This window comes from Saccostrea echinata, unplaced genomic scaffold, assembly GCF_033153115.1.
Source record: "Saccostrea echinata isolate AGI-Se365-2 ecotype Australia unplaced genomic scaffold, CSIRO_AGI_Sech_v1 ptg000028l, whole genome shotgun sequence".
Classification (NCBI taxonomy): Eukaryota; Metazoa; Mollusca; class Bivalvia; order Ostreida; family Ostreidae; genus Saccostrea; species Saccostrea echinata.
The window spans coordinates 14,818,061-14,877,500 of NW_026889777.1; the positions used below are offsets into that span (position 1 = coordinate 14,818,061).

The following is a 59,440-nucleotide window of genomic DNA, read 5'->3' on the forward strand; positions in this document are numbered from 1 at the left end:
ACTTATACTAATATGCCATGTTCCAATTTCTTTTCTTATTTTTTTTTTTTCAATTTTACATTATATTGATTGACTTTTAAAAAAGGTTGCATGCATATTGAACGATATATCATTCAAATCATCATTCGAATATCCACTGCATGGTTTATTAATTATCGTAATCAAAGATACAAGACTTTATATTATTTCATATCCATTTTCAAGTCGAAAAAAATATTTCCAGGGAATTTCTCTTCAGGACTGATATTTCTTTTTTTTTTCTAAATCAGGAAACACCAGCCAATAACCGTTTACGCACAATCTGAAAATTTCATCACTTATATATAACACATTGTAGAATAATGAAATAAAATTGCTTAAATTCTTTAAACTCTTTAAAGACTAAAAATTAAAAAAAATATATTTATATTGGCGCAATAATATTTGGCTTGATTTTAAAAAATACATAAATATAAGGTAAATTAAAGCAGTTAGAATAACAAACAACCGTAAGAAAAGTGGCTTGAATTTAAGGTAAAGAAAAAAGTTACTTTCAACATAAAGAGAACAGAAGGTAGGGTCCTAATCAGTGAGTGTATTCAATATCAATTACATGCGTTACAAACATGGAATAAAAAACTAGCGATTAAATCTGTAAATTAAATCTTTTACTTTGTATTCTGTAGTGGATACATATTTATAGTTTTCCAAAAATGGGGTAACGAGGATTGATTTTGTCAAAATTGTGCTGGGGAGAAACGTGCACACAATATACTATTCCTAATGCAGCTTAATAAAATATGTTATTGCTAATTCTACCTTGCAAATACTAGTAATCAACTTCTGGTCATTTAATCTTCAACAATCAATGAAAAATATGTGCATGTCAACTACCAGCGATGGATCGGGGGGGGGGGGGGGCACCTCAGGAGCCTAGTGGATCCTGGGGAGGGGACAAAAGTTTTTGGGATTTTTTAGAAAACTGAAGAATTTTTATATGATTTATAGAGATGTAACTTAATTTCTTCAAGCGTTTGAAGACATTATTTTAACTAAAAACTAAAAAAAACCCTGAATTTTCTTGGTGATCACGGTTTCTTAGTGATTCCAGGCTCCAGGATTTGAAAAAAATAAACTTAAGTTACAATCCTAAAATATTAAACTGAAATGGTGTAGAAGAAAAACACTCCAAAATAAGAATAATGTATGAGACACCACCAAAGTGCTGTTACCTGCAAAGCCCGAGCTTCATTTCACAGTAAATAAATAATCATCAAGTAGATGGTTAAAAATTTGACTTTTTAGTTTAAGTCTGTTCATGGTCCGAAAATCTCTCTTTCTATCATTTATCTTTATTTTATTATTTAGGGGGATATGTACGTATCTGTTTTTTTATAGGAAGCTATGCACCCAACATGAAACATTTACATTTAGTTTTCAATATACATTAACATTTAAATGCAAGAGTATAATTTGATATAGTTCAGTATAATAAAACCATTTTTATAGATGTGTGTACACACATATTAGTACTCTTACAATAAGAACATTCTTACAGCTTATTTAAACCTCACTCAGCATTTAATCATCATTAAAGAAATCTATCCTTTGTAGCTTGGAGTATGCCTATAAGGCTGGATACATCAATCATGGACACAGATCCAGAATTCAGTTTGACCGGAAGTGACTTTGAAGACGCGGATATAGAAGATCTTTCTGATATAAATGAGAGTGATTTTGATCAGTGCAGCATTAAATCGTCAAACATTTCTCAAAACGCAGAAACAACTGACGAGAAAGAGTCGAAGTCACAGAAAGATGACGTTAAGGTGCCGAAAAAAAGGGGTCCAAAAAAGAAACGGATGACTAAGGCTCGAGTAGCGAAATTGCGCTTGCGTCGAGTGAAGGCTAATGCCAGAGAACGTAACCGAATGCATGGACTCAATGACGCACTAGATGTTTTAAGACAACATGTGCCTTGTTATTCTAAAAACCAAAAACTGTCTAAAATAGAAACCCTACGTCTCGCAAGAAATTACATAGGTGCCTTAGCAGATATTCTAAAAGCTGGAATGAAACCTGATTCCATTACGTTCGCCAAAGCCTTGTCAAAGGGACTATCTCAAAACACGATGAATCTCGTCGCCGGGGGACTTCAGCTGAACCCAAGGACTCTTCTTCCGGAGTCTTCATATGGGAAACCCTTTCAGTTTTATTATAGCAACTCGTACCATTTATCTCACAACAGTAACCAATATAATCAGACATTTAACTTTCAGACCTTTAATCAGTTATCTCCTAACCATATCATAAGTGCCTCAGTTTCGCCCAATCAGATGCTTTCTTACTCTTCTCATATTCATTCTCCTATTCGAGGAGATCCGTCTTGCCAAGTGTCCCCTTCGTCCATTGGTTATACCACATCAAGTGACGCAAGTCCAATTCAAGTGCCCAAATCCTCCACGGTGCCTTCTCTTCAAGTCGAGGCTGTGACGTCGACAAACTTCATGAGATGTGACAGCACTGTTGAACCATACATGTGCGGCATCAATGTTAGAAATCCGAACGATAACGGAATCTTCCCACAAGGTCACGTGTCATCATCTCAGGATTGTAATCCATATATTATACTAGATGAAATTTCGGAATACCGACCTGATTCCACCGTCAACCCGGAAATGAACATCATCAGTGCCGCCTCTAACCTCTTTGACGTCACTGGTTAGGGGTCACATCTCAATCTAAGTCTGGTTTTGTGGTTGTTTCAATGTAACGTCATGATCAAAGAAAAACACAATAGTTAGGGCATTTTTTTTTTATCATTTTGACTTTTGTACCGTGAGATGTTATAGGTCTATATTTATACAATTAATTAATTTTTATATCTTTAATTTGTAACATTACGTGTTTATATTTTTTAAGCAAAAATAAGTCAATTGTAATATATAGGCAACATATTAATTTTGAATGTAGCGTGAGTCATGTCAGGAACGCATAGTTAGTAAAGACACTCAGTGAAGTATGATACTGAATATCTGTACTGTCTTAGCGAATTAATATTAGAGCACAGTGATTCGAACTTAAAAGAATCATACACAGATAGCCATGATAATTAGCTCGTGACCTAGCTGCAGAACTGTAGCGTTATGGTTTTATATTTTAGTCTTTGACCATTGTGGTCAAGACTAAAATATAAAAGCCATAACGCTACAGTTCTGAAGCTACTCGTGACCCAATGTATCTATGTTTGCTAAAAATACAAGCAATAAGCAGGTCAGCCAGAAAGCAATGCACAGATCTTGCCAATGTTTGTTTGCATTATTATGAAATATATGTTGAATAATTAGGAAATAGTAATCAAATACATGTAATATTAATGATAAAATATTGATGTTGTGCAAATTCATTCATGTCTAGTCATTTTTTTAACATGCGTTTTCATGGTCTCTTCACTTAGACTATTTCAGAGATGGTATACTTTTTGCTAGTCCCCTTATATGTTTAATATATACAATAATATAGCAACATTTCAATTTTATTGCACTGCATTGCTAGTATACATGTATATTGTTGAATTTTTCTGATCGTGCCTCAAAATAATGTTCTATTTTTAGTCATTATTATTCTAGTCAATTTACAATCCGTCTAGAGATTTTGTGATTTTATAACTAAATTGAATAAAGTAATTCCATGCACAGGTCTTCACTTGCTTTTGTTGTTGTTGATTTTTACTTATTTTTCATCAGTTCTTTACCATTAGATTATTTTTGAATTTAAAATCTTTTCATTATTTGAAATAAATGCATTAGACACTAATACTGAATACTTCAGGAATTTTTTTTTTTACCTTCACTTAATATAAAACATGGAATACTAAGATTGCTTTAGAACGAAAAAGAATTCAGATATTTAATTAAGATGAAGTAACATGATTTCGGTCATGGTTCTCATATTCTCAAATTATGTACATTTGTACTTTTTGCTCAACCCTAAATGTTTATTATATAAAATGCGTGAACAAATATATAATCAAACGATTTCGACCCGCATTTTAAATTCACCAGACGCCATTTATACAGTAACTGCCCTTGTTACACGTGTATATTCACAGTTTTTCACCCTTACAAATATGAAATAAGCCAACAGTATTTTGTTAAAAATTGTATATTCAATACTAAGTACATGTATAACCTCTTGGCATAACAACAATGACAAAATATTTCAATTCTCAAATTTATTTACCTGGAAGAGGTCAAATCTATTACTAACAAAAGCAATTAATAAAAACTGAAATAAAAAGCAAATGAAAGAAAAGGAGAGTGGTTATAGAAAAAAGGATTTCAAAATTTCTGCATGAAAAGGATAACAGCACCGTTGAATTGCGTATATGGGTATACAAGTATATCCAAGTTTTAAAAAATAAAACTATGATATGATACATAAAATGGCAGCTAATAATTTTTTTTCTTTTCTACACACTGCTTAGAATGAAATAAAGATATCTCATGTAGCAGCTACTCTCAATAATTTTGATTTTAATTACATTTTTTCCCCCAAAATGTTTCAACACTTTGAGTGTTACCTTATAAAATAGCACTACATGGAAACATTCACACAGACTTACATTAAAAATCCCGATACAATAAACATTTAAAAAATCAACTTCATAAAGTTCAGAAAAAGATTATTATTCAAAAGCAAAAATTGAGAGAAAATCAATCACAGATGTGGTCACTTACTAGTAAATTAATCAGGGATAAAATATTAAAAAGTATCAAAATATTTAAAAGAAAAAAATATAAAAATGTATTTTTTATATAACCATCTGTAAAACAGATTTTACTTTCTTCAAGATCTGCGTACTTCGTTTTTGTCGATAACAATACCAGAAACATCTTAGTACATTTATTTTTTTAAGCAATTTGATCTTGAAAGTTTATAGCAACCTTTCGTGGAAATGTTTTAAAATTGTATCGTCAACATTTATGTAAATCAATCTAAAAAATTCGTCTAAAATTTTTTTTCTAACAAAGATATCATAAAACAATGTAGATAATAAAACAAACTATGGATTTCAAATTGTCAAAACGCCACTGCTCTAGGAAAAGTTTATTCACAGACAGAAGATTGTATGAAGCCATAGTAATGGCGGCATTTCCGGGTTATAATTTCGTGTTTCCGGTTCCGTTACTTTTTCTGTGCATGATACTAGCATCACATTCATCAGAGACGAAAAATGTTGGTTTGATTGAGTCATCCTTGTCGTTTATATCTAGAACGCTTCCATTGGTGGAAGAACTGGCGTAGAACGATTTGTATGGGACTTTACTGACTCCATTCTGTAAAAAAAAATGTGACAATTTGATCTGTAATTATTTAAGCTCAATAAAAAACTTTAAACAAACTTATATATGGAAATAATAGAGACAAACTTGCATTCATTTTAACCTTTCACATAAAAATCATTAAATGAACGTTACCGGTTTAACTTGTAAGGACAGTAATGCAGTATTCCGATAGAGAATCATTTCTTGACATTGGAAGTTAAGGGTCAAATGACATAGATAGTTTTAATTAATTACAACCATTTGTAAAATAATTTGATATTATAAGATTAATGTATAAACAAACCATATCTGTGTCTTTTTTCTTGTTGGCGCCGGGAAGGAGATCGTCCAGCCATCGTAGCTCTTTCTGAGCGAAGAAGCACTCCATTAACTTCCGGACCACGCCTGTAGCCAGCACCTGGAGAAATGTAGGGAGCAAGACGTTATACTGATTGTTTTTATTGAAAAATAGAAAATTTATCATATACAACAGTCTGAAAGAAATGACTGAGAAGGACCTTTAAATAAAGAAAGGACAAAGTAACTGTTTATTAATGAAAGGAAACAAATGCAAACATCATAAGCTGTTATGGAATTTAAACTTGGTAGGAAAAAAACGTGGAGGAGAATAATTAATTACAAAATTTGAAGAAACATTTTTTTCTTCTTTCTGGACCCCCTTCAAATGCATATTGAATAGTATTTCAATAGAGAATGCAACTTTTTCCCCAAGATTTTGTAAAGGGAAATTGAGAATATTGATAACAACTATATTTTAAAATTATGAAATAGATCACATAAAATATTTTTGAAAATTTGTGTAAAAAAGCCAAATTTTGTATTTTGATATAAAATATATACTCACCATCATTGGGAATCCAATTGATATGACTTTAATAGTTTTCACCACCCACAGAATAGCCAAGCAAAGAACCTGAATAATGGTGAAAATGTGGATCCGCCAAAGTGGAACATGGCGGACGTACGGAAGATCGGGCTGGTATTTGACAGGCTGGATAAAGAGGAAAAGACGATCCACGAGCTGAAAGAAATAATCATTAAAAATTAATTTTTACAAGCAAAAAACAAAAAGAAAAGCAATCTACAAAACGTGTACTTTAATAATTCATTTCGGATTTCAAAGAAAAAATAATACATTGGGGGAAAAGGGGGTTCTTACCTGCATTCCTCGCAGGGCTGAAAATCCCATGTAAAAGAAAACTCCATACAAAACTGGCATAGGGATATACTGTGAAACAGAGTAAAGGAAAGGTTAACATCTATCATATATATGGTTAATTAAAAAAAATTTCCCTCAACTCATAAGACGATAAAATATCTGTCTACAGGAATGTCTGAATAGGAACATGCTCAGAAAGTAGTTAAATGATCATAAACTAAATACATGTACATGTTTAAACTAGGGATGGCAATTTGTAACCGGTTAACCGATTACTCGGTCGGAACAATGGGAATCGGTTAGAAAATCTGTAATCGGTTAGTCGGAAAAAATAAAAAGATATGTAAGTTTTAACCTAATTTTGTTAAAATTCATGTTGAAAAAAAAGAGATCTTTGCATAAACGTTGATAATTCAGCGTTTTCACATATCCAAGCTGACTTGGCTGGCTGTAATTATGGTTCAGTGGATTGAGAGTGTAGAGTAATTGGTCATTTTGTGTTTGAAGTTTTAATTACTGTTAAAACACCCTGACCGTCCTTGTATTTATTTAATGATAATTAAATCACCGTTGAGAACTGCGAATCAGTATGTTTGTTTTTTGCAGTTATCTATCAAATAAATATAGTAGATAAATAAATAAACAAATAAATATAGTATACAAATTTTGTAAATTAAGTGATGTATTTCAGATTTAGTTTTAATTATGGTGACAATGCTGAATGAACGTATGTGAAATCTGCTTTGGAAAAATATCAATGATTTTTCAGTCATGATTAGTGTTTTTCTTAATTTTTTCCAGTCTACATTGAAACTAAAATAAAATATAGAAGCATGTGGGTTATTTTTTTAAATCAAGAATCAAGACAAATAAAATGATTTAAGATCTAAACTCTATAAGTTTTCTTGTATATATGAAAAGAGCTACTTAGGCAAAAAGTAAGTACATCAAGAAAATGCGTATTTTGATAAGGTTAACCGGTTAATCGGTCGGAACGTCTTGCGTTTAACCGATTAGCAATTCTGTATTCGATTGCCATCCCTAGTTTAAACGTTTCTATTTAAGTCCGAGTTGTATACCTTAAGAACAGACGTGATTAAGACAGCACATCCACTAAGAATACCGATACCAAGAGCGGTAACTCTCTGTTCTCTGTCAAGACAAAATATATACATCGTATTTCAAACTGGTGTATTGTTCTTTTTCCTGATTTTTTTTAATTGAAATTGACAGATTCAAAAATCATAGTAACAATTTAAAAAAAAAAACCTTTCGGCAAATTGAATTACAGTGTATTAAGATTTTTTAAAAATGTTTTAGATGTATTAGAAATGGTTTGGTACCTGACTCCTAAGAAAGATGGTTTATCACCAGGTGCAGTGCATTCGGACTCCTTCTTCAAACTGTTGATGTGCGCAAGCGCAGAGACTGTGGCAGCTACGTACCAGGGAAGACCAAGGAAGGAATGGATTCCAACACAGATAGCCACCACAAACATGTCCAGATGGTAACCAACGCCTTTCTATTAAAAATTTGTTAACATATCTCTGCTAATTAATAAAAAATACACTTAATATCCATTCCATTTTCAAAGTATTGATGAACGTTGAAATTAATTTGAAATGCCAAGATCTGTCTATTGACCCCCCCCCCCCCCCCAACGTTTGAAATATCGTTAAGGGAGGTTACTTGTATCCTTACTTTCAGTTTGTTTTCCTTCCTGTTGACAATGACTGCTGTTATTTGCTGATCCAAGAAAATCAAGATGGTGGACAGTAACGCGGGAATGGCTGCCGCGAGATAAAGCCACCAAGGGTTCTTATCACTGAAAGGGTTCACGGTCCACTGAGTACGGCGGGTAGGCTGTAAACAAGAAAATCAGTTTAATACTAGAGGATACTCAATATTTTGTAGATGGATTTGGAATGACTTCATGAGTGACTTTTTTCCCCACGGGTGCGAATCTCAAGTAAAAATACAGGCTATTTAAAAAAATTATTCTAAAACAAATTCAAATGTTAATTTGTTAATTTAACATCAAATATTCTGTTCATTAGATTTTCTTCTGTTTTTCGTTTTGATCTCATAGTAGTTCCGGTTGTTATTTTCGAAACGTGTGAAAAAATAACAAATGTGTGAAAAAAATATCAATCTTTTTATGGATAATTTACAGTATTTCAGCATAAAAAAACACTGTTCAATCAAAACATGGATCAATCAATATTTAAACACTAAGATACACTAGATTCTTTTTCTGACCTTGAACTCATCTGGGACGATGAGTTTGGGAGTGTTGATTCCAACAAAGAAATCGACAAGGACCATGATGACGATAGCAAAGAGGACACCAAAGTCGCTGATTCTCTGACGCACCTTTATAAATGTATATGAACAATAAAATTATATTAAAAAAACAGGGTTCAATTTCACACATAGTCCTTCTTTAAAGTGCAGGGAAACTTATCATTTATATGTATATATCGAGTAATCTTCATACGTTTCTCATGTTACCCTTGGAAAAAATGTAAACGTTCAATTTTTAAGACTTAAAGTTTAGGGGAAAAGACTATTAGCAGCTTCAAAATATTTTTAACTACAAATGAATGATTTTAACCGACTTACGGAAGATGGGAAGAGAGTTGTTCGTTTGAAGTCAACAAAAGACAACGTCAGTGCAAAGGTTCCGATAAACAGAAGGATGGAGAAGAAGAAAACGTCTCCCACATACTGGACGCCACATCCGGGGCCTTCCATTATACCACCATACATTGCGCATGTTTCGTTTGAAAGCGAGGCCCAGTTGATTGTCATGTTAGCCAGGTCTGCGCATGTGTAGTTGACAACACTGGCTGCGGTGGATGGAAGAGATGTGGAAATTCCTGTGGTTGCCGTAACAGCCGCAGTGGTGGTAAGATCGGTAATATTGCAGTCACGTGGCACACAGACACAGCTTGGAAGTGGATCGTTTGGAGAAAAGTTAACCGGATATTCAGACCCAATTTCAATCACCTTTTTAAATGCCTCCACGATAAAAATGACTGCAATTAATGTCGCAAAACTCTCTTCTGTAAACCGTGTAATATATTTCACGAGGGCGCTCAAGTTGAAGGTGACTATTAAAAGTATGATTCCGACTGTCCACATCCCGACCCAGAATCGCATCGGCATGAAGTCCCAATCGTTGTCCCTGAAATGGATATTCATAGTAGTGTAGCAATATAAAACACCCGATAATAAAAGATTAATGCCAGGAGACGTACTGTTCCTTAGAAGCGCCAACGCATCAATCAGCTCTACGAATGTGAAGCAACTGTACGAATAATACTGCAGGAAAAGCGAGTTTCCAAATAATGATTTTTTAAATTTAAAAAAAGGGGGGTATCTAAAGCTTTTGATTCAATTTTAACTCTAGTGCCTCATTTAACACTAAATTTATAGGCTGGTTGAAGATCTAGCGGCAACGTTTTGCAAGATAGACTACGAAATTGAACAACATCCATGCTGGACCTACGTCGAGGTACCGTTATAATTCTAATACGTAGCCTAGCAGCTAGGGTTGCTGCTGAGATCCTGAAAGAAGCCTTGGTAATGTGTTCTTACTTGCATAGATTGTAGATAATGGCTTCTAAGACCAGCATTGGTCCAGTGCTTCCTAGGATGTTGAGGGGCTGTCCTCCAAATAAAGCAAACAGGATCCCTGTCACTGCAGCAGCAAAGATACACTCCATCACTCCCTAATTAGACAAAAATGTCATATTTTCTGACAAGCATTTTAAATGTACCTGTAGATCTACTGTTGTCAAGAGAAGTTTGACACAAGTGCCAATGCATTGTTACTTTTGGTGTAATGAAAAAAAAGATTAAATCGAATGATTATTCTCCTGTAATACAAAACATCTAATAATAGTATTTATCTGGTACCATACTTGGTGCATTCTAGTTATATCGCTACACAATATACAGATGAAACGTGGTAATATTAATCAGTAAAAGGCATGCATTTACCCGCCGCTCCGGGTAGTTAATAAATATATTATACACCGCAAAGATAAACATCATATATTCCTCAGGTGGATATCCAATAAATGTACAAAAATTTAAGAGCGATAAATCATTAATTGTATTGTGAAATACCATACAATGCATGACATGTGTATGTTGAGAGATACATACCATATACTGGTCCGTGGCTTGACCAAGCAATCCTCCAAATGTGACGTTTGGGGTTAGTGTTCCAAGAAAGACATAGACAAATGAGCCCAGGCATTGGACATGAAGTGCGTCCTTATAATCAGACAGATAAAATGGCGCCTTCCTCTTGATGTCGTCAACCAGGCCTTTAAAAGGACTGAAAATAATATCAAACAAAGAGATTTTTAAAAATTTATTTATAGTTATATATATGTGTCAAATCATTCTTAAAAAAAGGTTTCACAGAAATGACACTTTCTCCACTTTCATAACATCGATAAAAGACCTATTTTGATCTATTCGTAAAATTTTCACTGGTCTTGTGACCATTCGACCTGTAATTGTTTTCGACCTATCCCCACTGTTTTGATCTATTAATTTTTTTCGCTGACCTTTAAACCGATAATTCGACTTATTCCTGCAGTCGACCTATACATACATCTTAGACATCACCAGTGAAGGATCCACGTGAGACTCTTCCTCCGCTTCCTCTGCCTTTTTTATCGGTAGTCCCGCGCCATTTGGACTCCCAGATACGACAGACTGACGCCTATGTTCCTGTTTTAATAAGTATATAACATTCTTAATCGCGACATCAGAACATTTCTCTCCATCAAAGGTAAATATTATACTGTATCTAATGACTAAATTGGTAAAAATATTTTGATGATGCGTGAACTGAATAAAAATTCGATTCAGATGTTTACAGAGAGAGAGAGAGAGAGAGAGAGAGAGAGATCTAAATTTAATCCAAAGTTCTATGCCTCCTAAAATTTAAAGAAATCGAGCAAATTCTTGAAAAGAAAGTGACCATTTGTCTTTACAATTTTAGCAGACGATTTATTTACCTGAGACTGAACTTTTCCAGGTGGCTCGAGGCGGATCTTGGGATCCCATTCGCCAGGTGGCAGCACAATCACTTGTTCCATAAATTCATCAAATCCCGCCAAAAGATCGTCCCGATCACGTGCTTTATAAGCAACTTCCCGGAAAATCTGCAGAATAGAGCCAAGTGAGTGAAACATGTTCTTTGGTGCAGCTGAACAGGATCACAAAATTAATTATCATTCATTTATTGATGTATGTAACTAGAAATTTAATGACGTAAGTTTTTCAAAGATTAAAATATACCTCATCTACTATCATGGTTCCAACACAGCGGCCAAACTCAATTAATTCCTCCTCCTCGCCCCTCCTGCCCAGACAGAAGAACACAAAGCGCGTGGGAATATTGACCTCGCTAAGGTCATTTTGTAATATCCTTGGCTCCTTGAGGCGCATGAATCCCATGACCCGGTTTGGAAGGTCTTCCACTTCTCCAACCATGATGTTGGCAACGTGAGAATCTTTGGGGATTTTTCTCAGAAAGTTTGTATTTGGCTATCAAAAGTAACCAGAACTGTTTAAGCAAACGAGTTACTACACTGGAGAATAATATATGTTTTCATTATCTACATGCTGCTTTTGACTTTTTTACCTTCCAGTTGGGAGACAAAGAGGACTGGGAGGGACTCTCGACCATGCCCATTTCCTGGAGATCGTTGTTACTGTTACTGCTACCTAACCCGTCACTGTTAATGCTGGCAAAGCTAGCAGAATATGGAAGATGCGCAGCACTACCATTCGTACCTGCGCCAAGCATACAAAATCATGGATTCATTTTATTAAGCTTATGAATATATTTTGGAGCAAAGTACAAGCGGTAGTTTTATACTGTAATTCTTTTTCATCAATTTCATTTATTTAAGAACAAAACAAGAGTTTAGATATAAAAAAACAAACTTAAAATGGATCATTTGCTCAAAGCAAGTTTTCCAAAGCTCTTTGGTTAATGTTAATTCATATTGTACTTTGTATTCATATGACATTATATATTTTATATATACTGGTACCTGATTCGTCCATTATGTCCGCTAGAGGGCGGGTAGTCGTAGAGCCTCGTCTCTGATTCCGAGCTCTTTTTATGTGATGGTGCTTGTGACCTTTAAGGGCAACGTCCCGGATGTGGGGTCTGAATCTTGGATCTAACTGATTCCTGTCTACCCATTCGTCAGTGAACTTGTCTAATCAAGGATATTAAATAATACTACTTAATTACCTCTAATTTTAACAAATTTGTCTTACAAAAAAAATCAGTAAATAAATAAGTAAACAATTAAGAGGCCCATTGGCCACAAGGCTTGAAAAGTTGTTGAAAATATGATGTCTACATACGGACAGCTAGACGGATGTCAGCCAAAATGTGATCAGAAAAGTTCACTTGAGCCTTCAACTCAGGTGAACTTAAAAATATGATAATGAAAAGTCAATAGCCTCAAACTCAACCTGCTTTTGTCAGTGTCGTTGATTGATATTCAAATATACTTGTGTTACAATTATTCTTTGTTATTCAATGTAGCAGTGCAAAGAATTAAAAAAATGTGCTTAATCATCAGTTAGTTTATGTAATACATTATTAATTACAATGTATGTAATATTGATAGTAAAAGTAGATAAATGCATCATTGCTTTCAACTGCACAATTCTAAAAAAAAAGTTGAAAATTTTAGGTCAATTCTTTGCTTTCCATCATTTATTTGATGTGATTAAAAGAAGTTATCTCAAGTTTTATTGCTTTAGTTCGAAAGAATCGGAAAAGTGGCAAATTAGTTCTGATAAGGAGTTACTTTGAAGGAGGGGTAAATTATACTTTTATTTGACGACTCGTCACAAATGTTGAAATATATCAAAAGCGCAGTGGTGGATATTGAAGTGTTTTGTAAATTTGTTTAATTTGTCTAGACTTTTAATTTGAGAACAGTTTGTTACAGGACGTGAAGAAATAAATATGTTTATCATTATTTTCGAACATGCAATATATCAATTAAAAGAACTTTGAAATGATGACAAATTGTAACAAAATTTCATTTGCGCAATCTTACAAAGAGATTAAGGAAAAAATGGAAAATAGATTATCTGTATTAATTTCATTGATATATAAATAATTATAAAATAATAATAAAAGCACATTGCAAATTTAAAAAAAAACGGGAAAAAAATCAATAATCTAAACAGAAATCTTATGTATTTCTTTAAAAAAAAAAAAGGACGGGGGTATCTATTTCAAAAGTTTTTTTTTGGGGGGGGGGGGGATCAGACGTACCTATGACTTGGGACAAGGTATGACAGTCGAAGTCCATGACGACCGGAGCCTCCTTCAGAGCTTTTCTCAGGTTAAACATAGTCTGCATCGACAAAGAGGCCACGTGGGGCTTGGACCATCTTTTCCCGCCCTCTTCCACCACCTCTTCGTATTTCACCCATCTACATTGATAATATATTCCAAATGAATGCTAGATTATGCGTGATTTTTTTTACTGTTATAATATAAAACCATTTGCACGATTTCTACTACCAGTCTCTCGTACGTAGGTAAGGTAAGTATTGAACCCATCTGTTTAAAATTTAATCTCTGAAGTGTCTCTCACTCCCCCCCCCCCCCCCCGAATCCCCGAACCTACACTTGAAATTTATTTTCATTCATTGTCACTGTCATTAAAATGTGACAAAGCTGAGAATGTACCTTGAGGAAAGAAGAAATGGAAAAAGTGTGGATCGACGATTTAACTATGCTTGGTACTAAACTGAATTAAAAGCAGTAATGATATTTGGTTTTGATATTAATATTTTAATAACTGGCGTTAAATATTTTGTCATATACTCATTCATAATTCAAATGAAGAGGAATTTTTAAAAAGCGGTTAATGCCACTAGGTAGTACAGTGTATTTCGAAAATGAAACATTCTTTACTCTTTTGTCAATCAATGTTCATAGTTATTAGTCCCCTACCGGTGAAACCGGAGGGGACTATAGGTTTCCTCTGAGTCTGTCCGTCCGTCTGTCTGTCTGTCTCTCTGTCTGTCTGTCTGTCCCTCTGTCTGTCTGTCAGTCTGTCCCACTTGGTTTTCCGCACTTTTTTCCTAAACGCTTGCAGATATTGAGCTGATTTTTGGTATGTGAGTGTATCTTGATGAGTTACAGATCAAGTTTGCATTTCGTTCCGCTTCATTGATTTTTGACGGAATTACGGCCTTTTCAATTTTTAGTGGGTTTTCCGCAATTTTCTTCTAAACGCTTGTAGATATTGAGCTGATTTTTGGTATGTGGCTTTACCTTGATTAGTTATAGATCAAGTTTGCATTTTGTCCCGTTTCATTAATTTTTGACGGAATTATGGCATTTTCAATTCTTAACGGGAACAGAACCAGATTACACTTGCCGGTAGGGGACTAGTATTGCTCATGCAATACTCTCAGAATGCTTGTTTTAAATGCGTCACTCAGAAATGTTTTTTCAGAATTTTTTTTTTTTGGTTCGTTTTTCTCTTTGTTTTGTTGTGAGTTTGTTTGTTTGTTTGTTTGTTTGTTTGTTTTGGATTTTTTCCCATCAAAAACAAACTTCCTTTCACAATAAATGACCTACCTCGCTGCTTCCCGCCACTCGATGGAGCCGTTGTACTCTTTAAGGACGTCCAACTCGCTAAACACACTGTGAGCCTTATGGCCTTCAGACTTGACGTTGTTGATCAGACTCTGTACCCATTCTGAGGGGTTGTACTTCTCACATTCATCGCTGCTTACTCCTAAAATCAAACTGCTGAGGTAATTTAATGCATAAACAAAGGTTTTAAATTTATCTGATTTTACTGTTTATAAATTTTTAAATTACTTAATTCTCTGAATCTTATCCTTTTTAACTCCATTGAATTCTAGATATCAAAACAGCGTGGCTTCTTAGAAAACACATCAACAAAATATAAACGAAACGCATTAAATGTTAGTAAAAATGGTTAAGACGTTTTTTTTCTCTCCCCAAAATAAGGCCAAGTTTGACAACCCGCCATTTACCTATAAAATAAAAAATAAGTACAAAGCCCTCGAATAAAAGAAACTTATAGTTTTAGATGTAAACCCTATTCAAATAAACCAATTCAAATTTCTTTCATGTTTTAAAATCTACAAATCTGAAGATCCAATATAGCATTTTTTTCCGAAACGAAGCAAAGCAGTGACTTAAATGCAAAAAATAGTTACAATTCATTGCAGAAATACCGAGACGAGTTACATAAATGGCAATACTTTTTATTGGTGGACATTATCTAGAAATCAAAATACATTTTATAGATGAAGTTATTTATCATATTTCATCAATCAGTATTATTTATCCATTTATTCTTTACACTGACTTACTTTTGCAAAATTTAATGAGAAAATTTGTTCAAAAAAATCAAAGATCGCAGAGCATCTAAACTGAAAAAAAAATCTTTAGTAAAAATAATTAAACATCATTTAAGAAAAAAAAGACTTATAAAACCAAAGAAAGAAAGACGAAAAACAATAACCGAATAGAGATGGAATAAAACCGCCTGGTCCCCCCAAATCCCCAAATCTCCTAGATGTACACATTGATCCAAGATTTTCGTATATTAATTGTTTAGTCTTTAGATTAAACGAATCTTTTCTTTTATATACATGGACTAAGTTTACAAGTGTGGAAGATTTATTGAAATAGATATAGAGGGTAGGGGGTCCTTTTGTATACGAAAAGAGTAAACATTTTGGTTTGATTTTCAGAACGCCCTTCAAACATTCTAAGTATACTATGTCACTTCAAACAGAGGCATAGAGATTAGAGAGTCAAGTATGAAATCTTACCGTTTTCCACGACACGTGGTCTATCCCTACGATGAGGCATGCGCACTCCCACAAACTGGCCATTGGCTAAAAATGTACATGTATTTTTAAACAAAATGAAAAATAATATTTTAATGTTTACAGTAATTGAAAGAGAATGTTAAAATCGTTCTAGAGGAGAGCTGCAAGACCCCGTGGTGTTTTTTTGTTACCTTCTTCAAATTTATTAAACTGCAAATATCTACATGTAATTCTGATTCTTATGAAGAGGCGACTGTGGCAAAATGCCGAAGACAATAAAACTGTGTATTCTATAAAACTTGATAAGTATAAACAGTAAGAAAGAAAATAAAAACATAAAGACAGAAATACGATACCTGAATTATTTCTGTCACTTTCGTCCATTGTGCCTTAAACAGAGCAAAACAAAAGAAACTAAAAAATACAACATCAAAACGAAAAAGATCGTTTGCAAATAAGCTGATAAAGAAATGAAAATAAATAAAATAAAAAAAAAATAAAATAAAATAAAAGTGGCTAGCAGAAACATACCTAGTTTTGTTTTAGATAATTTTCTGGTGCACATGACTATTGCTTTTTCAAATGCGTTTTGTGGTTTTGAAACATGTAAGGTCTGATGTTACATTAAATTAACATGATGATATTTGTGTAAAAGATTGAAATGATTAGAGGTATAGAATAAATTATAAGATAGGGGTAAAGTAAAACTGCAGAAACACAGTCTGATTCACAACTGTTGCTTTCTTAAATAAAACTTAACGATATTTGAGGACAGCCCTTAGCAGTAGTTACTATCAGATGTAGATGTTTAGCGATACTAATCCACGTGTATTGCCGGAGTATTATCAAACAGAAGCTTTATTTATTGTGGCTCTGGGCTTGCATTAATATATCTGGCCTCTCGTGCCCTCACTTTCAAAACCACGTCAGTATAAGTCCAAAACACCGAGATCACAAATCGGACTGTTTTCATTCGAGTTTTGAATTTGTCCTTGTAAATATATTGGAGATTACTTACATGTATACAATATATATTGTGAATGCACATGTTATGTTATAATCACTCAAAACCCACAATAACTGTATACTTAAATAGGAATAAAATACTTCATATTTTTGAATTAAGGTATGGCGCTAATTAAATCCAGGGGATGGATTTCAGTTGTATTTTACAATGTTTACATCCAATGAATGTAAAAGGTGTTGAATTCTTACAGAATACATACAGACTTTTTTTATGTGAAAAATAAACATCAGTGAACAAGACCACAATCTGATAAGCATTTTTTCCCTTAGAAATTCCAAGACATCCTATTGTCTATCCGAAAAAGCGTCGGGAACGGCATTTCAAAAAATTTAATAAATACACCCATTTTCTTAGCCAATATCTTTTCGAGACATCTGTGACGTAATAAATGTTGATTCGGAGCATTATCTGACTGTTGACGGCATTAAAAGGAATTGAATACATTTTTATCTACTTCTAACGGGTTAATGAACAATTTAGCTGCATTATCAGGTCACTCCTTCTTGACCCTGAGGCCCCTGGCTTCGCTTCAATGAACAACGAATCGACTCCCAGATAACGGATAGAGTAGGTTACGGATGGCTGAACTCCATAAATTGTATAAAATGGACATTCGCATTACCTGTCAGTGGTGACTGAATCCATGTTTTAATTAGATTTGATTATTAATTAGTTTTTAGGGTAGGAGAGAGATATGAAAAAGTGTTTCGGGTTAAAAGTTGTCATAAATATATATTCTATGTTACTTTCACCTATATACGTTCAAAAGGACAAGTACAGAAGAAAAGATTTTCTACATATTTTGTACATGTGAAATAATTTTAGAAATGCGAATAGAAAATTTTTTGACAAAGTCTAGGTCATCCAGACTGTTTTTTTTTTTTTTTAATTTTTTATTTTTTTTTATTTTTTATTTTTTTTTTTTTTATAAAATGATAAAAAAAATAATTTTCCATAATATCCCGAAACTCTCAGAAATACTAGTCAAATCAAAACACGAGGATATCCGCAAATCTCCTTTCTATCGTTGGAGCTTTTTAAGGTGACAGACACATTTTCAAGTAATTGATACAGTTGGGATTTGATTATTCTCAATATCTACAGGTAACAATAGTATGATACAAAAGTAGGCGTTACCCGACATTGTATCACGGGATCATTAAGAAGAGTCACTGTTAAGGTTTTAAAGTCCATGTGTTAAAATTGCCGCAATAGTTTACTTATCTACAGATGTTTTAAGGAGTTAGTCTCGTCTAGACTTTCATTGCGCCATATTTAAATACACACATCAATATTGTCTAACAAAAAAGGGGAGACAATCATGCTATAATCAAACACATCCAGAATGTACAAGATTGTATAATCAAATAGAAATTCATCTTTCCTATTTCAGATAAGCGTTTCTTAAGGAAGTGAAATTCTACAGAGCCCATAGTTAAAGTAACAGAATAACAAGACAACAGAAGCACAGGCAAAGACGATGTTCCAATAATAATATAAAAAGAATACGACCCCCTCCCCCAGAAAAGATCACATAAAAGGTAAACATTCAAATACATCCCCCCACTCACACAGGATTAAAAAAAATGCGTTTTTGTTGAAATATTTTGTTGGCTATGGAGAAAACTAAGGTTTATGAGTGATATTTGTGATAATATCACTTACACGTGTTTCCAGTTTCATTCACACTTTTAATTTATAGACACAGGGATCATATTAAACATTACCAAAACCCTATATTTCTATGAAAATAAAAGTTGAAAATTTTTTTTTTGAAAAAATGAAAAACGGGTATATCACCCTCAATAAGTCACTGACTGATTATGAAGCTCTTTTCCTAATTTTAAATTAATTTCAATTACTCAATCTGATGCTGAAATTCAACAATACAATATTTTACAAAAAACTACAAATGCAAATTGAAATTAAAAAATGGAATTGTATAAACTTACATCAGCTAGGTTTTTCTCTGTGTAATATCTAACACACCCAATGAAGAGCATTCTTAGACCTAGTAATTAGTGATCATTTATCTAACCGTGAAGGGGGAAAATGTTAAATAAGAAAAAAATAATTTTAAAAATATATTGTCCCCCTTTGTTAAAACAATTTATCTATGAATTGATTCAAAATGTAAATTGTATTAGGAAAGAAAAAAAGAAATCAACTCACTTTTCCCTTTCACTTTCACAGAAATACTCATTCCACGACTGACCAGTCAATTTCCGTGTACCGCTTCCCCTCCCCTCCGGAAAAGAAGAGTCCAGGCCAGTGTCACTCTAAAGTTTATATATCGCGCGAAAATTTCACACTCCAGTGACTGTCCCACATTTGGACAAGCTTGGCCACGGTCTGTTGACTTCGGGTACTCTCTTTATCAAATGGATCTCTTGTAGTCTTCTTGATGTTTTTTCTTAATGGAAGTAATTCGACTAGTCCCTGGTACCTTTATGCTAGATCGGTTTCAAATCTATAATCTACACAGAATCGTTTTCCATGGAAAATTGACTAATGTTTAGACAGGACATCAATCTACTTAGGGGCTGAATTTCTTATGTCTCTATCCCGGACTTCGATAAAGCGTCTGGAAAAGTGATAAAAAGTCCAAACACTTTATGCTTTAATTCTATCAAAGACTCTAATAAAACTTCATCTGAGAAAGTTGAATATTATAAGTAATAATGATAAAAGAAAAATTTAAGAAATACAAATGATTGACGAATCAACGTTAACACAAAACTAATTAAAAATCATTGTTATTAGTAAATCCGAATTTAATACTATGGTAAGTGTCAAAACAACACCAGTTCAAGTGAACAATATATAATTATATATTATATTAATTAAATCCGTTGTTTAAAGTTATGAACAATGTATTCCACTATATCACAGGAAATCTTTTTCATACCCGACTTGACAGTTTATCATCTGTTAGATAAAGGGACGCAGATACACCCAAATATGTATACATGTATATGCATAAAATACTGTTGGAACCATCTTGGATGTTATTTGCAGCTTTTGGTCGACTTCTCGCTAATTTATGGACTAGGGACTTCCAATGAGAAGTGAGTGTATTGTAAAGTAAACAAAAAAGTCCTGTTAATCTATAAGAAGTGCAGACGAGACAATTTTAACGAATTATGGCAAAGTGTGAAATACATGTTCAAATCATTGTAATGCTATCTCTTAATTTCAACATTGAACAGCGTTGAATTCAGTGATTTGATAAACTACATGTATATCTCTTAGATTATATATCTTAGAATATAAAAAAATCCCATTTCACAAAAGCGAAACAATAACCGAAATATTAAGTATTGTTATATCGTAGCAGTCTACATTTGTATAAAAACAAACCCATAATATTGACTCTTCTGTCTCAAAAGTTACAAAGGACTGGAGGGGCCGAGTGTTTTATTTACATAATGTATTTAGAAAAAATGCTTAGTACTGTACATGTATAACACGAGTCATTAAAGGAAATTAATGATACCCGACTGATGAATTTAACATGCAATTAATAAAATATCAGTGTACACGTTACACTATTTAAGCTGTACCTGTCAGAAAGACTTTACTGCACCCCCCCCTTCCCTAACCTTAAAATGAATTATGTGATCAATTCAAATATCTGACAGTTGTGTGTGTCACTTTTAAGTATAAACTCAACTACAATGTACTTCAAGTAAATGGTCAAGATGATATATTACAGAAGGTGAGGGGCATCTATAAAAATCAAAATCCTGTCACACCAGGGCCGCGTCCCCACGGCGATCCCGCAGCGTCCACGAAAAAAAAAAAGAACTCCGAGGTACGCGTAGTACTTATAGTTTCCTACAACGCCACTACATCAAGGTGGCATTTCCAAATAATGCAAGAAAGGCCGCCTTAAATGCAGCGAGGCGGCTCTGCGTTCTGATTTACACGCTCTGAAAGGTCGAAGGGTCTTTCGTAGCAGCGCGTTATGGTCTCCAACAACGCCACAAGAGCTCCGTTGGTGCGCTCAAGAGACGCAAATGATTGCAGCATGGACGCAGTGGAAGTAGACGACTCTTGCACAGAGACCTCTTGGAGTCCTTAGGATGCCACTGGGTTGTGGACGCAGTAAGCGCATTGTGCACGCCGAGAACGTAAAGTGACAACTAGCACGTCATGCACACTCAGAGGGAGCCCAGTCGTCATGGAACGCTGTAGCACGCCGCGGGTGCTCCGTAGAAATGCCTTTGTCATCGTGACATCTTAAACTTTTGAAAAAATACATGTAATTTCAAACAAAAATGCAATATTTTGAAAATTAATACATGTAATTTCAAATAAAAATACTAAACGCGATCCCAGAAAATGAACAACACAGTGCCAACTCTGTGGGAACAAAGTCCTGGGGTTTTATTTCAAAGGTCATGTAAAACTTTGCCAAATTAGAAATTGACTTTCGCTGCAACATTCTCTTTTTTTTACCCTCACAATATCAAAACATTTTTCTATGTTGTGTTATTTATTGTCCTTTTTCTGTTTATTTTGTTTTATGAAAAAAATATAGATTTAGAATTTAAAAGGCCTACGACTCATGGGACAGGGAGGTACCATTGCTTTTTCGAGTCAAGGTGGAGGGGAGACGCTCCTCTCACTTTCCAACAAAAAAAAAGAGGAAGAAAATGTGATAGAATTATTAAATTTAAGTCGATTTTAGCGAAAATATCGACGCCCGTTTTCCCTTGCACGAAACGCATTTATTATCTAGTTCTTGTTGGGAATAATTTAGCATACAGGTATCGGGTATTCACTGCTTAAGAAGAGACCACTAAAGAAGTGATGAAAAATTTAATCAAGATAGATATACATGTATATATTGTGAAATTTAAATGGTTAAGGAGGGTTTCTCTCACTTCGCTACCTCCGCCCACTTACATAATTAGTTTGCTTGTTACGTAACATCCAGTCTCAACTGACTGACCAGATTTAAAATTGCTTACTTACCTTGGAAACAATAGATCGCCCATCTTCACGGTGAATGTACACACATAACTAATATGTACATGTATCTTTTTTCTGTCTACCTGACAGTGTATCTTCTAAAAACAGAACGGATCAATACAATGGTAGATTTCAAGACACCAGAGAGGATAGGAATTACAGAAATGTGATCTTTTTGATCTTTTTTTATGTTCTTTTGGTCGCATTCGTTCACGTGTACATAATCCTCTTTGTGTGTTTTATGTAAATGTTATGTTTTAGGGGTATTACAATATACAAGTAGTAGTAGCAAGAGTACTAACATGTCAAACGGTAAAATAAAAAAAAAAGAACAAATGAAAGTTTCCTTCCCCCTCTCTTTATTCTATTCTATTCTATCATAATTATATTATATTAAAGAATAATGTCTAGCTCTCTGATTGGCTGTGATCAAATATTACGTTATGTTCGCTCGCGTGTGACCTTCCAAGGTGAAGATAAAAAGAGATTGAGAACACATTGACTAAGAAAAGTTATTTCAACTGCACCCGACTTCTACTCAGGTGAATATAATTTTCAGACACATATCATAGAATCGGGGGGGGGGGGCTTTTTTGTGATTAAGGTAAATTTTTACCATTAATATACTTTTAAAAATGAATGTTTGTCAAAAGGCTGGTCCTCCCTACTTTTGATACAGTATTGTAAAATCCCTCCTTTGTTAATTATTTTTTTTTGGGGGGGGGGGGGTCGTCAGAGATTGTTTGCAGGCAATTTGTCACAGTTTTCCTTATGCTTCCCTTCCAAAATCGATGCTACATGCCAGACATTTATTTTTTTTACACATCGCACCACAAATAGAATAAGAAATTCCAAATTAATACAATTAATTATCTTCTCTCGCTGCGTTTGGCCTAGGACTTCAGCAAATGTAAATCAGTAAGAAGGCAAGATTTGCTTAACGATTTGTATCATTCAATCATATAAGAGAACAGGTATTGCTTTTTTTCAGTCAATACGATTATTTAGCCAACCTCCAAATGCAATATTCACCTCGCCCTTCGGGCTCGGTGTATATTGCTTTATCTAAGGTCTAACATTTATTCTAAGTAATTCAGTCCAATTTTTTTTCTTCAGAATATCACATGACATTTTTTAATTAATTAAACTCTGTTAAGGAGATAGAAAGGTCACACTGTATTCAATTTTACCTATCATGTAACACTGGATAAGGTTAAACCACCACAGCCATGTTTTCACAACAGCTAGTGAGATAAGATGATTGGCCAATTCTTATTTTACAGATTACTGAACGTGTTCATTTTTAATTTCCTCCATTACGTATGTGTTTATTCCATGGTCTACAGCAGTCTTGTAGAGGAAGGTCATGGCCTTGTGAGAATAATTCAACCTTTGATTAATTATATTTTTCTTGGAACATGAAGTAAGGTCGTGTATAGCTTTAGCAGAGGACAAATCGTTTACTTTTTAAATTAAATAATATACATATTAACGATCATGCTAACTACACAGGACTTTTTCGTATATATAAGAATACATAAATAATAAATAAATATTGAGACACGGAAAGTCAACTAGAATTAAATCTTTCTATAGGGTATGTTAAATTGATATCTTTTATGATCCATTATAAAACTATATTGAACTGACACCGTGATTTTTTTTTTAATCTTAGAGACTTCAATCTGCGAAACGCATTAGTAGTTACCAATATATATATACTTAAATTTTATCCACAGAAAATGTATTCATTTACATATATTTACATATTTAAATTTACAAGGTTATTAGTGATGGCTGTATTTGATTGGTTTCATGGCTCTATACCAACATGATGATATTTTTTTTTCGTTTTTTTTTCGCTTGTCAGATTTTTTGGGAGCCCACCCCTTTAAAACTTTTGCCACGGATTGATATCAATAAATACAGGTCCGTATCAACGGCTTTAAAAGGGGGCTCCTAAAAAAATCTGACAAGCGAAAACCCCACCGAAAAAAACCCAAATCAAACAAACAAACAAACAAAAAAAGTAAACGGGGGGGGGGCTTTTCCTTACTTTTTTTCTTCAAATCCTAGCCTGGAATTTGCCAGTGCTTGACCTTACAGCAGCAAAAAGTAAGGGTGAGGTTGGCAACCAGTATCTAAATGAAAATTTACTATTACAAAACACTATACTCAGAAAAAAATTGTACGCGTTCTACAGACCTGAAATATATTGAAACTGAACTGGGTAAATCAAAAGAGTTTTTTTTTTTTTTTTGCTGCAACCAATCCAAATCTGCTTCAGAGTTCTAAAGTTTCTACCACGATCTAAAAAGCCTTATCTCATAAATACAGGTATAGACTTACATATATACATGTATTACATGAACTGAAAACTGACATTAGTTCATTGTTCTATTGTATAAGTACGTCGCGTCGCTCCTATAAAAGATATAATTATCATGACTTTTTGAGAGAGGGGTTTGAAAGCTTTCAGAGTCGTATGTACCTAACTGCGGTCAATCACCTCAGAATGGAAACTAGCTAATGTACTTCCTCTTTTTAAAAAAGAAGATCCTTCTTTAATGTCAAACTATAGACCAGTTTCGTTGCTGAGCTGTGTAGGGAAAATCATGGAACGAGTTGTTTTTAAGTATATTTACAATTATTTTCATGATAATAATCTTTTTTATAAATATCAGGTTGGTTTCTTACCTGGCCACTCTACTGTATATCAGTTAATTGAAACATATGATAATATCGTTAAATCTATTGATGATAGTAAATTTTGTTGTTTGATATTTTGTGACCTATCAAAAGCATTTGATCGTGTCTGGCATAAAGGTATCTTGTTCAAACTTAAAACATATGGGATAAATGGAAATTTGTATAAATGGATAGAAAGCTATTTAGAATGTAGGTATCAAAGAATTTTGTATCGTAATTTGTTATCATCACCTAAACCTTTGTTTGCTGGTGTTCCTCAGGGCTCAGTATTAGGGCCACTTTTGTTTTTAATCTATGTGGATGATGTTGCTGATAATATGATCACTTTATGTAGACTATTTGCAGATGACAATTCTTTGCAGCATTCATCTCAAAATATGAAAATTATTGAAAGAAATCTTAATCAAGATCTTAATGCACTGGAACTTTGGTCAAAAAATGGTTAATGAAATTCAACCCCTCTAAAACTAAAGCAATAATTTTCAGTACAAAGAAAAACATCGAATATCCTAAGCTTCTCTTTCAACAATGTCAATTGGACTTTGTCACTGAGCACAAACACCTTGGAGTATTATTTTCTCATGATGCTAGTTGGTCATCACATATTGAAAATTTACTGGCTAGTGCCTACAGAAAATTGGCTCTATTAAAAAAATTACAATTTAAAATGAATCGAAAATCTCTCTCCCTTATGTATACGTCATTTATAAGACCACAACTTGAATATGCTTCTGTGGTATGGGGCTGCTGTCAAAACAATGATAACGATAAACTAGAAAAATTGCAACTTTATGCTGCACGAATTGTCACAGGTTTAACAACTATAGCCTCTAAAGATTCACTTTACTTCGAAACGGGATGGGAACCACTTAGTTGTAGAAGACAGACAGCAAGATTAAAGACATTTTTTAAAATGCATAATAATTTAGTACCAGATTATCTAATGGACATACTTCCCAATATGCGATGCAATACATCTAGCTATTCTACTAGAAATTCTGAAAATTATGATATTCCAAAATGTAGATTACAGACTTATAAGTCATCGTTTATTCCTACTGTAGTTAATGAATGGAACTCATTACCACTTGAAAATAGAAACTTACAACTGTTGTCAAATTTTAAATCTAAAATAAGTATTAAAAAATCTGCCCCACCGTCATACTTTGAATATGGTAACAGGCGACTGAATGTTCTCCAGACCAGACTTCGACATAATTGTGCATTAAATATTGACCTCTACAGATGTAATTTAATCTCAAGTCCTTTATGCTCATGTGGCAAAAAAGAAGATTCGTATCATTATTTTTTTATATGTCCAAAATATAAAGAAGCCAGAAAGGAATTTCTTGATAAATTTTTATTATTTGATAAAATTCACATTTTAGATACACATGTTTTATTATGGGGGATAGATTCATTGAGTGCTGTGGAGAATGAACGTCTTTTCTGTATTGTTCAAACTTTTATTAAACATTCTGGCAGATTTACATGTTAGTATTAGTATTATTATAAATATATTTATTTATATATACATGTATATACAAAATTATATGTATGATTTCTTAAAATGCATTGATTTGTAAAGAAACTGGGGGGATAAGCCGAGCCATATGCCTACATAACGATCGATAAAAAATCAATAAATTCATTTTACAAAAATTTCACTTTTTGTTGAATTAATGTAATGCTTATTACCATTTGCATACAAATTTGACAAAACCTGAATACTGTAACAGCGAAAATGATTCTGATTAACACAAGAAAATGGCATCAAGCTCAATTTTCACAAAAACTGACATAAATTGGATGATATAACTACATTTTTTAAATAGAGTGGGTCATCGTACCATTTTTTTGAGAACGATTAATGAAAGGCAATGGAAAGATGTTGCATTTTACACTTGCAAATATTTGGTACGAAGACCCACTCTACATAAAAAATTAAGTTAACTTACTTAAATTTTCACCGTGGTCTTAAAAAATTCTAAGTCCAAATACGCTTGCTAAATATAGAGAACTGTATGCTATTTAAATGGGTATGTATGTGTGACTCCGTGGTACAGTGGTTAGCGAGGAGCTCTTTAAAGGGACGTTTATTGAGGAAAGTGTTCGAGTCATGCTCTGTTTTTTTGATTTTGTTTTTTGTTTTTTTTTTCTTGTTTTGTTTTCTTTGGTTTTAATTTTGTTTTACTTTATAAAAAATGTCTATAGGAATAACATATTTTTCACTGGAAATAAAATATATACATGTAGTAATGAACTTATTTATAGTAAATTATTTAAAATGCCGGATAAAAATTATAATAGATATTTGAATACTTTTATTCCCGTTTTTATTTATTTTAAATAAAAGCGCTTCTAGATCACCATTATCATTACATACGATGTTAACATTTTTATAATATCTCCACAATAAGTGTAAACACTCAATATGCAGATTAATTAATAGAAGTCCTTACCCATGTTAGACATTTGTGACAGTAAATGAAAGTCAACTGTTTAGCTTGTTTAGAATATAAATATCATTTTGAAAACTACGGTAAACATTAAAATGCTTAAGTAAACTCGAACAATTGAGAGATTTTTTCCAATAAATTTTCTTGCATAGCCGAAAAATGGGCATGGGCACATGGCTCGTCTTATCCCCCCAGATTCTTTTGTAACACTAATATTGAATATTTTGAATGTACATATTTAACTGTGACCTAATTTAATTTAATTTAATTTTTGTCATTTACATGTAGGGAGAGGGCTTAATAAGTTTTTAGAACTTGTGCCCAATCCCTTTGTAATTAAAAACTACAATAAAATATGTTCAAACCAATCACTGAAGATGAACATTACAGATGATTAACAATTCTATATTGTATAGTAATGTATACATCTATCGAAATACAGAGCAGTTAGTGAATAGTAAATAACGTAGATTATGGATGGTATAAAAATTCCTGACTCAACATAAGTTCACATGTAAAAGATGTTCAAGGGAATAATGTAAAATATAATTATACATATAGATGAATACACATCTCTGTCCAGCAAAGCATACAGTATCGGGTGATGAAATCGTGTAGCATTATGTACAGGTGCTTGTGGCCAGAACCAGCATCCCCTCTCCTCGGGTACATGTATACACACCTTGGTCCCAGGGATCTTGCATTTATTTTTTTTTTTCAAAAACTGATCTTTAAATTTATACATTGTATTTATAATGTGTTCAATATGAAAAAAAATCTCAAGAATTATGTACAATAAATTTTGATAAGAATCATGTTTGCTGCGTTATAAAATAGATAGTATATTAGATGTCACTTTGACACCTTTTTTCACTCCATATTTAAAGAAAAAACAAACATAATCCAAGATATAATCATATACTACATTTGATTCTTAATCCAAGTTTATAATAGTTAACAGTACTTTTACCTATGAAACCTTGCAATAAATATACAGAATACAAGCGAAGTTACAATAATGAATACCACGATATCTATTTATTCTTTGTAGTTACAATATTGAATATCAGTATCCATTTCTCCCGAAGTTACAATATCTAATTCGTAATATCAATCTCTGATTCCCTTTGGAAGTTACAATATTGAATATCAGTATCGATTTCTTCTGAAGTTACAATATTGAATATCAGTATCGATTTCTCCTGAAGTTACAATATTAAATATCAGTATCTATTTCTCCTTTGAAGTTAGAATATTGAATGAATATCAGCATCTATTTCTCCTCTGAAGTTACAATATTGAATATGAGTATCTATTTCTCCTTGGAAGTTACAATATTGAATATCAGTATCTATTTCCAATCGGCAATCCTCGGCTGACTCCATTATGCTCCATACACTTTTAGTGGCACGAGTAACACGAGGAGCTCCGAGTGATCTATTTCCCCTTTGAAGTTACAATATTGAATATCGGTATATATTTCTCCTCGGAAGTTACAATATTGAATATCAGTATCTATTTCTTTATTGAAGCTACGATATTGAAAATCAGTATCTATTTTTCCTTTAAAATTACAGTTTGAATATCAGTATCAATTTCTCCTTTGAAGTTATAATATTGAATATCAGTATCTATTTCTCCTCGGAAGTTACAATAATGAATATTGTATTTAAAACCGCTAGGATCCATTTATTGCTTGAAATAAAAAATAGCATAGAAGAATTAATAATCGCACACTAATTACATTGGTAAAACTCTTTAGAATCCTTCAATATAGAATTTTTAATATTCCAACTTTTTTTGGTTTGATTAATCCTGACAATGTAAGATTATGTCCCTGTCTTTTTTTTTTTTTTTTTTTTTTTTTTGGTTACAGAAATATTCTGTATATCCAACTATAATAAAATCTGTAATTTGATGACAAATGCTGCATTCTTATGAAAACTGTATATTTATCACCAAAAAACAGACACTGTCTGTCCTCCTGTAATCTCAGCTCGTCCATAATTATTGTAAATATGTATATATATATATGTACCTCTTGTACCTTTTATATGGTTGTTTTGGGAGAATAAATGAATGAATCCATTCGCACTTATAGAATGTTTACCAAACTAAACGGTGGGCCAAATTATATGAAGTAATGATATCTAACTTGTTTATGTGTAAGCTGACCAATAATTGGCAAAATAAACAACTATTATAATACAGTTGTCGGTTGTGTATAATATGACTGATGGACTCAGGTAAAATTATCCTACCTATGCAACCAGAACTATATAACAAATGTCAGTGTTATTATCTTACGTAAACGAAGATTGGGGTTAATGGAAAAAAAAGTCTACCAAAACAATCGCTTTGGGTATGGTTTTAAAGGATATTATCAGTAATAGAGCTGAAACTTAAAAGATACAAAGTTGCATACATTTACCTAGTCTAAGTGTGTATTGTCACAGTGGTATTGTCGAAGGATATTCAAAAGAACATCTGCCAGGTATTAAAAATTTGACATAATTATATTGAAAATTTTCAGAAAATATTTTGGAAAATCTACTTGTTTATAATTAAACTCTGTTCCCCTTTCATGTTTTCCAGTTTCGGAGTTTATCAGATTAACAAAATACTGTATGATAAATTTACCCCACTCCCACCCCGAATATTGACATTGTATATAATTATATACATCTTGATGGGGAATGTATATTATATTTTTTCGCTTTTTTTGTTTAAATGTAAATTGAAAGTTTTTAAAAACTATTTTGGCTAATGCTTTTATTTCTTAAATTTAAATACTTGTATGATGGTTAACTTATCATTATTATATTTCTTTTGAAAAAAATTTTACAAAGTGCTGTGGATATTTTCATATTTCAATATCTTGGTCAAAATAAATCAATCAATAGTTCGATCTAAACAACAACAACTCTTATTAAGCTGTGTACATCTCATCAATATAATTATACAGCATGATGGATTGGGCTCGGTGTGTTTGGGGACGAACGGAATGAACCCAGTATAACGCCCTCCGTCGACGTATTTGGCGATTGTAGCATATCATATTTCAGATATTTGTAAACATATTCGAATGACCGTACAGGTAGCATTCAACTATCAAAAAATATCAAGAATTAACCAAGACAAATTTTACTGAAAATACTTACTGCACTTACATTTTTTCATAAACTTGAACATTTTTTGCATGTATTGTAAGAATCGTACTGATCAAATTTCGCTCAAATTCAAGTTCAGTTTATTCACCCAAACCAAATTTTGGTACGTGGGGTACATATAGAATACATACATTTCAAACAAACCGGTCAGAGGTACAAAAACTATACATATACAGTACAAAATATGGTATAAAATGAAGGGAAAAACTAATACTAATAATAACTAGAGCAAAGCTCGTTGCAAAGCAACGAGTGGGTCTTCCTTCTTAGCTTGTAAGTTGACGTCGTAATAAAAGGATAAATATTTGTTTAATTTCCACCTAAAGGTTACATGTTTCTGTTTATATTGTCAACTTTGCTAACATTCTCTCTCTTCTTTGACCCAAATATCAAGAGACCTCATCTCCGGAACTCTGAATCTGGAGTGAGCATGAGGATATATAATTCAACTGTACTCTCTCCAACAGTACTCCTGAAATTGTATCCAAAACACTAATACTCCCAGACCCTCATTTCTTGAACTTTGACTTTTGATTTTTAATTTCTAGACTTTTCTATTCATCTAACATCTTTGATGCAATCATGTTAGTAACACGTGTCATACTACAGAATCATCAGTGTTTTGCTACATCACTATCATAATAATTGCTTGACAAAACATTTACACAGCATAACTACATAGTAAGTAATCCCAATGTGTTACTGATTGAGGATATCCATTGTTTGACAATCAGTAAGTAGAAAAATACTCTTACAAGAAATGCACAGGGATGATTTCAGTAAGACATGGTGTCACTTGTGGAAAATTTTAACATAACATCTTTTTAAGCCTTGAACTTAAAAGTTAAACTTCATTATCTCAAAAACCGATATCTAAATACATGTACCATTTATATGGTGAAGTGAGTTGGTACTCCCAACCCCTTATTCTTTAAGTTTTTTACCCTGCATGGTTATCTGGAGTCATTGGATATCTTGATGTTTAATCTTGGTCCAGTTGAAATTGAGAAAAAATGGTTTTACTGTACTTCTTGGGTTCATTTATTCAAATGTTTTACAAGGAGGGAAAAAGACACATATATTTAAATTTTTGTAACATGTTAAAATAATCTTTTACATGTACATGTATATTACACATATATTCAAGTAATTTTTTTTAATAAGAATTCATTAAAAATATTTGAATCCATTGAAGTTGATTGCAGTAGATATAATGTGAATTATGAGCCTAACACACAACAAGCAAATTTAAAGAATAGTGGTCTCATTCTGTCATTTGTCAACTGAAAAAGTTTGATGATAATAGGCCTGAAACTGTTCAAAATATGCCTCTAAATCATTTTGAAAAAGAATAGTTGCAAAATTTAAAAAGTAGGTAACCATGAACTACTTTTGAGTCAACATGATACGAGGTCCTTAGATGCATCAACTGACAAGATTTGATGATCCTAGTCCTTATAGTAAGCAAAATATCAACATTTTAATAAATGTAATTTTTGGTCAACTTTGAAGTGACCTTGAGACCAAGCCCTTTGTCTCAGAGCGATTCCCTGTGCAAATTTTAATCTACAATATATCCTCATCCTTTTGTGAAAGTTTGGTGATAATCTGCCAAGTGGTTCTCGAGAAGACGATTTTTTAGCAACCAGTACTTTTGGTTTTATTTACCTAATTATCTCCCCTTGTTTAAGGGTCACAACCCTAAGTTTACTATAAACGGGAGCCCTTGGGCCATGGATACACTGTGACAAATTTGACAATAATTGGCCAAGGGGTTCTTGAGTTATGGCCCATATTCTAACAAGAGGCCCATGGGCCACAACGCTCACCTGAGTTACTTTGGCCCTGCTGTTCTTCACCAGACCCTTCCTCCCTTGTAATACTTATTGTGGCCCCACCCTACCCCCGGGGGCCATGATTTGAAAAATTAGAATCTACACTACCCCAGGATGATTCCACATATGTTTCAGTTTTTCTGGCCCAGTGGTTCTTGAGAAGAAGATTTTTGAAGATTTTGCCTATATATTTTAAACTTTGATTCCCTATTATTGCCCCGCCCTACCCCCGGGGGCCATGATTTGAAGAATTTAGAATCTACACTACCCGAGGATGCTTCCACACAACTTTCAGCTTTTCTGGCCCAGTGGTTCTTGAGAAGAAGATTTTTAAAGATTTTGCATATATATTTCAATGTATAACTTTGATTCCCTATTGTGGCCCCGCCCTACCCCTGGGGGCCATGATTTGAAGAATTTAGAATCTACACTACCCCAGGATGCTTCCACATAACTTTCAGCTTTTCTGGCCCTGTGGTTCTTGAGAAGATTTTTTAATGACCCCACCCTATTTTTGTCTTCTCTTGATTATCTCCCCTTGTAAAGGGGGTTGGTCCTTCATTTTAACAAACTCCCCTTCACCCAAGGATGCTGTGTACCAACTTTGGTTAAATTTGGCTCAGTGGTTCTTGAGAAGAAGATGAAAATATGAAAAGTTTACAGATGGATGGACAGACAGACAGACAGACGGACAGACAACGGACAACTGGTGATCAGAAAAGCTCACTTAAGCTTTCAGCTCAGGTGAGCTAAAAAGTTTACATACACCGCACAAATGGCCATAGCATTAGCTCTTTGAGCCTTTGGCTCACAAGAGCTAAAAAGATAAAAAGAATTATGTATCTTAGAGTTGTCTATTTGTAATCAAAGCTATATTGAAATCAGACCAATTTCTTTAAATAAAAAATTGCACTGTTGTAGTGCAAAAAAATTAATGATATTTTACATGTCGCTACAATATTCAAAGAGGGCATGTTGCAAAATTTTGAATTAAATTAGAGGGGTTATGACTGTTTTATCGCTAATTATAGATGATCAATGCGAAAACACAAAGTTGAGAATTGCAATGTCATTGAAAGTCTTGGAGAGCACCGAGCTATTAAAAAATTATTCCTTCAGACAGGTCATTTTTCAAAGTGCACAGTAAATTTTCCTTAAATCAATGTGTCCGCAAACTTTTCTAACAATCCTCGTTCATGTACATGCCCTCAGCACTGAAGTCATTTGAAATATGCACATATGTTAACATTTGTTGTTGTATATGCCAAAATAGCAGCTCTCTCTAAATTTTTTTTGTAAAAATACATATATTACAAGTTCTTAATGTATTAAGGCCTGATGTGTCCATAATCCTAGATGGAAGGACTTTTATCCTTGTGTGACTGTTTAAATTTCACTATGCTGCTTATTCTTTGTCATCTCCAAACAGATGCTCTTCTGGCAAATATGGTCATGCTTGGTATCACATTTCAGTTATCAGATGGCAGTCACACCTATCCAAAAGAAATTGAAATTTCTCATTTAAAATAAAAAAAACTGTACAACTTATAAATGATAAATAGCGATGTTAATTTTACTCGGACAGCTAAGTATCAGAGTCAGAGGCTTTAGTCAAATGAAAGTCGAGTACTCGTTGAAATTTAAATTAATTTTTCATGTCATTTTGCTTTTTGTCTTTAAGAGACTGCTAGCCTGTACAATATTTAAACTACGTTATAACCATTATACAACAAATTATTGAATCATTAACATTTTCGTAGTAATAAATATATGTATCAAATGTATTTGATTTCAAATATAATATTTACTGCCTGTGTTTTTTTTCAGTACTTTGGGACTGGGGGCTGGGGCCCTCAGAATTGGGAATTTCAGCATCAATTAGGCTAAATTGGGAATCTCCCAGAAAGCCCAATCACTTAAAAAGCATTGTCAAAAAGCTTTGTTTTTGTCTTTGTATTACTTTAACAAACAATTATTATAACTAATCAAGACTATTCTTGGTATGGATTATCTAATTACTTGCATCAAGAACAAGAGTGGTATGAATTATCTAGTAAAGTGCACATGTACCAAAAATACACCTGGGGTCTCCCCAAATTTTGGCTTGTTTTTCCAAGATTTGGGCCTCAGTCGCACCCATACAACCCATCCCCAGGCCGGAGCAAGCAGGATAAAACACCCAGTAGTCTGTAAATCAATGCATGCTGTAATGAAAATTCACCAATTGATATGGGGCCATTCATCTTCCCTCTGAGATACATACCTTCTTCTAAGGCCTACTGCTTTTCAGCTGAATTTCCTCTGCAACTGACCACGTCTCTTAGGTTCGCATTTACAACTCTGTATATGATAAGCATCATAGTAACACCTACAAGTTGCACATCATTTTTTTCAGAAAGCACTTTGCTACACTGAAAATGTGTCCCATAATTATTCTAATCATTTTTCTACATAAAATATCACATCAAACAGTGGATATCTCAATTTTTTAAGAAATTTGACCGGGTCTTTAGTACGAAACTATCCCCTGCCACCTTTAACTTTCAAAGTTTGCTTTTTAATTAAAATAACTTTCCATGTTTAGAAAGTGCAATTAATTCTGAGTAAAAATATACTAAATATGTCTTATTTCAATGAAAAATAAAAAAGTTAGAGGCAAATAAGTGACCCCACCAATTGTCGGTCAACCACCTTAACCCCATATTCTTTGTGTTACTTCAAAAATGACCAACTCCTACAATCCAAAAGAATCTATTTCTTATCAAAACAGTGTTTAATGGTAACTTTCATCAATTTCAAATGCAGCTACATATAAAAAAATTCAATAAGAATTGCATGCCTTCATGAAATGTACTCACATGAAACACATACTCTCCTATTTTTGATGTTTTGAGAAATCCCATTTTACCTCTTAATTGCTTGAATTTATACATCTATAGCTTGTTTGCAAAAAGAAAACCTAATCTGTTTTTCAGGATATTTATTGTAATATACAAAAACCCCTCTTGCATCAAAGGTTCAAGAAGAAGTGTCCTGAAAGTTGCAGTTATCTACCCTACCCCTCCAACCATTACCTGATTCTATAGAAAATATTTCAAAAACATTAAAATGTGCACCGTCACATATACTGTGGAAATCTGATTTTACTGATCGACTGTCCTTTTCCTGAGTATATTTCCATTCAATTTCAATGTATCTGAGTGATCAAATACATGCATTTGATTCCCCTGAATAATTAAAGTGATCATCCTGTCCTTACTTGGCATTTGTGAGTAAATTTCAGGTGTTTAGAAGAATCCAATAATTACATGAAAAATATACATATTTCTGATATTTTGTTCATTAAATATGCAAAAAGACCATCTGTTTTGTTATAATTTAAAGAAAAATATATAATCTATATGAAAATAATGAAAAGTTTAAGTTCTATCACATTATAGAAGACAAATGAGGGGGAAAATGAAGGGGAGGGGGGGTATTTTTTTATGTAATTATCAATAGTAAGATGGGTCTAATTTGAAAAAAAAATAAAGCACAGCAATTCTTTGAATAAATGTGGTTCTGTGAACTGATATTTTTGCATACTGACTCATTCTTTTCTCAAAACAATGATATTTAGTGAAAATACATGTAAAAAAGAGTAAGTTTATAATTTATAATTTCAGTGATATCGCAATAACTGAGCCCCTTTAATTTTAATTAATACTAAGTGATATTGCATCAAAATTTGATAAAATATATGTGACAGTGCCCAAACTATTATTTTCAAACAAATAAATTTTTCTCAGACAAAAATTGCCTTACTCTGTCAAGATTTGTTAAGCTGATGCTTCAAACTCTTTGAAAATGTGCTGGGAAAGGTTTACCCCCCTTGTGTTTAGGTCTCTATATCTAAATGAATAAGAGTCAAATAAAAGAAATATGGTGAGTTTTGAAAATGGCATACATCAATAAACTTATTTAGAGAAGAATTAGACTAAATTACATATTTCTGAAAATTGGTGTTTTCTTGAAGGTGGCAGAGGATAGTTTTTTTAAATGCCAAACAATTGTGCCGAGGGTGTACACATATACATGCAATCCATAAAAACATGTACATGGGGACAGTTTTCCAGGGGCTAATTAATTACACTTCATATGCCCATGGCTCACAAATTATGTCAACAAATTACATATAATTTGCCTAGTAGAGTGCACATGTACCAAAAATACACCTGGGGTCTCCCCAAATTTTGGCTTGTTTTTCCAAGATTTGGGCCTCAGTCGCACCCATACAACCCACACCCAGGCCCGAGCGAGCAGGATAAAACACCCAGTAGTCTGTAAATCAATGCATGCCCTAATGAAAATTCACCAATTGATATGGGGCCATTCATCTTCCCTCTGAGATACACACCTTCTTCTAAGGCCTACTGCTTTTCAGCTGAATTTCCTTTGCAACTGCCCATGTGTCTTAGGTTCGCATTTACAACTCTGCATGTATATAAGCGTCATAGTGACACCTACATGTTGCACATCATTTATTTCAGCAAGCACTCTACTACACTGCAAATGTGTCCCATAATTATTCTAATCATTTTTCTACATAAATATCACATCAAAAAGGGGATATCTCAATTCTTTAAGAAATTTGACCGGGTCTTTAGTATGAAACTATCCCCTGCCACCTGAACAACAAAACCTGCTTGAAAAACATGCAATAAACAAACTAAATTTGATCACATATTTTGTAAGTTTTTCTTTGAGAAAACTTCCATTACATTTTGGGAAAATACAGGCATATTTTCAATTGGGACTGGGGCCGAATTTCGGCCCCAAGTCGGCTCTAAAAAAATCACTGACTGCACATTTTATCTATATACAGAACATCAAATGCTCGTATTTATCCTTTCTTTTCCTGCTGCTAGTACATGTACCCGTTATTGATTTCTTACCTGAAGCCATTTGAATGTGTCTTGTCAGTGACCCGTGATTGTTAAACAATTAAAGTGTAACTCTTATAAAAACAAAATTTTAACTATGAGATTTTTTGCATTCAATCAATAAAATTTAAAAATGATTGATATTAATATCAGAAAGAAACACCTTTGAATTATGCTCATAACCATTCCCCAATTTACATGTATTTATAAAGTTTTATTATTCTTCATTAATTGGTAGTTGCATTATATGAGATCTGAGATCTTACGAAATCGCAAGTTGAAACTTTACAATTTGGATCCGACATCTTTTAAAGTATGCCAATGCATGTTTGTCAAACAACAAAATTCCTTTGAACAATTAACAGAGACTGGTTAAGCCTTTCCCTGAGTTTGAACACTGATACGTTAATAAATGAACTGAGCAGATCCAATTTTTTTTTACATTGAATTTTTAAACGAACAACTGACTTAACAAATTTTAGTCAATAGTCAGTATGATTGAATGATAGTCGAGTACTCGAATATTCATTGACACCCCTAATGAAACCATCAAACAGAATTCAAAGATACTGTCACATTTTCTGTGTATTATTTGTAAAAAGTACTCTATTAAATAGATGTTTACATGCAGTCAATTTCGAGAATGTAATTACAAAATATAATATAAATAGGGATTAATTAGGAGTTTTTTTTTCATGATTTCACAAAGGAAATGCACATAACTTACACATGTAAAAAATTTATTTGGGATGGCAATGGTCAACTGGGTAACCATCTAATCAGTCAGAAATATAGTAACCGGTTTAGTATGGGATGACGGGTTATGATTTTCATAACCGGTTAGTCGGTATTTTTTGTATAATATGTACTTTTTAAATAATATACCAGTATACATATTTTTTTTTAAAAAATTACCACTTAGATCATGTAGATAGCATGTGTAAAACTAGTCTCATTCAAGCAGATGCTCGACTGTCTCCATAAACTCCTGCTCGTTGGAGTTTACGGAGACAGACAAGCATCTGCTTGTACGAGATTAGTTTAAAACTGAAAAGTTGCTATCGACTTATTAAATTATTCACAATATACAGCCACTGTGAAAACAAATCCCCATTATTTTGTCATTACAGTAAAACATGCTTATAAGTGCCAGAGACAAATAATTTTGATTCATTATAGATGTATTCATTTTTCAGTTTAGTTTTCAGTATGTTTTAAATTCACAGGGAATGAAAATCACTTCACTATATATGCTTCAATTCCTTATTTAAGTCTGTTCGCAGTAAGCGTGTTTTACTGTATAACCCAAATACCACTCTAAGTTTAAGCTGATCCTTACGTCGCAGGTTCGAATCCCACAGCTGGATGTGGAGATAGGTTCCTCGGATGAAACTGTATGAACCGAGGTTCTGTGTCACAGAAGGTGCTGGCACGAAAAAGATCCCTCACTTCCCAAAGGCCATAAGTGTCAAGTACAGGTCTATATTTGCAGGCCTCCACCAGCGAGTGGTGGCATAATAATATGACTAAAAAAAATTTGAAGGGGCAATAAACAAAACACAAATCAATCCTGCAGTCTTATCACAGAAATAATTCAAACTTTTATGTATAAATATATTTCCAAATTTCTTTTGCAATTTAACTGAGTGACATTTTTGAGATTTTCCAATAATAATACACATTTACTAACTGGGTTCGAGGGCAATATGAGTTTTGTCGGACCCAAGAACCAAACTGTTTGCTTGAGGCCCTTGTGCCTAAGGGAAACAGTTTGGTTCAAAGGGTCAGCAAATTGCATTTTACCCCGAGAACACGGTCAATATCTTTTACTTTCTTATTTTGTTTGACATACATGTATTTTGTAGTGGCTTCCGTGATGTAAATTTCCTTTACCAGCACTGAGGAAAACTCTGTCAATTCCGTAACTTTCGAACACCAACGAATGCAAATGAGATTTAACTAATCCCGCGCATACTGTAATATGTAAGCATTCCAATGATCTCATCGACAGGTTCAATATCTCACTTTGCGGTTCAACATAGATTTTTTTATGATTGCATGCTCATAAAACCTTGGAAATGTTAGACATTTTGAGTGTACACTGGTATAGATTTATATAAGAACAAATTTTTAAAGGTATAACAAATTATAATATTAATTAAGGCCCTAGTTATAACAGCTATTCATACTTGTTGAAGAATATATAATAATAATTATCATGTCTATACATGTAGTATGTTAGATAGTGTATTGTTGATTTTTTGCATTTTTTTGTTTCAATAAAAAAAATAAGTCTTGGTGAAATTACATGCTCTCATGCATTTAAATATAAGGTAAAGCAATGGGGATTTGACAATGTCATGTCAGGGCTAACAGACAGAGACTGAACCATAAAATAGATAACATACATCAGTGTTTGTGCGTACATTTATACATTTGCTGGCATATACATGTAAACATCAGTGCTGTAAGCAGCTGTTAAATTTTAGATAAGAAAAATTCTAACCTTCATTTCCATGGTCCACGCCAATCATATATTAAAATGTCACCGTGAACTGTTTCATCACTCGCTACATTTATCACAGAAAACTCCGACACAAGACTGTTCATCGCCGTTAATGTGATCGTCAGAATTTCCTCGTAAACAATTTGCGCAAGAATATATATATCCCTTTAAAACTAATGCTCCCTGTACGCAACCAAGGATTTTATGTGCTTCGTAGATGTGGATTAAACGTGCATGTCTACATACGGCTCGTACGTTAAGAAAATGTACAACTGTCAACTTCACATATTTTCTTCCCATTTTCTGTCTGTAATTCCGACTTGCATGGCTACTTTCGGGAACGTACTAAAGACTTGATATACTAAAAACCTGATATTCGACCTGATGATTTTTCAAAAAATAAAATAATCAGATTGAGTGTTAAACATGATTTATTTTTAAAAATTATTGATTATGAAGCATTATGCTATACTAAACTACACTTTTTTTTAAATATTTGCCAACAAAGCATCAGATGAAATCACGTTTTTCGTATATCGGGTCTTTGTGTCTTCTTCCCACAATGCCGCTCGTGATTGTTTACATCCAGGTTACAAACAAGAGGCCCCGATTAAGACTCTTTCTATACGGATGCATTTCTAAATGTTGATTTACCTTTACTTGTGTAAATAACTTGCATTTATAAACGATTTAAATAACAGAAAACAGAGAAATCGAATCAAAACAATTTATTTAAAACACAACAACTATCTAAAACCGTACAAGCATGTGTTACGATGCCCTAAAAGGCGTGGCTGGTTTGTAGACAACTTGTTCCTGTACGATTCTCGAATAATTATTATATAAAATAGAATAAAATATAGCACGGAGCTTGTTTCTCTTTATACCACATGACAAGATTTAATATGTTAGAAATTATGTCATTCAAACTTTTTCATAATATTTTAATATTTCTAGCTATCCAAAAAATACTTTTATGACCTGCTGTCCCCTGAATATAGGGGCCAGCCCCTTTTTCTTGATGTTATTTGAAAGCTCTCGTAATTACACACAACTTTTATTCTATATGTCTTACCAAATTTTTATCAGTTTAAAAGTTATTAAACAAAAAGCAGCAAAATTTCATGGAAAAATAATTCTTAAAACTTGCCGTCATATAGCTTCCGAACTTAAAAAAATTAGCCTACAATTTTAATGTTCTGCGCATCTGCAATGTATTAGTTACAAGTTCTCCAGTTTTCATGCAAATATCATGTGTCGTTATTGAGAATTCTACTGGACAAGAGACCCTCCAAATATCGATTAAAGGGCAATAACTCATGAACGGGGGTATATATCGAAAATTTGAAAAAACCGTTTTTAGGCAATAATACACTGTATCTACCCTGAAAGTTTCATAGCAATCGGACAAAAGGTCTCCGAGAAATCGCCTGCTGAAAATCGGCGGGAAAAAAAAAAAAAAAATAATAATAAGAAACAGTAGAATAACAGTAGGGTCTTCCGAAGGAAGCTCGGAAGACCCTAATAATGAAGAATATGCGTGTAGAGGCAGAGCATTCCACCACATCGCTAGTAAATCTAGTTCTGTTACAAAGGAGCGTACACTTTGTTAATATATGTACTAGTGTCATATATATTTCCTCAAAACTTTATTTACCTTGTCAGACCGCAGAAATAAAAAAAAATGTGAAGGACAAAATAATTAATTCATTTAACTTTTATTTGATCTAACAATTTTTAATGCACCAAAATATTCTATTTGTAATTGCAAAACACTTGTCACAAAAGGATTAGTTAATTATCAAAACGAGCAAGAATGGTCAGGTTGTAGCTAATAGTCGGTCTAGAAGTCTTAAACACCGATATCAAAACGTTAACATCTTTTTAGCACTTATTTTCAAGGTGAACTTAATTAACGTAACAAAGTGGCTCAAAGACTTGGCACATGTTTTTTGATTGTATGGAAAAGAATCTTTCACAAATTAATATTCTAATATAATCATTTTGGGAAAAAATATCTCCAAAATGTGAAACAAATCTTTAACTTCCAGAATGATAAAAATATTTTTTTACTTTTTCTTTTCAAAGGCATAAATAAAGGAACCTAAAGAAATATGTGATTTCATAAATGAAAGCAAGCGAGCGATCAAACACTATACATAATGGCAAAAATATTATCAGTACAACGACTTCTTATTTCTCAGAGATTAATCCATCTAATAAATTGTACATGACTTGTTGTCATCTCTCTCGAGAGATGACTCATTAAGTTTGTAACCCCGGATATGAAGCCCCAGTGTAAGCTGCCATTGGTAAGCTGGTGGTCTGGCAAATGACATGATTTCTAAATATAGAGATGTAAACAAAAACTGCTCAATGACAAAGAATGGGCGATCTGTCAAACAGGCCATCTTAAAAATGAAAAACTACACATAAATCATAGAGAGTCACAGAGACAATATCGCTTGGGTAGTGGTGGGTCTTCAAAATAAATGCAGTTATCTAATCATGGTCAGCGCGTGTGTATCAGAATGCACTAAACAACGACCAAGGCGTGGATCAAAGTATTTACAGAAAAACAAAGTGGCGGGTCTTCAAATAACATGCAGTTATCTAGGCTGTTACGTAAATGATGGCCAGTGCGTGTGTATCAAAGTACACTTTACATGGCATCCATTAGATCAGCCAAGGCGTGGATTTACAGAAAAACAAAATCAAAGTAAATACTCGCATTAAAAGTTTAAATACGACTGATGTGAATTGATGTCGAAAATTTTACCTTTATGTGTATCTTAGTCATTCAATAACCTGATGCCATTTTTAATTTTTTTATTAAACAAATAGTTAATGTTAAAACTACAGGCATTGGAAGAAAGATTATATAATCATTGTGGATTTTTATGCATGTCTGCACTATTCTTTGTTTTTTTTGTTCTATAAAAAATAAATGTCATAAATACAATATTGTTACCTTTGTATAAAAGTTGCATTTTCTTTACCCAACTCGTATTTTGAGAGTTTATAATAAAAGCATCTGCAATCATTTTCTTTGTGTAATTTTAAATTGCATTATTGGTTAGTGGCAAAAAAGCTATCAAATCACTTCTCGTATTCTTGAAATATTATTATATAAAATGATTGTTTCCTTGAACAGCCTAAATATCAGGGTTGGTAAATTGGTACTCTTTCAGATAATTTGTAAATGCCTAATTTTAGCTTATACCGTGTAAATTTTATTACTGACCTACATTTAAATGCATGTGAGGGTTATTTCTTTGGATAAACCATATATTTAAAAGTGGAAAATCTTTCGAAATCAATTAAGGGTCAGTGTCGTATAGTGAGACTTCCCCATAGTGAGATTTCCCCGGAAGACTGGCTATATAGTGAGATATACCCCGGAAAGGCTGGCTATATAGTGAGACTTCCACCCGGAAGATCGACTGGCAATAGAGTGAGACTATATAGGCAGTCTTTCCCCCCTTTCATAGTGAGACTTCCCCTCAGATGTAGTTTCCGGAATATTTTATTTCATTGTAAAACAATATTTTTCAGTATATCAATAAAAGTTCTCCGTTAATTAATAGTTAAAACATCTTAATAGCCTTTTAACAGTTTGTTAGCCAAAAATAATTATGGGATGACATGTACATGTATATTGATGTGAGATAACTGAATGAAAAATATAAGTTATTGTTACAAGTATACATCTTTCTTTACTATATTGTATTTATTGCATTCCCCATGAAGGTTAACATAAGCAAATTCCAAGAGTCCACGAGTAATGATCTATTAAATGTTAAATGTATTTCTTTTGATAAGAATCATTTTGGAACAATTCAATTATTTACTGTGCACGATAAATTTTTTAATGCGCACTTCTATATTTATTCATACAGGTATCTATTTTATAAGATCATTATCAAAATGCAAATATATATACATCGTCGATGTAAATAAAATACCACTGAACGTGGAAGGGGGAAGCCTCAGTATGATCGTTTAGGGGGGAAGGCTCACTATATAGTAATCCCCCCCCCCCACACACCGGGGAGTCTTACCGCTATATATAGCCGTATTTCCGGGGGGAAGTCTCACTATGGGGGTGGGAGTCTCACTATATGACACCGGACTAATTCAAGTTAGCGCTTTAAACTTCTTGGCTGTTGTCCGAGTAAGCTGCTGTGATGTAAAGTCAATAGGAACGCTAAGGTTTTACCCATCCTCTTGTATAACAATTGTTTACAAATTTTACGAATACTGCTCAGTGGTTACATTTTTTAAACACATATACAAAAAATATTTGAAATTACTGTTGCAAATGTTTACTGAAAGGCAGCTTGCCTCTACCTTCCCCACATTTTTTTGTTGCAGCATATTCATACTCCCTCCCCCCCCCCCCCCAATGTGTTTTCGAGAGAGTCAAACAGTTTAAATCTTCCCTCCCATCCACGAAATAAGAATTTCGAGTTTGAACACCCCCTTTTTTTTCCTAGTGAAAGATTATTCAGGTAAATTGTAATTTTTTCTGACTACCCCCCCTTTTTTTAAAAAAAAAAAGTTCTTGTGCTTGTTATCGCTGAAGAAAAAATGTTACATTCCACTGTTTATTCTGTGCCCCCCCCCTTTTTTGAAAAAAAAGTTCTTCTGTCTGTAATAGCTGAGGAAAAAAATGTTACATTCCACTGTTTATTCTGTGCCCCCCCCCCTTTTTGAAAAAAAGTTCTTCTGCTTGTAATCGCTGAGGAAAAAATGTTACATTCCACTGTTTATTCTGTGCCCCCCCTTTTTTGAAAAAAAGTTCATCTGTCTGTAATAGCTGAGGAAAAAAATGTTACATTCCACTGTTTATTCTGTGCCCCCCCCCCTTTTGAAAAAAAGTTCTTCTGTCTGTAATAGCTGAGGAAAAAAATGTTTCATTCCACTGTTTATTCTGTGACATTAATGAAGCCAAAGAGATGACATTTCAGGCTTTCTGGAAAGCCAAACTTGTAAATTATTCGAATCGTCTAAGCTCTGCATAAATAAATGCCTCGAAAACCAAGCAGATTAAGATTTTGGACATGCGCAGAGACAAGGACAGGATCAGTCTGTATATCTGAAAGACAAAATTGAATTTAAATTAATTCTTTCCATAGCTCATTTTCTTCCTTTTTTGTAACAATTTTTCTCAGTGATTTTATCTCAAATAGCCTTTTAGGCAAATATCTTTAAAAATATGAAGGACATCTTTCGGACACTGTACTCGTACATGTACGTCACTTTGATGACAAGCAGTATTGAGGTCAATGTTGTGAGGTGAATAATTATTTCCGGTTCTCTAACATGCTTGAATTCTAATTCTATGTTTCATTACAAGAAATAAAGTGCTGTTTTGCAATTTAAAAAAAAAATTAATTAATGGAGTCTTAATTTTAAACATAACATTTACAAGTGTAATTTAAGTTTAAATTAAGAATTGAAACAATCCTTTTTTACTACTCTAGAAAATTTCAAAACTGTTCTACATGTAAACAGTTATCAGATTTGCTTAACTACAAGAGCCTCTAAACACAATTCCAAAAAGTTTGAAAAAGTACAATCTCGACTGCCGCTAGAAGCGTCCCCAGAGTTTAGAGAACCCTAAACTATGAAACTGGTTAGGAAACAACTTAAAATAAAAAGAGGCCGTACCGCAAAACTTTAACTGGGGAGGTTTATTTCGAGTATTTCCACAAAAAATGATAAAAATGGGGGATATAATATTTATCTCAAAATAGTAATTATGTGAAATACAATAAAAGGCTTCAGGGGAACTAGTAAGTTATAAGAATCTGTTTCTAAACCATTTTATCTAAAATGCAATAACATACACGTATATTTAAAACCTTCACTAAGTTAGGGGGTGGGGAGGGGTGAGGAAAGGGGTTGGGGACAGCACTCAGCACTCTATGGTATAAAAGTTAGGTCAGTGGGTTAGCGAAGGGTTAACCCCTTGGAGTGAATATTTGTGAAATTGGCCTATTCTACTTAAATTTGGCAACAGATCAAACGAATAGGTGACCTAGTGACCAGATATACATATATCACAGACGACCATGAAACTATATGCTTGTAGACAGTAAACTATAAACACATAACCCCGGGTATAAAGTATAATTTTTTGCTAAAATTAGATTAATTTATCTATATTTGGAAACAGATCAAAAGACTGGGTGGCCAGTTGACCTAGTTAGAGTTTATAAGAAATGCGGAATAAGCTTTCGCCAGTCATCTGAATGGGTCAGTGTCGGTACATCAGACCCCGGGGTAAAGGGAGATCAACATCAGTAAATCTGGGCCTCTGATGTTCAATTTTCCAATAATTGTTGTTAATGCTGATGGGAGAAACTGATTAGTAGACAAAACCGCGCCACTGACCGTGAAAAAAGTGTCGACGAAGCATGAATGAGGCCGAATAAAAAGTCACGTTGGAAACCACGAGGTTTTTTTTTCTTTCTTTTTTTGTTAATCACAATAGTTTGAAGATTAATTATGGTTTAATAAAACATATTGTAGAAGTATATTTTAGAGCAAAGAGTTGAACATGCGATCGCATCCCTTGTAACAAATAACTTAAAAATATTTCATAATGATTTTGGAACGAAATAATTATTTATCTGAATGTATGCTTCTAAATTTTGTTATTTAATATTTGAAAATAATAATTTCAAGAATAAAAAATGGAACCCACTTTTGAAAAGAAAAAAAAATTCAGGCTGAGAGGAGGAGTACGTCTCTCAGACCCCCCCCCCCCGGCTCTTCCAGAAACCTTGCGATGCCCCCCCCCAACAAACCCCTTTCCCGCCCCTGTTATAATAAAGTTTCAATGTTATTTATATAAGCATGTTTTCATAGCTTCATTACCCTACATATTTTGTTTCACATTTACTTTTGAATTGCAGATAGAAGAGAGATAAAAGCAAGGACGCAGTTGGTCGTTTCATACTTAATTAGTAAAACTTCATAATACATGTACTTAACTTGAACACAAATGAAACCATAAACAGAGATGTCAAAGAACAGATTAGTACATTCACATGTAGGAATACACCCCGAAGCTCAAACAGGACAAACAATTCTATTTGTTCACATGTTATTTAATGAATTCAAAATATTTAAAAGTCATCGCATAGTCCCACGACTGAGTTAACTCGGAAAGGATTCCAAACAAAGTTGACAATATAACATGTCAGCTGATCTGATCTGAAGGTCATTTACTATACTTAACAACTGTGAAGACAGTATCAATGATTTTTCACAAAGTATACTCGAAGTAATTTTGTTCATGATCCCTATAAGTGATATTGTGATATTGTTGGACAAAGAGGTAAAGAATTTGACCTTTTTGCTCTTAGATTTAATTTCAGTTATTTCCCTTTTACCATTGCTGTTAGTACAACAGTATTACAACAATAAGTTATGTAAAGTATAGAATAACTTTAATAAAAATTATATCATCAACCCCTTTTTCATCCCATGCGTAAAGGCTACTATTCTATTGTAGAACGTATCTAGAACCCATTACAAATTTGATTTTTTACAGTTACCCAACCTATCCCAATTGTATAAACCGACCAAATGTTTAGTACTTTTTTCGTAGTAAAATCCGGATATTGCATGCGTTCCTTCAAACGTAATGGTTAATAGATCTTAAGGCCCCTCTTAAGGATGGATTCTTGTCAGCATTTTACGCCGTGAATGGGTCTCCATACATTATGCAAGTCGTAAAATGTCAATTTCATATTTGAATCCTCCAAAGTAAATACTTATGATTATCTTATTTTTTAAGCAATATATAAGATTTTATTTAATCACATTAATAAATATATACTCAATTTTCTTTGTTTTGCGACAAACAGTCGCAAATGGTAAACACCGCTGTCAACTATGGAACAATCCCGTAGAAAGGGGCGTTTCATAAAGTCTACCAAGTTTAAACATTATAAAAGCGTCACAGAAGCACAGAGACAGCGGTGGCAAAAAGAAGATTTGATTCTGCATCACAGTTATTCTTATTCTGAGAATTCCGATAGCGATAGGCCAAAGGAAAACACCTGTGATACTGTGTGCAGTACAGTTGACGGCGCATCTTTACCTGACGTCGCTTCGTTTGATGTTGTATGCAGTGAGCATGTAAGTTATGTCTGAGAATTTTTATCATTTTGAAATTGAATAACTTGTTTTTTTTTTTATTTTTATAGACTTTGCATGCAAAGAAAAATGTTTTAATACCATCGTCTGCTTATTCCCGCGACTTGTCAAAATCTGAAAATCTGTACAGTGTAAGTGTTGTAGACGATGTATTATTTCCGTGTATATACAGTAACATAGGCCTAATACAAGTCAGTTTATGGATAATACTGAACAAAAAAGTATGAATACTACAATTCTTCTTCTAAATTAATTTGTTTGAAACTACAATATTCATTTAGTTCAATTTCAGCCAGGCTAAGTTTACCATTATCTATCATTATTTGGAAAAAGTAAGGTGCGTTGTAAGGGTAAAAAATCAAACGGAATGTGGAAAAATGAGTAAATTCAAAATAGTAATAGTTGACTTGATAAGTGAACACCAATATTGAATCACAAACAAAGATAAATAATAGTAACAAATAAATAAAAATAAAACATTATATGTTCCCTAACTATGTAAATTTTTATTTATCTTAAGTTTTAAGTGTGTAATTTTTAGAATTAAAAAAAGTTTAATTATTTATGCATTACACTATAAGAATACCGGGTAAATATATATGGTATATCTTCATTGAATAATCAATGAAAAATAGACAAGATTTGTCATGAATTTTTTTAATCAAATTTTTATTAACATGATTAATAAAAAAAAAAAGAGATTATAGATGTTAATGTTTTACATGTTTTAATATAAAAGATTAATTCTTAGGAAAAAAACAATCCTAGACTGGACAAAGACTGGAGGACAGGACGTAGAATTATCGAGCTAGGGGTGCTGGCCGATGGACTTTCAGGGTGTAAGAAGTGTGGTCTACCCCTTCAACTGTCGCATTGCATGGGGATTATTACATTTGGACTTGCAGCTATGCTCAAGATACCATGCATGAATACCCAGTGCCAGTTTATAAATAATGTGCCTACTGGAAAGCGACACAATAAAGTCTGGGATGCTAACAGCAAGCTAGCGGCAGGTTATTTGTTATTTATTGATAAATCTGGAATTTAATCATAGTGAAAATGATAACAATGACAGATATCTTAGGTTTGTACTTCCTGTTGACCTATATTTAATTCTAAGCAAAGTAAACTTTCATTTGTATGAAATTCTTCTGCAGCTGTCCAACATACTGGCATTGGTTATGATCAAATCAGTGGAATACTTGCTGAATTAAATGTCCCACCAGTCAGTAGAACATTACTGAGTAGCAGACAGGAAGAGGTTGGATCTGCCACAGAGTCAGTTGCAACAGAAACAATTCAGGAAGCTCTTGAACAGGAAGTCTTGACAACATCTATGCAAGTACTAGTAAATTTTGGAGTAAAATGCAGTGCAGTGAGGAACATTATATAGATTAAACATTATTGTGTTAAATGACTAATGTTCTTCTAATGGATGTCAGATTGACATTCATTTTTAGCCTTATTGTGAGACGAAGACTCTAGTGAGCTTTTCTGATCAAGAAGTGTGACTATGACTGTCTGTCTGTCTGTTGTCATACCTTGTTTGTAAACTTTTCTCATTTTCAATTTCTTCTCAAGAACTACTGAGTCATGCAATTTGAACAAAACTTGCCACAAAGCATCCTAGGGTGATGGGGATTCCAGTTTGTTCATATAAAGGCCAATGCTTTTTTCCAGTGGAGAAAATTAAGAAATTATGTAAATTTAATGGCATCTTTGAAAAATCTTCTTCTCAGGAACCACTGTGCCAGAAATGATGAAACTTATGTGAAAGCTCATTACACAGTGAAGATTCATGATTTACCAGTATTCAAATCTTGACCCTTGACCCTAGGGGAGGGGCTACAACAGGGTATCAAAGTTTGTTCAAATCACTGCCCTATGGGGCAAAGTGGGACCATTTATATTTATACATATATTTAAACTTTTCAATACTGAACTGATTTCTGCTTTTTTCTTTCCTAAGTGTTCTGGTGAGCCATGGCCCAGGGGCCTCTTGTCTAAAGAACATTTATTAATAATAATAATTTTTTTAATTTTAAAGGAGCAATCAATCTCCCTCCATTACTGTGAGTGTAGATGGAGCATGGCAGAAGCGAGGAAGTGGGAGGTCATATGACAGCTTAACTGGTAAATTTATTCTAATATACTTGTAGATGTAGAGGGGGGATGAGAATAACCCCATCTTAGCATAATAATTACTAGTATCAGATGCAGACCCAGGATTTTTTTTTTTTTTGGGGGGGGGGGGGGGTCCATAACAGTCAAAGAAAAATTTCCACCCCAAAAATTTCTTGACAAGCACAAAAGAAAAAAAAATCTAAATTGCCTTCCCAAATGTATTAAACCCAGAAAATTTCTTGACAAGCAAAAAAAGGGAAAAGTAGTAAAATCCATTTCCCAAATGTTAAAAACAACTATTTCGTGGTGGTGATGGTGGGGTCCACGTTTTCTAAGGGGGGGGGGTCCAAAATCATTTTTTTTCATTTGCGTCAGTATATACTTTTCACAACTCTGCAAATTCCAGGGAAGGGGGAATCCAGACCTGACCCCCCTCGAGATCTGTGCATGAGTATAAATGTATTTTTTGAAGTGAAAAATATTTAATTAACATCAATAAACATAATTTTATTCTCCAGGTTGTCTGTCACAGAGAGCTTTAATTTTCTTGATTACTAGCTATACACTCACATGTTACAGGACACTGCTCAATGATAGGAAGCCAGACGGGAAAAATTGTGGGTTATAGCTTTAGGAATAAATCCTGTAGAATTTGTGAAAGAGCAGAAAAAAACAACCAAGCCCCTGTTCCACATGGATGCAAAAGGAACTGGACAGGTAATCATAATTCCTGCATCTGTTAAGTACTCCTCAGATTATCAGTCTCCCTGCAAAGGTTGTGGGGAATATATAGAAAACAATTATTTTTTGTAACATAGTATTAGTATTTATCAACACTTTCTTAAAACATTTTTATACCCCTGCTCTGAAGGAGAGGGGGGTATACTGTTTTACCCTTGTATGTCTGTCTGTGTGTCCGTGTGTCTGTCCGTAACAAATTATCGTCACAGTTTTTCCAGCAACTACTCATTGCAGATGCTTGAAATTTTAGCACACTCTTTCTTTAGGCATGCCAAATGGTGGGATTCATTTTTGTACGAATTCAGTGTCAACATGAGAGGGTCCGGTATATTCACATCAGAGCAGGGGTATTACTAGTGAGCACTTGCTCGCAGACTTCTTTTTTGTTACTTCATCTACGATAAGGCAATATATTTGTCTTTAATTATCTATGTCTGACCATAAATGGTCATCTTGTTTTAATGTCATAGGTCCAAGGTCAATCTTATATGAGTTTGCCCCATATGGAGTATGATCTTAAAGAATAACTTTGGAATAAATAGTGTATTTTAAAAGAATAGCTTGCTTGGGAAGTCAATGATTAATAGTTCACACAATTTTTACAGGTAGCTCTAAGTCTATGGAATCCGACATGGTGGTGGAGATGGTTAAATCAACAATAAAGAAGGGAATTAAAGTAGAGGCACTAGTTGGGGATGACGACACAACTACTATGTCAAGAATTCACAGAGAGATAGACCCTAGCATTAAAAAACACTCTGACAAAAATCATATCAAAAAGAATATATCAAATTCACTCTATAATCTGCAAAAGAAACATAACAATTTATCATCAAAAGTTATAAAATACATTCAAAAGTCTTTTAACTATATGATCTCTCAAAACCAGGGAAACCCCACTGGGATCGAGAAAGGCCTTGATGCCCTGGCCCTTCACCCATTCAATGACCATAGCCAGTGCAGCGAAGTATGGTGCCACCACAAAAGAAATTTGAAGAAAAAGTACAATTCACTACCGTATGGCCGTCCTCTAGAAAGTGAGAACCTAAAACAAGATCTTTTGGGCATTTTCAACAGACTGAAGAAGCATACCACCAACCTTGCTAATCTGGGAAGCACACAAGCAAACGAAAGTTTCAACAAGACTGTGGCTTCCAAGGCACCCAAATCCCGCCTCTTCAGTCGTACCATTGGCTACAGAGTGGCAGCTAGTGTAGCCCAGAAAAACATAGGGCAAAGCTATTTGGTTGAGGTACACTTTATAACTCAAATATATTTAAATTTCATCCTATTTGATAGATTTGATGACTCATTTTGTCCTCTGCAACACAGAGTAATTTGCTGGTGTAGTCATTCTTACTGTCTGTCATTGTTTTGGGCTATGTTGTTTTATGTTGATCACTTTTTAATCATCATCTGTGAAATAGCTTTCATGTAATGCAACATCTGTTCTATGTGAAATATGTTGTTTTTTTAGCTCTACTGGTCAGAGACCAGAAGAGCTTATGCGATCTTAAGGTGTCTGGCATCCGTCCGTCTGTCTGTCTGTCCATCTGTCTGTAAACAATTCTTTCAAAATGCTACTTCTCCTACAGATTTGGTCTGATTTCAATATAACTTGGCACAGAAGTAGACTACACTAAGATACATAATTTAGTGCATCCGTTTTTGATTTCAATGAACGGTGTTGCCATGGTTACTAAAAATAGAAATTTCTGTGAAATTCCTTTAAAACGCTACTCCTCCTACAGTTTTTATTTGATTCAATTTAACTTGGCACACAAGTAGACTATATTAAGATCCATAATTCTATTTATTGCTGTATGTTGCAAAGTTCAATTCCAAGTGCTACTTTTTTTTGTTACATGTACATGTATATGTACAGACTAGTAGAGCTACAGTCTCATTAGAGACTTCTGGTTTTAAATTTAGGTGAACAAAAGAATGGGATTATCACCAGGAGGACACACCAAAAAATTGGCTGCAAAAAAGGACTCGACTGCTTGTCGGAAAAAAGCACTGTCTTTAACTAAAACAGCGAAGAGGAGGAGATTATTTCTGAAGGCAGAAAGGTGACTAGGTTGAATACCAAGTACTTCAAATGTGTATTAAACTTTTACTATCCTGTTGAAAGTTTTCATTAGATTTGATTTTTACAAATTTTTAGGAAACAAGTGATAGCTTCCAAAGAGACAAGAGAAGGGTCAACCTACTCTAGTGATATTGGTTTGTGTTCTGGTGATGACAATGAGACCATTCCAGCTCCTTTGACCCAGCCCCTGAAACAGCCTCTACAGGTTTCTAAGGAGAATCCTTTGATCTTTTTTGACCTTGAATCAACAGGACTGGGTTTGTGTTTTTTTATTTTGTTCCTTAGGCCACTGTTTTTTATTTTCTTGGTTTACGGATCTACCGACCCTATTTTTCGAGGAATCCAAAAAAAAAAAATGCAAATTTGAGATTTTTTAAAGTCTTCTGACTTTATTAAACAAGCAAAACCAAAAATTAAAATAAAATATGTTATAAATGTTAAAATGATCTTAATGAATTATTAAGAGAGGAAAATTTAATACATATTCCCCTGAAAAGCCTTTTGTACCAGCAGTTCTTAAAATCTTAACAGGAATCAACATAGGATATCATATCCTTGAGCTATAAACAAATTGTTTAAACAGGTAACAAATGCTGTGAATGCATGTATCTTTCTTGTAGACAACAGATATGGTATGTACAGCATCATGAAAAAAGAAGTGTCTGAGTGAAATAAATAATTAAATACTCATAATACAATTAAGTAATTATAATTTTGCTTTCTCACATTGTTTGCTTGCAACTGCATGCATTTCCATCATGAAAACACAATAGCTTCATTTTATTTCTGTTTTTACCTCTCCTGGCCGACCCTAATTTTTATAAAAAAAATCTGTAAACCAGAAATTAAAAAAAACTGTGGCCTTATTTCAAAAAAAAAAAAAACATAGTCAGACAGATCATTTTTTTCCCTTAAGAATTACCAAAAACTTGTATATATTTAAATTTGGCTAAATAAGAGCATAAACACTTGTGTACTGTATATACTCGCCTATAAGTCGGTCCGCATATAAGTCGGTTGTATTTTTTAAGCTTTTATTAAAGGGATAGACCCTCTAAAATACAAGTCATTTTATAACTTGCCTATAAGTCAGACAAAGAGTTTTGGTCCAAAATACAACTCCCAAAAAACCGATTTATAGGCGAGTATATACGGTATATTATGAACAGTTTAAGATTCTTTATTTTCAGCAAGAAATTCTCATATCACACAAATGGCAGCTGTGTTTGAAGAGGAAGTTTTCTCAGAATATGTCACGCCAGAGGTACCTATCACACAAAAAGCTACAGAAGTCACGGGAATTACATTTTCAGCAGGGAAAATGTTTTGTAGAAATGTTGAAGTTAATGCTCTCAAACTCACTGCTGCTGTTGATTCCATTCTGGATTTTTTCTCAAAGTTTCAGTCTAAGGTAGTTTTGATTGGTCACAATGTTAAATCATTTGATTGCCATTTATTTTTAAATGCTGTTGAGGCTTGTGGGAAAACAGATGAGTTTTCAAAATGCATTGCTGGATTTATAGATACAAAGTTACTCTTCAGAATTTTTGACTCAGAATTGAAATCGTACTCACAGAGTGAACTTTTCAAGTACTATCTTTCGTTAGATTACAGTGCTCATAATGCTCTGGATGATGTGAGGGCATTACAGAAACTTGTAAATTCTGTTGGAATTGATGTAACCAGTTCCTTGTATTCAGCTGCTTCTTTTACATTTTCAAATGCTGTTGAAAACTTGAAGTACAGTTCTGAGGTTCATAAAAATGCACCCTCTTTAGAACATTTAGTTAGGGAGAAGATTTTAAGCAAGAGCATGGCCAACAAAATTGCAGGTAGTGGGTTAAACTTTAGGTTTTTGCAAATGGCCTACACTAGAAACCCTCAGGATGGTATTCTGAATTTACTTTCAGAACAAGTATTAGACACTAATCATGTTCGAGTTACGAAGTCTCAAAAAGTAATTTCATGCTTGAACAAGTATTTTGCTTCCAAATGTGAAAGTTAGACTTCTAAAAATTGATACAATTTTCAAAGGATTGTCATTTCTATTGTTTTCACTATATGCAAATATAGACCATATACATCGTAGCACAATATTTGAACCAAAATAAGTGTTATGTAGTACTGAATGATATATTTTGTGCATTAATTTGATTGCCATTGAAGATTTTGAAGTAATTGAATATTAGTTTTTTGCCCTGTCCATCTGTTTGTCTTTCCACAGTCTGTCTGTCCACAAAAACTTTAACCTTGCCCGTAAGTTTTGATTGGTTGGAACTATGGCATTCATATTTCATATGTGTATTTCTTGTGACAAGACTTTCTTTTGGAACCAACATATTTGATCTCTTGTCTTCTCACAAGGAATACACATGTGAAATATGAATGACGGACTGACGGACAACAATACACTGTCCCAAGTCTTCGGTTATGAGGACTAAAAATGTCCAGACAACATAACTTTCTATAATTATATTTTGTAGTGGGTCATAGACTATACTGTCATCTACGAACGAGGGGTATTTACTTATATTTTCTGGGTATCATCTGTCTATGTGGTTGCAGTGAACTACGGAAAGATTGCAAGGGCGGAAATACACTTTCAAACTCTATAGGAACTGGTTGCGCAATTTGAATACAAATAGGGCTATTGACTGCAGCATGCGCTTGCATGGATTTGGTGCTTTAGATATATCAATCCTCATCTTGCAAGAACTTAAATCATATTAATCAGGCAATGCTTTAAAAATCATTACAGAAATTTAAAATCGGACATATCAGAAAATCTACATGGGGCACAAGATTTTGCCAGTGATCGAAGGCCCAGATGAGTTATCCATTAGCGATAAGGTTTAATTCAGGAAATTGACAACAGAGAAGTATGTCTTCATCTTCCTAATGTCCCCCATCTTCAAACTGTCAGTTTCTCGGATTGAAGGTCTTTGCTCTTAAATACAGAGCAGTTTGTGAATAAGCTAGAGAGCATTTGGTTTTTCCTGCGGATTCGCCTTTCAAAGAGACTTAAACTTTCACTATAAGTTGCCATATAAGCCGGGGCATCAGTGTTTCACATACATATCTTGTTTACAATATATATACATGTAGGATCATACTGAGAAGAGAGTTTAATTTCAGGTGCTGAACAATATACTGTATATACTTATTATAAAATTGCATATATTAAGTATGTTTTTATAAATGTAAAAACTTTAAGTATGTTCAAATGTTATGTAGATGTATGTTATGTTTCTACACTTAGAATATATAAGTTATGATTTTTCTAAGAAGTATTGAAAGCTAGGTTTATTAAATCTAGTTATTGTTATTCCTTGATATATGTAACTCACTGTTTAATGTTACCTTCCTTTGAATAAGACTTAATTTTTCATGTAAAGAATGTAAGAGAATTTTTTCAATAATTTCCACCTAAAAGTTTATTTTTACATATAAATAGCTTTGTAATCTTAAATTATTTGGCAGAGGAAATTCAGAATGACTGTGTAAATATGTTGTGTAAAATACCTATGAAATAAATATTTATTTATAAGTATTATGAATGAAGGTATGTGTGTCTTAATTATAACCTCAAATTGTTATCTTTTTGTGGTTAATTTTTTAGGGGGGATAATAGAAAATATTCTGTATATTTATGATTTTAGAAAATGTAGAGAAAATTCGGGCTAATTTTTTTCACTAATTAGTCCGATTACCTAATCATTTTTACCTTGTAAATTAATCTTGAACCTTTGATGAATCAGCAGAAAGAAATTTAAATATTTGACATTATATGGTCAATTGTAAAAATTGAGATGAAATTTCATGTGAATTCATGAAAACTGGGAAATTTGAAAAAATACCGAGGAAATTCGGATTAAATATATCAATTGAATATTTAAGGATTTCATGTTTTCTTTTCACCAACTAATTTCATGTTAATTAGTGATCAATAGTAAGTTACAACTTTAACTTTATGGAGCAAGATATTTTTTCAGTCAGCAGAATTTACTCATATGCATAAATTTGAAAACTTCTCTGTGTAAAAGTGCTATTTTGAGGACTGACTTTCAAATGACCTTGACTGAAAATCAAGGCCGATGACACCAAACTTTTAGGATGTTAAAATAGTGTACACAGTCTGAATATTAAGTATTCAGAAAATCAAGATTCTGCCATTATAAGAAATATGAGAAGAATCCATCCTTAAACAAGTTTTAGCTCACCTGAGCGGAAAGCTCAGGTAGCCTTTCTGAAAACATTTTTTTCCGGCGTCCGTCTAGCTGTCCGTTTTCGACTCCTTCTCAAGAACCATGGGTCCTTTTTCAACCAAACATGCCAAAAATCATTTTAGGATGAATGGGATTTATTTTGTACCCACCATAATTAATAATGTAAGCTTACCAGTTCGTTGACTCAAATCGCGAGATTCGCACTCGTAAAGAACTCGGAACTTGTTAATTGTGCTCATTAAGTAAGTATTGTTCATTTTCCCTCTTTTTTTGTACTCTGTATCCTCCTTAAAAACTAGTTTAAAATACATGTCTTTGTAAAAGTTGAAATATAAAACCATTGTTACATTTCATGATTTGTACCTTGATCTCTAATGGAGAGAACTAATATAGGCCACTTTTGCCTGCTGTTCCATGTTCATTGTATGTACTTCTATGTACATCGTGAATTCTTAAACGTGCTTCTTAAACTAAAATAACTGTAAAAACATTTTACAAAGTTGATAATTGAAGGTGAAACGACCCTCTAATAAACAGATAGCTTCCCAATACCTTTAAATGTTGTTTTCTTTGTCTTACCAGAGTTTAGTAATGGAGACCATTATACACGTGTCCAGTCAGAGACGGGGTTCTTTCAAATCAATAGCAGATGTAGCTGCTGCAGCTCTCTGGTTGAGAAAATTCGGACAAACAAACCAGAGAGCTACAGATTCAAGCAATGTAAAAACCTTCGATTTACACCGCCCGTTTCGGGTATTATTTCTTGTATTACATTGTTCCCTCGCTTAAAGCATGGTATCCATTAATTAATCATATATTTTACTCCTATTCCTGATACTTATATACCATTCAGGGCGTTTATTCTGGCAAAACTTCAACAAGGATGTCGGATTGTGAATTTTTAAAGCTAACATTCCAAGGCCATATACAATAGGGCTGTTTGGAACTGTTGACAGGTAAATAAAGTATCAGGAATAGAAGTAAAATATATCATTCATTAATTAAAGGTTATCATCCTTCAAGCGGGAAAACGCATATTATACAAGAAACAATGCCCAACGCCAGCGACAAAAAAAAAAAAAAAACATCGCCGTAAACATGGTAAATCAAAGGTTTTTACAATGCTTGGATCTGTAGCTCTCTGGTTTGTTTGTCCAAATTTTCTCAACCGGAGAGCTACAGTTTCTGCAGCTTTATAAGACGCAAACATTGACTTCTATTTACCTTTGCCAATGTATGGGATTTACAAAGTCAGCTGCACTGTCTTTTGTAGTGAAACAAGCTTATCATATAAAAAGATAGGTGTGCTAGCGCTGTAGCCAAGTAGATAAACCTAAACAACTTTAATTTGCTGAGTCGATTAATTATTAATACGAAGACACATTGCATGGTGCACGGGGGTGGTGCTGGAGGACGGGGTCTCAATTCAGAATAGTGAATCTAGAGTGGACTCCAAGTCGCAAATGACATAACTGCGCTGTAACAATTTGTAGTTTCCTGTACTTTCAATTTTGAGGTGAAAAATATAATTATTCAAGAGACCAATAGAACCAATGAGCATTCCAGTTGTAGCAATTGCATCTTCTCGGGCTTTTCCAGCAGGCTCGGAAAACATATCCGAGGTTGTCTTTCCGAGCTTGTCGGAAAGATCCGGACTTCAAAATAGTTAAAAAAAAAGCTAGTTTTTTTTATTATAATGTTATAAAGCTTGTAGGTCAAGTAAGAACTGGGAAGATTATAGAGTTCAAAGATATTATGTTACAAAATTAAAAAATAAATCAGTAAATAATTACTTTCTTGAAAGATGTAGAGGAGGTCCGAAATGAAAAGACTTCTGGCCTACTATTAAGCCTTTCTTAACAAATAAAGGCAGCTGTGCGCAGAAAGATACAGTATTGTTAGAAAATGATGTTTTAGAAACTGACCAATCCAAAATAACAGAAATTTTTAATGATTTCTTTGTTAATGTGGCCAAAAACATAAGGAATTCAAATATAAGCATTGATGATAATCACCCAAGTGTTAAGGCAACAAAGGACAACTTACCCCAACTCTGTGATCAATCTTTTCAATTTAAATCTATAGATGAGGAATTTATATGTAAACAAA

At 33.4% G+C, this 59,440-nt stretch overlaps 3 protein-coding genes across 3 annotated transcripts; 2 read left to right on the plus strand and 1 right to left on the minus strand.

The window, feature by feature from the left end:
* Positions 1-1,601: 1,601 nt before the first annotated feature.
* On the plus strand, positions 1,602-2,814 carry LOC133193801 (neurogenic differentiation factor 6-A-like). The gene has a single exon (XM_061329731.1). The coding sequence runs from the start codon at positions 1,602-1,604 to the stop codon at positions 2,703-2,705; it is 1,104 nt and encodes a 367-aa protein (XP_061185715.1). The 3' UTR covers positions 2,706-2,814.
* Positions 2,815-5,054: 2,240 nt separating this feature from the next.
* Positions 5,055-16,755, minus strand: LOC133193552 (electrogenic sodium bicarbonate cotransporter 1-like). Its single transcript, XM_061329514.1, has 20 exons — positions 16,728-16,755; positions 16,372-16,437; positions 15,140-15,299; positions 13,820-13,980; positions 12,570-12,740; positions 12,155-12,306; positions 11,809-12,057; positions 11,526-11,672; positions 11,117-11,235; positions 10,660-10,834; positions 10,087-10,220; positions 9,109-9,673; positions 8,746-8,859; positions 8,188-8,349; positions 7,830-8,008; positions 7,566-7,638; positions 6,487-6,555; positions 6,172-6,348; positions 5,611-5,724; positions 5,055-5,318 (listed from the first exon to the last, which is right to left on the minus strand). Exons 1-20 carry the CDS (start codon positions 16,753-16,755, stop codon positions 5,142-5,144), a joined length of 3,192 nt encoding a protein of 1,063 aa, XP_061185498.1. The 3' UTR covers positions 5,055-5,141.
* Positions 16,756-47,867: 31,112 nt separating this feature from the next.
* On the plus strand, positions 47,868-56,327 carry LOC133194149 (uncharacterized). Its single transcript, XM_061330130.1, has 9 exons — positions 47,868-48,130; positions 48,900-49,161; positions 49,306-49,486; positions 50,196-50,281; positions 50,852-50,989; positions 51,619-52,265; positions 52,946-53,085; positions 53,181-53,362; positions 54,296-56,327. Exons 1-9 carry the CDS (start codon positions 47,885-47,887, stop codon positions 55,108-55,110), a joined length of 2,697 nt encoding a protein of 898 aa, XP_061186114.1. The 5' UTR covers positions 47,868-47,884; the 3' UTR covers positions 55,111-56,327.
* The last annotated feature ends 3,113 nt before the right edge of the window (positions 56,328-59,440 follow it).

What these genes read in the sequence shown, in the direction of transcription:
- LOC133193801 (XM_061329731.1), top strand. Translation starts at nt 1,602, where the DNA reads ATGCCTATAAGGCTGGATACATCAATCATGGACACAGATCCAGAATTC.
- LOC133194149 (XM_061330130.1), top strand. Translation starts at nt 47,885, where the DNA reads ATGGAACAATCCCGTAGAAAGGGGCGTTTCATAAAGTCTACCAAGTTT. An exon ending in GAAGTCTTGACAACATCTAT is followed by an intron (nt 49,487 to 50,195) that starts GCAAGTACTAGT and finishes TTAATTTTAAAG; the next exon opens with GAGCAATCAATCTCCCTCCA. An exon ending in CCTTGAATCAACAGGACTGG is followed by an intron (nt 53,363 to 54,295) that starts GTTTGTGTTTTT and finishes CTTTATTTTCAG; the next exon opens with CAAGAAATTCTCATATCACA.
- LOC133193552 (XM_061329514.1), bottom strand. Translation starts at nt 16,755, where the DNA reads ATGGACGAAAGTGACAGAAATAATTCAG. An exon ending in TCGTCCCAGATGAGTTCAAG is followed by an intron (nt 8,350 to 8,745) that starts GTCAGAAAAAGA and finishes TCTTGTTTACAG; the next exon opens with CCTACCCGCCGTACTCAGTG. An exon ending in AGAAAAAAGACACAGATATG is followed by an intron (nt 5,319 to 5,610) that starts GTTTGTTTATAC and finishes TTTTTTTTACAG; the next exon opens with AATGGAGTCAGTAAAGTCCC.